Source organism: Engraulis encrasicolus, chromosome 20 (assembly GCF_034702125.1).
Source record: "Engraulis encrasicolus isolate BLACKSEA-1 chromosome 20, IST_EnEncr_1.0, whole genome shotgun sequence".
NCBI lineage: Eukaryota > Metazoa > Chordata > Actinopteri > Clupeiformes > Engraulidae > Engraulis > Engraulis encrasicolus.
This window is the reverse complement of record NC_085876.1, coordinates 7917373-7988927: the sequence shown is the minus strand read 5'-3', so window position 1 is coordinate 7988927 and position 71555 is coordinate 7917373. Positions and strand designations below refer to the sequence as shown.

Sequence of the window (71555 nt, the reverse complement as noted above, 5' to 3'; positions counted from 1 at the left end):
ATGGCTTGTTTGGTTCTCTGGCGTCAATGCACCTGTTGACTGGCTGGCCGAGCGGGGTACCGGATGTCACATCCTGCTTCATGTTACCGTGGTTACGTACGCAACCCCTGAAAGACACAGCAAACACTCAAACAAACGGGGGAGTGAAGGCCAAAGCACAGGAGGGCCAGCATGAGTGTTATTCTCGTGTCTCGGTGGTTGTGCATGCATTTTACCTTATTGTTGGTGTCTGAAATTTTGATTTTTTATTTGACCTTATTGTTGGTGTCTGAAATTTTGATTTTTTTTCTGGGTCTAACTGATTTTTTAGTCCACTAGTTTATATGGATATTTGAAACAGTAGAACATAATAAACTGAATCAAGTGTCAAGTGTTAAATTCTGGGGGTTGAAGTAACCCAAAGCAATCCCTAGACCTGCAGACTGTGAGTGTGTGTGGGATTCTCAGCATTCACTGCAAATGTAATGTAGGCCTAATTGTGAAAAAAAAAATCCCCATGCAGTTCAGTGCACACCCTTGTTGTCAGACTGTCAGAGGACGAATGGCAAACAGACACCAAACAATTTGGGACTATTTGGAGTTTGTGCCATGGGCTTCCCTGAGACCTGTCAAAGGTTAAGACAAGCTCCTGCAGTGCCATCTGGAGGCTACATAGTGTCTCTGCATTTGGCATAATTACCATTCCCTTGAGGGGACAGTAGCACAGGGGTTCCCAAACCAATGATGACAAGGCCCCAATATACCGGTAGATTCCAGTCAAGGCCCACCTTACATGGTTCTACCACACTTTTTCCCCCTGTGCACTCCCTTTCAAAGTCATAGTATATGTGAATGTGTCAGGGCAGGCGCTGTCTGCAGTGCAGCAAGTGAATGTACGTAGCAGTCCATGCGCTGTTGGCATGCAGCACATCTCAAGGATTGATGGAGTGCATGCATTTTGATTTCTAGGCTATTCTACTAACACTCATGATGAATTCAAACAACCAAACACCCTCATCAAATCCTGCCTCCCCTCTCTCCTCCCCTTCATTTCTGCCATCATCCATTCCTCACTCTCTACTGGTACTGTACCCTCTCTGTTCAAAGTTGCTGCTGTCACTCCTATACTCAAAAAACCTGGCTCTGATCCCTCTGACTACAACAATCTCCGCCCAATCTCCAACCTTCCATTCATCTCCAAAATTCTAGAAAAAATTGTAGCCTCTCAACTCCATTCCCATCTAACTCTTAACTCCCTCTATGAGCACTTCCAGTCTGGTTTTCGCCCCCGACATAGCACTGAAACCGCCCTAGTTAAAATCACTAATGACCTGCTCATGGCTGCTGACTCTGGACTACTCTCTATTGTCATTCTCCTTGACCTCAGTGCAGCCTTTGACACCATCTCTCATTCTATCCTTCTCCACAGACTCTCCTCAATTGGCATTAGTAACACACCCCTTGACTGGTTCCACTCATATCTCTCTGGTCGTTCTCAATTTATTCAAATGAAGTCTTTTAAATCTAAGCCCTCCCCTGTTACCTCTGGTGTCCCTCAAGGTTCTGTTTTGGGGCCCCTCCTCTTCATCACCTACCTCCTTCCCCTTGGTAATATATTCCGCAAATTCAAAATTAATTTCCATTGCTATGCTGATGACACCCAGCTCTATTTATCTGGCAAACCCTCTGACACTCTCCCTCCCCCCTCCCTCACCACCTGTCTCTCTGAAATCAAATCCTGGTTCACCTCCAATTTTTTGAAACTCAATTCTAACAAAACTGAAGTCCTACTTGTAGGCACCAAATCCACCTTATCTAAATCTGATAGTTTTTCCTTCTCAATTGATAACTCTCCTGTCTCCCCCTCCCCTCAAGTTAAGAGTCTGGGCGTCTTGCTTGATGGCTCTCTATCCTTCCTCTCCCACATTAACAACATCACACGGTCTGCTTATTTCCACCTACGCAACATTAACCGTCTCCGCCCCTCTCTCACTTCCCATTCTACCTCCATTCTTGTACACAGTCTTGTCACCTCCCGCATTGATTACTGTAATTCTCTCCTCTTTGGTCTCCCTCAAAAATCTCTCCACAAGCTCCAACTGGTCCAGAACTCAGCTGCCCGCATCATTACAAAAACCCCTTCCTGTCACCATATTACCCCTGCACTGCAACATCTTCACTGGCTCCCTGTCAAATATAGAATTCATTTTAAAATACTTCTCCACACCTTCAAGGCTATCCACAATCTTGCCCCCCCTTATCTTTCTAATCTTATTCACATTGCTGTTCCCTCCCGCCCCCTCCGTTCCTCTTCCTCCATTCTCCTCTCTGTCCCCTCTGCCCGTCTTAATTCCATGGGGAATAGAGCTTTTAGCTGCTCTGCTCCTCAGCTGTGGAATGCCCTTCCCCCTGACATCCGCAATACTGACTCTCTCCCCCTTTTCAAATCCAGGCTAAAAACCTATCTTTTTCAAATAGCCTATTCTTTATGATTCTTAAATTCTGTTTTATTTTATTTTATTTTATTTTCATATTTAAAAAAAAAAAAAAATTGTATTCATTTATTTATTTTTGTTTAAAATTCTGTTTATGTGTCTTGTTTTATTTTGTTTCTGTCTGTACAGTGTCCTTGAGAGTTTTGAAAGGCGCTTTCAAATAAAATTCATTATTATTATTATTATTATTATTTTCATGTGCATCATTAATTTATATCCGGCAACTAAAAGATTCTTTATCACTCTCAAAAAAGAGGCGACAAAAAAACACAACAGGAAAGCCAGTGGGAAATATAGTCCTGTATTCTTGCACAGCATTCCTCCATACAACAAAAGTACCACTTACACAAAACATACCACACTTAACATCATTCATGCAAAAAAGCTCTCGTTTTACAGAGCACATCATATTTTATTAACAAACTTACTATTATCAACACTTGTTGACCATAATCTTATAATCATAAAAGAAAAACACAGTTTTTTTTGGTAAGTCCAGTAAGCACAGCAATACACTGATTTGATATGCTCTTGCTATTAAGATATTTCGGACATCATGATGGTAGGTAGAACTGGAAGACCCTTGAGAATAAAGGGAAGATTCTAAAGAATAACAGAAACACAAAATATAAAATAAAAGCAGCGCCTGGAGTGCAGTGGGGAGTTATGAGGCCAGTCCGATCAGGAATCCGCCAGCGAACCCTCCCATCACGATGATATTGTTCTTCACAAAGATTTGGACCTGTTAAAAGGGGGAAAGGAGTTAAAGGTGAAGATTGTGCACATCCCAGGAAAAGGTGCAGGACAAAGGCCGGCCATAATTTTCAGAGTGAGGAGTCTGCACACTTAAAATCTGTTTTGTTGTTTTTCTATTATTTCATCGCTGAAATAATAATAATAATTTAAAAAAAACCAAGAAGGATAAAAAAACAACAAAAGGGACTTTAAGTGTGCGGACTCCTCACTCCGAAAACTAGTCAGCCTTTGTCCTGCACCTTTTCCGGGGATGTGAATCTCCTATGCCACGTAATCTCCCATGCACACTTAAAATCCTGTTTTTGATGTTTTTTTTTATTATTATTTAATGGATTTTAAGTGTGCAGACTCAGGTCAATGGACCCTTCTTCAGATGTGAAAAACAAGCAATACACAACTCATATCTACAATTTCTGGGTAGATTTTCTTTTCAGGAAAAAAGGACAATGTAAATTATAGGAAATGTATTGACGGATAGAGTCTAAAAGGAGTGGTCAGACTTTATTCACAAGTCCAATTTAAGTAAATCTACTTGTCAAGATGCAACATTATGCACACACACTGTACAATGTACACCTTGCCCAATTATACGTCATTTTACTGCCCCAGTTACATCATGGGCATAAAATATATAAACATATACAAGTGTATAACAAAGTATACTTTCACAACTGTTGTTATATTAAGTAGTGTAGAAAAATGTATAACAAAGTGTGAAGCGATACGTATGGGCTTAGACAGTTACTATAGTGGTAGCACAGGTGCATTCGCATCCCCACTTTTGGGCTTCCTAAATGAGGCTTTCTCAAGTTTTACGGCAGACAAATGAGTGGAGTTCAACAGCAGTAACATTTTTAAGAAATAAAGAATCAAGAAAAAAATGCACCACCCCTTTAAAACTCGTTCCGGCGCCCTTGCGTGGTAGGGATATGGTTAGATGCATGTACATTGTGCGTACATAATATCGCATGTGGTTACACAGAAGTTACACACTACAAAAGGAACGGAGACAAACAAACAAAAAACCTGTTTACCTGAGGGACCAAGTCCTTAGGTATCAAGTCCTGATGTACATTGTAAGTGTATAATGGAACATATTCACACATTATTCATGAGTATGCCATGAGCATCAACAAGTTGGAAAAAAGCTGATAAAACTGCCAAACTTGTCAACAATCAGTTATATATAAAACTGTTCAAGCTGATTGAGCTGTATGTTTGTATGTATTGCGCTATACAAGTTATTATGGTAACACTTAAGAATAGGGTTCACATGTTGGACACTAATACGTGTCTATTTACTGTGTATAAGTGACTTATATACATGTTTTAAGGGCCTGTTAGGTCCTTGTTACAATTATATCAATAAGAAATTGTTGATTTTGCTTAACAAATAACGTTATTATACACTTCTATACATACACAATTATATATAAGTGGCTAACATGTGAACATTAAAATAAAATGTTACCATTATTGTAATTATTCAAGTTACTATTGATCGCTGATGGAAAGTCAGTATTAACTTAAGACTTCATACCTCTTCTGTCTTTGTCTTGATTGCCTTGGGTGGCTTCTCCACGTTGATCTGTAGCTGCTTCTTGGCCTTGTTGACGTCGCGCTCCACTTTCCTCCAGTCCACGCTGATGTAGCCTGTGTGGTTGGCAATCTGACCAAGCAAAGACGAGGAAGTATGAGGAGCCTTTCCCCAATTTGCCTTTGTATGACTATCTACTGCATGGGTGGGGAACCTTCTTCATTCTAGGGGCCACTTCAAATTCCTCCAAGGGTCGTAAATGCCCTCCAGGGGCCGTACTATGAACACAAATCAGGATTTCCCCCCGCACTTTAGACCTTTATTGAAGGCAGCCACCTTTAAAACAGACCCCACCTTATCTATGTCCCCTGAAAATAACTTGATTGTATTGCAAATGTAATTTCTAGGATTCCTTTACAAAATATGTCATATTTCATGTGAAACAGCATAACATTAAAATTACATCAGGGGCCGGATAAAATTAAGTCAAGGGCCGTAAATGGCCTTTGAGACAAAGGTTCTCCACCCCTGATCTACTGCATCTGACTATCTGACATCTAACTATCTACTACACTTATGCTTGAGCTGCCCAAGTCCCAGGACAGACTCTTGACATGATGTGTATGTGTGTGTACTCTACTTCACTTACAAAAAAACCTAACACTACTTTGCATCTGCACTTGTTCTGTATATTTCCTCTGCACTTCGTATCTGCAAGTCATGTTGGCTATAATTATGTCCATGATTGTAAGGGTGGGTTGCACCAACGTGGTTTAAATTTTAATCTACATTTAATCTAAGTTTAATTTTTAGTTGTGTTGCACCAAACTTAAACCCAGTTTAAACTTAGCTTCCAGTAATCTCTGGTTAAATCTAATCCATGGCTAAACTCAGATTTAATACCCCACTTAAACTGAGATTAATTTTGAGTCTGTTGCACCAGTTATTTTAACCCAAGGATAAACCTGCATTGCCTGATTAATTTAAGCCACCCCTGGAGGAGGTTTAAATGCGTTATTGGGACAACATGGCTGCTGTTATTCGTCTGCTTGAGTTACAAGATAGAGTTCCACGCATAAATATTCAAGATAGGCTAAACCCTGTTCAATTCTACAGCAATAGTGAGTTTCAGATTCACAAAATAGGCCCTAATAGTCTGTTGTGGCACCCATTCTCCAGATTCTCGTTGCTTATCGCTTTTATGCCACAGGTTGTTTCCAGATGGTGGATGGTGAACTATTTGGTGTCTACAAGTTCCAGTCTGCACCTAGGCCCCTGAATATAGGCCTAACTTAACTGGCCTATTGCAAATAGATAATGACATAAATAAGCAAATATGATTTGATTTATTAATTTGCGTTAAATGATGTCACTCAAAAGTTCTTCAAGTGCGTTGTTAGCTCAATGGCTTTCCCATGCTCTGCAGCCTTTCTTTTTGCATTAAAATAACCTTCTTCAGTCAACTGAGCAGAAAGACAGAAATTGATGAGCCATAGCCATAACAAATAATTCCATTCACCAATTATTTTCCAAAATATGACGAAATTGAACAAAACGGTAGAATTAAGTAGTCATCTGAAGATAGTAAGGATATGTCTTTAAAAGGATAATCAACTATGCTGTCATTGAAGATGATCCGGCGCCTGTCACTTTAATTTCATGGTCGGACCCAAACAGTGACGTCACGTCTGTCAACAAACTTCATTCATGCATGGAGGGTGGGAGGAGTCATAAGTGTGCCACTACAACTACCGAGATGTTAATTTATATTGATGCAGTGTAAATAAAATAAACAAAACAGAATCGGAATTGGATTATGTGGAATGTGATTTCTGTATGCCTTTTTTATAAGTCAATACCCTTAGTAACAAGAGACCACTTCGTGAACAGGATTCGCTTAGCCTACAGTAAAACTAGCCTTGCTGCAGCTTGTTCTTAACGAAACGGACATTAAATTAATGTTAGGCTATGCCAAGCTGTTACAATGGTTATAAATTCACGAAATGAATAATGCATTGCCATTTCGTTTAAAACCAGTGCTAAACATTTAATACGAGGTGTTATGTTGGAATAAGACAGGTTTTGGTCATGAGTCCAACTCCAATGACGTTTTGTAGTAGACGTCAGTGGACTGTAATACGCTAAAGTGAAGTCAGCATCTACGAAGCATGTTCGTTGTTTGTAGCCTAGCCTACATCAATGACGAATTACTTTTCCATTTTGGGCATTAACTGTGTTGCTACCACTTGACGTCTGGTGCTGAAAAACGTATGGATGGAGCCTACAGACATAGGTGGAGACTTGGTGACGTTAGCAAAGCAGCTTAGCAACTTTTCTCCTGTCCAGAGCATCAAAGGGGTTGGAGAGGGAGAGCTGCTTCGGGATTAATATTGATATACCTTCGCCGTCAGCGGGTCAATGTTTTCTTTGTACAGTCCCACTATGCCGCCTCTCTTCTGTTTCCATTGCGATCTACCGGCATCTTAACTTTGATACAATGTAACGGCCGCTACGCATGCAATGTTTACAAAATGTCAAACAGGCCGAATTCCAGACCACTGAACGTGAACGACTATCCCCGCCCCATACAACTCAATGTGTGATCGTTTGTTTGTTAAATAGTCAATAATAAATGTACGTTTTGTCTTTTTAGGCACACATTTTGACCTACCCATCAATGGTGGCTGATGAACATATTTAAATCTAGTTTAATCCTCGATTAAACCAGTTTAGGTAATCCAGGTTTAAATTTAAGATGTGCAACACATCTCAGATTAATTTAAACCCTGTTTAAACATGGATTAACTAAACTCAGTTTAGGCATAAACTAGGTTTAAATTAAGCCATGTTGGTGCAACCCACCCTTAGTCGCGTTGGTTAAAAAGCGTCTGCCAAATGCAATGTAATGTAAAGTGATGTATGAATAAAGCATCTCTGTTCTCCAATATCAATATTGCTATGGTACCCCTGGAAGCAACCAACTCAAGCGTGTGTGATAGGGATCCACAGAGGAACAGTATAAATGGTCATTTAAATTACATGATTGTGCTGGAATCGTCATGGCCTTTCTGTGATGTCACCTCTGTTTTTGCCATGCTTGAACCTTGTATTGACAAGTAATGAATGTCAAAAAAACACATTTATTCCATTTATGTCTTATCTTGGTTAAATTTTCTTGGTGTCATGGCTGGCATCAGAGCCTGTGGTTATAATTGAGTCTTATAATTTATGAAACATCACGGTAACACTTTATTTTAGGGATACATCTATTAGCACTAATACATACAATATTAATGCTTGTGTAAGTAACTTGTAAGGCATGTACTAAGCAAATTAAGACAGTTGTTAAGCATGTATTCACAAATGTCTTGTTCATGCTCAATTAGGGATTTATTACTAATATAACCTTAGTAAGGACCAGTAAGCCTATATTTCTATTTTTTAGTATGTAGTAAGTGGCAGAATACAATGTGTATAAGCTCCCGACACACTGTGTGAACAAACCCTGAACAGTGTGAAAACAGATGCGGAATAAGGGTCCCTATTCTAAAGTGATGTATTGCTCAGCCCAGATGGCTTAGGGCCCCCACACTACCAAAGTCCCCCTCGTTACCTAGGGCTCCCACACCACCCAGGCCCGCACTACCTAGCCCCCCGATCAGCAAAGTGTAAGGGTATATTAAATAATTCCTACTCAAGAAGCTGAGACATCTACTTTTCTGTTGTTCATATGAATACATGGATGGTAACAGGAGCCTTTATATAGCAAGGATTGAACGTCCACTTGTCAATGGCGGTGGGATGGTGAGATGCAATTTTTTTAATGTACCACTGAGTTTTAATTGTAAAACCCCCCCAAAATAAATGCAGAACATTGGAATAATAGTTTTGAAGCGAAACTAAACTATTCTTTTGTGACAATTAAGTTAATGTTTGAGAACATTAGCTTCAAGAAGTGCAGTGCATGATGGGTACGCAATCTAGGCCAACAGATAACCTACCCAGCTCTGAGCCTACCAACGTCCTAAGCTCCTACCCTCACTTGTACAATTTAGTTGCTATCCAAACAATTTGCCATGTACGTAACAACAGCCATGCATGGCCATGCATTGCATTTCTGACTAAAGGCGTACCCATCATGCACTGCACTTCTTGGAGCTACGTTTCTCAAACATTAACTTATTTATCACTAAGGAATAGCTTAGTTTTGCTTCCAAACTATTACTCATCGTTATATTCTGCATTTATTGTAGGGTTTTTACAATTAAAACTAATTGGTGTATGAAAAAATGACATCTCACCACCCCACCGTCATTGAGAAGTTTACGTCCCATCCTTGCTATATAATGCTTCCTATTACACATTAGTACACAGAACAGAATGAGTGACATATACATAGGCTATCTAATTAGGCTAATGCAGATTCAGAAAAGTTCTTACACTTTGCTTCCCGGGTGGGGGGGCTGGGTAGAGTTGGGGCCCTAGGTAGTGCGGGGGCCCTAGGTAGTGCGGGGGCCCTAAGCCATCTGTGCTTGCTGAGCAATGCATCACTTTAGAATAGGGACCTTTATTCCGCATCTGTTTTCACACTGTTCAGGGTTTGTTCACACAGTGTACCAGGAGCTTACACACATTGTATTCTGGCCCTTACTGCTTACTCATAAATAGAAATCTAGGTCTACTAGGTCCTTACTAAGGTTATATTGGTAATAAATCCCTTATTGTGCATGAACAAGACATTTGCGAATACATGTCGAACAACTGTCTGATTTTGCTTAGTACATGCCTTACAAGTTACTTATACAGGCATTAATATTGTATGTATTAGTGCTAATAGATGTATCCCTAAAATTAAGTGTTACCAACATCACTTTTCCTGTTGCCATATATGAACTAGTTTGTAAAGTCAGCTCGTGTCGTTTCTCTTTTTGCTGCCATGCATGTACAGTATGCAAAGGTCAAGTTCATGTTCATGTCACCACGCGGAATTTGACACTTCAAAAGGTTCAGATCACTACAGCTGGCTTTGGAACTGTGACAACAGCAGCAGCGTTCAAAATAGTACTTTATTGAGTCTTCTTTCCACCGCATTACCGTGTCCACTAACCCGGCCTATTTCCATGCTTTTAGTGCCCTCACAGCATTTGTGGTCTGCTAGTTCCGGTGTCTCCGATTAAAATGGGAGTCACTTTAACTGGGGATGGCCCTATACTGTAGACTAGTGTAGATCACTCCACCTGGGTAATACATTCCCACAACAACATAACAAAACAAGAGCATGCATGGGATTCTTCCTCAGGAATGCTCGTTTTTTTCCAAACTGTAGTGCAATGTTCTATTTTAGATTGAATTTAAGACGCACTCTGTGTTTCTACAAGCTGATGTTAACAGATGTTTTGTGCCGTCATCCCAGGTTAACATGAATCCGACATACTGGATTGGCTGCCCATGAACCTTCTGAATGATTTAGCACTAGAAGTTGATACCCAACTAGTAATGGTGCCATTTGGATAATAAGATGGATAGGCACAATAACTGTTGACTTCTGTAGCCAGGTGGCTGTTTGAGGTATTGCAGCTTCAGAACATTCAGTGCTAGCGTCATTGATTGTGCAGTCTGCACAGGAATGTGGATACTCATGCAAAGGTGCAGAGGATGGAGGGTGTGGCCCAGTGGTGTGGCTGCTACACGTTTTCTTTAATTTTTTTCTTTTCTGACATCACGGGGAACCACTCTTTCAAAAAACATATAACATGTGCAGCTAATTAAACAGAAGGGAGGGGAAAATCCCAGCTCCAGGCACTTAGTGGCCTACCGCAATCTATGTGTATCGGTCCTATGGTCTTCATTAGGGTGTGGTGCAGCATGTGTAGCTAATTATTTGTATATACAGGAAAACGTTTCGGTCTCCAGCATAATGGTTAGTGCCCTAGCCGTTCGAGCCAAAGCCAAGGCCTGTCGCTAATTATTGAACAAATATCCAACATATGTGGTGAAAGGTATCCATCATCTTACCTGCAGCAAGAGGAACCCTCCCCCCACTGCCGAGGCTGCCAGCTTCCCAACCTTCTGGAACACAAAGCCAGCACACCTATAGAAAACAAATAAAGGGAAAGGGGTTTCCATTCATTCATACATAGGTTTCCATACACCCCTTTCATAGTTTCCATTCTCTATTGGAGGCTACCAGGCAGACTGCGGTTCACTGTTGCATAATTCACAAAAGTTCAGTTACATAAGTCCTCCTTTTGGAAATAAAAAAAACATTCAGAGCATGGAAAAGTGCAACACTGCAACAATTATGGTCAAACCAAACTCGTTATTTTGAAAACAAACATACAGTCAGTCAGACCTTCATCAGAATCAACAATAAATAAATATATTCAAATAAATACATATTTAAAAAAAAAAAACTTACCAGCCGGTTACTCCTCCGATGGCAATTTGTGTCATAACGGAATACTTCTCGGCCACAGGTTTGGAGTTTTTACCCACCACCTTGTTCCACCATCGCTGCTTTTTGACAAAGTCTGTCAGCTCTTCAAGGGTCTCATCAACCTCTGTATTGTGGACATAAAAAGACAGACACTGTTAAAAACAACGTTACAAATGTTGTATAGTCATATAGTCCAGGGATGGAAATAAGCACCCGTCCACCTGCCAATGGCAGGTAAATTTGGCCTTTGGCAGGTGAAATATGTCAACCCACCAGTCACCTTGACGGGTGAAAATTTTCTACAGGCGTCCGGGTTAATACAGAATTATACACAGTATCCAGCATCAAAGGTTTAAGCAAATTGGTAATGAAAAGAGTTATTGGCATCACAATAACTGAATTTATGACCTCTGAAACAAAAGTATTGATCAGAATGGTTCGGAACAGTTGAATATGAACTGGTAAAAATGGTGACTAGTAAAAATTGTGAGTGACTGGTAGTATTAGATTTTAGAATCTACCTGCCACCGTGACTGGAAGGGAACATTTTTAAGTTCCACCCCTGATATACTCATAGATTTCATTCATGAGCAAAGAAATTATTAAAATGTTAAAAATGTAATGCAAATCTTGAACACTTTGCCGTTAGAAAAACAATTCTGACAGGTCTACTCTATTCACAGTTCACCTCAGCAAGCCAGCTGAGGATTTTAATGTTGGGTTTGTAAAGACAAGGACAACTTTCTCAGACAACGTTTATAGTGCATGCATGTGGGAGCAAGGAGTTCTTGAGCTTACAGTTTGCATATGGGTTTATCTGGATCATGAAACAAATTTCACATTTCGCTCATTTGCAAACCTGTATCTGAACAGTAAAAGCAAAAGCCAACTGACAACTTGGGCTAACCCCAGAGGTAAATCACCATTACCCCCTCGTGGGAAATCAGCAGCATTTTTCTTTCAGTTTGAAAGAGTGTACAGCCAATGATTTCCCCTAGTTTTGTAGTGTACCGTCTTGGAAACTGGTAAATCAGCATACCAAAGGTTAAAAGTAGGCCTATCACAACAACTGTCACATGTGGGAAGCAGCATGAGTTTATTGCATAATAACAAACAGTCAAGGACCAACGTCCATCCTTGGGTCAGCTTCCACTTTCACTTTACACCTACAGTTCCAAATATTAGAAGTAGAACTACCGTAGTAGTAGACAGAATAGACCATTTGTCTGGAACATGATATTTGGTTCCTCTCTGTCTGGAATATGATATTTGGTTCAACACAGGATATACTAAATTTAGACAGACAGCTCCAGCCAGACACCATGTAATTACTCCAAACAGTGCTGGGCATGGGCCAACACCTTCGCCCAAAAAGCAGATGCCAACCCCACCTAGACTCTCCTTACATAATGACCTCCAGGACCAGATGTGACCCCCATAGGCAAATGAGGGGTTCCTGATATGGAATGACAATGTTTATCCCCAGTGTTTACTGGGTTGTCATGCAGGACTTGGTGACTCAATGGAATACTATCCCTCTATGCGCCTGCCAAGAAGTCCGGAGTGGGAAGGCCCGTGCTGTTTAGCATGTTTCTGCACGTGTAAAGACATCGATACCATACCACCCCTCATTATTATGGTAACAATAATAACCATAAATAATATTTGGCGCTGATCTGAGCTCAAACACGTCTATAATTGCTTTCAAAACCACCAGCTATGATATGGATCCATACAGAGCATGATCTGGCAAAGTTTTGTCGCAGAGCTGATAATACGACTATGCACAACAAATGGACCGCGAAGTTAATGAGAACACAGACGCGCCACTTCCAAAAGTTATCCTTCACGTTTTGGACAGTAAACAAAGTGTATGAGAATAGAAATCTACGCACTCACCTTTCTTCATGTCCGCCATGGCTGCTTGTCAGCTGCTTCTTCTTCGTTGGCAAACAGCACGCATTTGCATGGACATTACTGCCATCTGTAGGAGAGCCTTGAGAATGTATGGCTGTCAGTTTCCCCTCTGTCCTGTGTGCATAGACCTATTCATTATTATTTTTTAATCAGAGTATTAAGTACAAGTAGTAGAAGCACTGATACAGATGTAATTACAATACTAGTAGTATGATATTACAAAGGTGAAACTATGTAATATCACACCAGTAGTGTAATTACATCTGTAAGGCAGAGTACTTCCACCTCTACTTTATACAAACTGATGTTTATTCATTTCTATGAAGTTGCAGGTGGGCCATGCATATAGTGCTGGTCAACTTGTGTGTTGTGTGAGAATAACATGTCGCAGCAGGACAGCCGCATTGGTTAGGATGTGCACTCGTGACCGTCCTTACTAAATGAATACACAAAATCTGGAGTACTGTCTGGGGTTGCATGCCTTGCTCAAGGGCACGTCAGCCATGGTTACCTACTACTACCCAACCCACATTCCTCTTGCTAGTGCAGTAGTTCTCAATCGTTTTTTGTATAAACGCCCCCATGGCCTCATCAAAAGCCTGCAGATGCCCCCCTTAGTATTAGAAAATTAAATAGGCTACAGCCTCTCAAAAGCAACTGCGCACCCCAGTGTTAATTTTGTCAGCTTTTTTTGATTTAGTCGTAGTCTTAGTCACAATGACGAAAATCATTTTTAGTCTTAGTCATATTTTAGTCATTGCCTTCCCAATTTAGTCTTAGTCTTTGTCTAAATGACGAAAATCAATTTTAGTCTTAGTCAATTTTTGTCATTAGTCATTTTAGTCAACACTGTGCATAATAGAACTTCTCCACACACTGCTTCTCTTTGTAACATACGTATATCATTGACTGTACAGAATAAACCTTCTCCGCACACTGCTTCACTTTTTAACATATATCACACTGTGCAGAATGAAACTTCTTTATACACTGGTTTTCTTTTTCTCTATTTTATTTAACACCAGTGATAATTTAGTCAGCTTTTTAAAATTTAGTCTCAGTCTTAGTCACAATGACGAAAATCAATTTTAGTCTTAGTCATATTTTAGTCATTGCCTTCCCAATTTAGTCTTAGTCTTAGTCTAAATGACGAAAATCAAAAAAGGGCTTTGACGAAATATTTTAGTCATAGTCATGGTTGACGAAATTAACACTGGCGCACCCACCCCACAGTTTTACCCTTCCCAGTTTTGCCTGAAGCCCCATGGGGGGGCTGTAAAGCTCACTTTGAGAAACATTATGCAGGTGGACTTGACCCTGTCAGCCCTCAAACCCAAAACAAACTCCCACCCTAACCAATAGGCCACAGCTGCTCCGCAAAGGTCACTTCTAGAACACTAGGTAGTGCTAAGTTGTGCTTCAGTATTACAATTGTGTATTCAGCTTTTTCTAATCTACTCATTCAGATGTGCTTTTTGTTTTTGGTTTTTATGTTGGCAAATGTGTTAGTAAATTACACAGGGCCATGGTGCCAATGGGCAGCCAGAGTAATTGTCCATCTCAGGAACCGGTTCCTAGGGCCCTTCAGCCATGTGGCAAGTTTTATTTTCACTACTAAGCCCATTCTTTCTCGCATGGGGGTAAGCAGTGACTGATAAGCTCGGTGGTAAAAGATAAAAACGCTGGCAGCTGGTAATATCAATGTCCAAATGCCCATTGTGCATTGAGAGGCAGCTTTCAACTGCGCCTGAGGCAATTGCACTCTGCAGCTGTCTGTAATGCTGAAAGGGTGGAGGTGGAGGGCTTTGAGTTTTACAAGCTGTGGCGGTGTGTGTGTGTGTGTGTGCTGGGGGCTGGGTTGCATGTTTTTGTGACATAATCTTGCTGAACTAAGACCAATATAGAGCCTGGTTAAGGCACAACTGGCACACTTTGGCATACAAACACACACACACACACACACACACACACACACACACACACACACACACACACACACACACGCACACACACACGCACACGCACACACACACACACACACACACGCACACGCGCACACACACACACACACACACACGTGCACACGGACACACACACAAACAGAGAGAGGTGTTAAACAGTGTACAATTGAGATTATTTTTTTAATACCAGTAAGCACTTAATGTGCACGTACACTCAAAACACATTTATAGACAAAAAAAGAAAAAGAAATCACAAAGAAAGACAAAATAAAACAAAAAAGAAACACAAGCACACTGGATTTCAGGATTTTGTTGTCCAAAAAAGGAGGTCCATGTGATAACGGAGAAGTAATTGTCCACCTTTGCCATCTTTTTAACGGCCATGTTTTTTTGTTTTTGTTTTTTTACAGTTGTGTTCCATTCATTCATTCGTTCATTTATTCCATTCATTCCAGTCCTAAGAAGTAGTTGATGGCTTGTACTAGTCCGATTATGACTGGTTGCCAGGCGACAAGGTAGCGCAGCCAGTCCAGGAGTTGTCCGTACATGACATGTGGCCTCTCCCAGCTAAAGGGGACAAGTCAAGGCCACATACACATCACTCATGATATTACAGATGGGACAAGGACACAACATTTGATTGAAGATTATAGCACAAGTTTTCTACCAGTCGGTCATTCTCAATTATGAAAACATTGACCAACTACCTGTTTTTGTGCCCTGTACCACTGTTGTGCATACAATATAAAATAAACCAAGTTTCAGTGATGGGCAAAAAAGGATTTATCAGTTTCAATCTAGTGCCACATATTCCAAACAACCACGTATTACCCATCCAATTCAACTAGTTGACCATTCAACCAACCAATCACCTGGGTGAATTCGACCAAGTCATTTGGAATGTGTGGCACTGGATTGTAAACTAATGAATCCATTTGGCCCATCACTGACAAGTTTAATCACAACAATATTTAAATGTCTCAGAGCATCACACATTAATGAAGTTCCGTGTGTGGCTTACACGTCCTCAGTGGTGAGCAAAAGATCAAGGTAAAGCCTAAATAAGAAATACCCATGCTACAAGCAGCCCTGACAAAAGGCTGTATATTGTCTCCTAAACAATCCTCTGTTCCCCTGACTTACTGCTTCCTAGTCTACTGGCATCTCTTCATAGACATCCTTTCATGCCTTCCTCCATGTGTTTCCTACAGTCCCCCATCAGGATTCACACAGGAGGAAGAAGAGCAATCAGAGATGCCGACATGGCGCTCTGCTCGATTCTTTATGCATGTGATGTGATGATGTGTGTTTGGTGCCAGGGAGCAAGCAAAGGGGAACTCGCACACCTTAACGCAGATGCAACAGTATACTTTTATTACATTTTAGAAAACAAAAAAGTGTTACCCAAGTGAAGTGCAAACATTTCAGTTACAGTCACCTGAAAGTACGGACACTATTGCATCAGCATTAAGGTGAACGAGTTCTCCTTGCTTGCTTCTTGTTTACCTATTGGAACCTACACACCCAACAGGCACACAATCCAAAGGCACAATATCTCCACTGGACAGGGGTGTATTTCTGGAAAGCGCACTTGTTAGCAGTTAGCAACTTCGGGAAGTTGTCAATGGGAAATTGCATTGCAACCAAAGTAGCTAACATAATTAGTCCTTTAAACATCATATTAACGCAATTTCCAAGAAAATGGCTGGTTGTTTAAAGTCTCTTTATCGTTCAGTTGACTGCTTTTCACAGGAGGTCCGTAAAAGAATTGTAACTCAGTTAATTTTTCCAATTCTTGACTATGCAGATGTTGTATATGGTAATACTCCTGAAACTCATCTTCATCCTCTCAATGTACTGTACAACAGTCTTTGTAGATTTGTACTTACGTGTCCGTATAGGACACATCACTGTGCAATGTATGAAGCCTTGAACTGGCCGGCACCCAAGAATAGAAGAAAGCTCCACTGGTCAATTCTCATTTTTAAATGTATTCACTCACAGTCCCCTCCTTACCTGAAAGAGCTACTAACCCCCCTAAGCTCTCACTATAGCCTACGTAACATTGACCATCTGTTCTTAGTGACAACCAGAATTAGAAAGGAAATTGGTCGCCGAGCATTTAAATTCAAAGCTCCATCAGTTTGGAATAGCCTTCCCTCTTCATTTAGGTCCACCACTTCCCTTTATATCTTTAGATCATCTTTAATCACTTACTTTGAAACATCCTGCTCTTGTTTCTGAAAGGCCTTAGTTGCTGGGTCGTGTTTTTGTTTGTTTGTTTGTTTGTTTCTGGATATTGTCTGTTTTGTTTTTGGGTTTTCTGTTGTCTTGTTTGGCCCACTTCCATCTCTTTCTTTTTCATTTTCTTTTCATTCATATGATTTCTTAAACAACTAATGGCATTATCTTGTTATCTTGTAATCTATACTATTGTAGCATGTTGGGTGGTGGGGTAGTTTGGAGAGCAACGCCAGTGAGTGAGTGAGTGTGTGCGTCTATGTCTACTGTTTGTACTCAATTTTGTTTTCTTTTCTGTTTTTGTACTGTACTGTCAGTAGGACCCCCTCGAAAATGAGATGGCACATCTCAAGAGGCTATCCTTGTAACAAATATATATATATATTTTTTTAAACGGCGCTTTCCACAAATGCACCCCAGAACATTGTGTTTGGTCGGTGCCACCCATATTGCATTACAAAGACCAAGTGCAGTAACTACATATTATGCCAAAATGGAGTTAATACTGAAAATGGTCTTCATAACACCTAGCCTCGCGAGCCATACTACGTACGTCCGCCAAAGGATTGGCTCCACTACGGCTGGCCGTGCTTCTCTGTGGAGTGCCCCCAGAAAACAGCCAATAAGCAAACAAGCGCCCCACGTGGGGGCGAAAGAGGGAGGACGCTCATGGCAATGATGTACACATCTGCGTCAGAGCCATTGGTCTGCGCTATGTTGTTGTTGAGTAACTGCCAGCGATTGGGTGAGAGGTGTCCAATGATTTCAAACCATAACTGAGTGCAAAGTTCCTGCTTCCTTCAATCGCTTCAGAGCAAACAAATGTCAAACCATGAATATGAAATGAAATGGTAGTATTATGGGATGGTCAGGACCAGGCTACATAACACCCCCTTTATCTTGTGACAATATCTTATGGTCCAAAATGTGTCCTGTTTTAGAGATTTTGTGATGTCAAATTTGCAGTTCAAATGTCCAGGTAGCAATCTACACACTACGTGAAATTGTTTGGAAATAAGCAGTCTAGCCACTTTTCCAATGTCTGCACTGACCTTGAATGACAAAAACAGTTCTGAACACATACAGGGCACCAACAACAGATCTAGCAGCTTAATTAATACTTACCAATCGCTGCTGAAATGCAAAATTGGTCATTGGCAAAGAAAAAGACAAAATAAAATAGCCATGCAAAACCAAACTAGACAGAAAACGGAAAGGATACGGGTTGCTGAACATCCTTTTGAGGTCCACTTTCTCCTTGCAGTATGGACAGGTCTGTTTCTTTCCCACGATGCACCAGCCTCTTATGCAGAACTCGTGGAATCTGAACATGATGGTTAAGGGTCTCAACAGCACAATGTATCAGACAGCAGTGGCAGAAGTGAATTGTTATAGACCACCCCCCAATCATGATATTAAAAACCCTTATTTCACATTTGAAATAACAAAAGATACTAAACGGGATCTTGCCCATAACATTCGTTTAGTCACTAAGCTGTCCTATATTGGCTCCATTCAATAATCTGCTAACAAAGGAAAATACAAAGCCTACATTTAACGCAAGTATTTATAGAAAATTCCCTTTAGCGATTAGCATTAGCCCCTATGCCCTGTGACATATGAGCAGTCATCATACATGTGTGGGGATACCAGTACAAAAATGTATTAAGTCTGCTGCTCTGCTTCACTGTACGTCACTTTAAATAGTAAGATCCCCCCATATGGGCCCTGACAAAGGGGCACTGAATTCACAGCGCCGGTGGCTCACGGGCACGCTATTAACATTTGTTTGCGTTTCTTCTCTTTTCATTGTTTTGGCTCCTCTATGCTATCTTCTCACTTCAAAGATAAACATTGCATATCTGCCATCTGGATTTCAAAAGCACTGTGTGACAGAGGGCCCCCTTCGGGGGGACCGCCCCGAAATCTCCGGTCACCTGTATGCATTGCGCACCTCCCGGTGTTAAAAGCGCGCACCCCCCGGTGTGCGTTCCCAGCGCATCTTGGCCAGCGGCCATTTGTCCCTGCATGCGCGCACCTCTCGTGCCCACGCAGAGACTGAAATTCCCGCCAGATCTAATATGCGTGGTTTAAATGCTTACTATGATGTGTTTGAAATTCTATGCATGTGTTTAGTATCAATCTGATGGAAATACTTCGGGTGGTGAACAGGTCTTGGTTTTGAAACTGTTATTAGTGAATTTATTAAAGATTTAGAATCATAGGATTTGGATACGGTGTTGGTTACAACCCAACCCCGCACCATTGTGCTAAGCCCAGCCCAGGTAAATGCCGGCACGTCATTGGTCCCTGGCTGGGGTCGTCCCACGAGGTACCTAGGTATTAAACTTTGGTGTAATGATCAAATCTTTGAGTTTAAACCCCGCTAAAGGGCTCCCGTGGACCTAGTGTCCATGTAACCATTTCCTCTTAATTAGGTAGCATTGACTTTTTCAACATTGTACTTTGTCGTATAATTAGATTTGTCTTGTAATAAAACTTTCATTGATCTATATTCTGCTGTAGATCCCGTTTATTCCTTCATAAGGTTATTGTACTGTCGAAACGTAGCAGCTCCAAGGACATTTCTCCATGTGGAGTGGGACGCTATACTTCGGGTCAGCCCGAGTGTCAATGGTGTCTACTTAGAATAAAAATATGTTATCGTAAACTGGAACTTAAGCGGGGTGATCAGATCTTTTTGGGTGTAGCTCTCGACATACACCTCTCGCCTCCTATTGCAGTCGAATAGGGGTAAAGTGTATGGGGCTTAGGATCTCATAAGTATGGTACCTTCCAGCAACTTTAACCTCTGATTTATTCTAGACGTCTCTCATATGGGATGGACATGCATAAAGAAACTAGTCGGCCGCATGCAAATCAGTTCTACAAGTAAATGGATATAAAACCCTTGACAGCTGGACTCAGACTTAACCGATATTGTTGGAATATTCATAATAAGAACAGTTTATATTAGTTGTGTGCAATCACACAATTATCCTGGGACTAGGGAGATCTACGACTGAGATCCCATCATAATACGGAAACTTGGTAAATTAGGATGCAAAATGAAATGTTTTCTACAGTCCAGAGTTTAAGGAGCAGAGCACGAGACTAGGATTCCGGTGTTGGGCCTATCTCTGGGTTTTCAAAATTAAGAAACACCCCATTTTGATCACTCGAAACCTAGCCAAGCTGTTGGGATGTGCCGGGCGTGCACACATTTGCTCTTTTGAATACTGGTGTGTTTGTGGATACACATGATTGCAGGAGAGTCTGAAGGTGTTCTCGATGATGCCCTCCTCGCTCACGTCCACCAGGATGGGCTGGCCACACACAGCACAGATGTTGTCCGACAGCTGCTTAGTAGGCATGCCCTGCGCCGTGTAGTACTGAGGGGAGAGAGAGCCATCACAGATCAGATATTGTGATCACACACACACACACACACACACACACACACACACACACACACACACACACACACACACACACACACACACACACACACAGACTCACACACACACACAGACACACACACACACACACACACACACACAGACACACACAGACACACACACGCGCGCGCACACACACACACACACACACACACACACACACACACACATTGATCCCGAAGGAAATGAAGTCTACTGTGTAAACTCTAGCTTACCCCTATAGTGGAGGCCATGAAGTCTGCACACATCTCTGCAAAGTCCCGTCCAAGGACTCCATAGTAGAGACCGTAGAAGAGCAAAGACACTCCGAAATCCATAGCATCTTCTGGCTTTATCCTGATGGGTAGGGGAAGAACAGAGCTCATGGCCAAAGAAACACTTGCTGCGCTTTCTTCTCTAAATTTGGGGCAGCTGTGGCCTAAGGAGGGTGGTTGGTTCAAATCCCACCCTTACCGCTCCCTCCACCTCCTTCCATGGCTGAGGTACCCTTGAGGCAAGGCACCTAACCCCACATTGCTCCAGGGACTGTAACCAATGCCCTGTAAGTTAGCTGTAAGTCGCTTTGTATAAAAATGTCAGCTAATGTAATAACGGAATGTAAAATTGAATTCAGCAAGTACATGACAATCTTGAATGTGCATCTTATTAAGTCAAATGCAGCCAATCCAAAGACAAAATAAGGCAAGAAATCAAACAACTAGAGTTGTGCTTGTGCTCGACTTACCTAAAAAGTAGGTTAAGGCCAAAAAGGGTGAACATGATGACGACGTAGCCCACGATTCCCGTCGTGTAGCTGATCTTGTACAGCAGGAGGAACCATTTATATACAAGCCTGTCCAGAAACACAAGGCAGACAATCAACCATGCAAGTTCAATACCGACCTATTCAAATCAAAGTACACAATTGCATATTAAACAGTTTACAGTTCAACAGTTTACCACTGCATTTATACATATAAAGATGATTTCTCCGATATACGATTTCCAAATGACAGCATTCTAGTGTCACAGTATAGGCAACTGTAATAACTCTGGGATGCATTTCTCGAAACCATACATTCACAACTTTGTTGTTTACAATGCAATTTCCCATGGGCAACTATCAAAGTTGCTAACTGGCTAACACCTACACTTTCAAGAAAGGTATCCCAATCTTGAAGTTTTGAACTCTGCACCATAGTTTGTGTCCTTCAGTGTGCAGTAGAGATATGGACCACATAAAGCCTAAAGCCACAACAGAAGGGATGACAGTTTCTTTATTTGATTGATAGATATTGTTTATTGACAACACATCGGCTTCCCATTTTACAGAAGCACTGAGTACAGCAACTTTGCTAAGTTTATCTGCACTGAGTGATGCACAGTGATGCCAGTGCCTACAACTGCACTGAGTGAAGCACTATAGAGCAGTGGAAGTGCTGACCTGTGGATGGTCATTTGGGACGCCTAAAGCTACCCCAAAAGGCATCTATGCTCCGTTAATGTAATGCACTTTCGCCCTCATCTTCACTGAGGGAAGCGCTATTAGTGCAGCGTAGGTCCTGACCTGAAGATGGTGCTTAGGGACCTGGGGCTAAAGCTACCACAGAGGGTACTGCGGTTCCTGTACTTTTGCTTACATCTTTCTCCACTGACTGAAGCACCATTCTAGTGCGGCGTAGGTTCTGACCTGTGGATGGTACTTAGGGAGACCCTTCTTAATTACATCTCCTCATCATGCCCCAAGAGACAGATGCAGCACAGGGTTGCCAGATGAGACTGATGATTTCCAGACAAAAAAAAATTCTCAAAACCCGCCTGGAGGCACTAAATCCCGTCCAATGAACAAAACTCTAAAACTCCATAAATCTGCAGAAAAACTCGCAGATGGTTTTTACCCGCAGGCGGTCATCCTGAGCAGCCCAATTGGGCGGAAAACCACCCAATCTGGCAACACTGACGCAGCACTTCCAGCAGGCCCCAGGTGCATGTCTGCCTGAACTGTACTGTATATATGAGCAATAGTGTACCTTTACATTTACTACCTTTACATTCACTTATTATCCATACCTTTACTTGTACCCATGGCTGTATGTGTATATTATTGGAGAAACAACAACGGCCAGTTGGAAAAACTCCCCTTTAAAATGGTGCCTAAAATAAGGAAAAAAGACCCAAGTATTCCAGTAGACGATAAGTAAAGTTAAATTAAAAAATACTGATACATCTTGAACAGCATTATCTACCCTATTAAGTCCCGCCCATTTCAACATTTTTTTCATGCTCTTCTGTAATCTCAGCATTTGCGATCTGCTAGTTCCGGGTAGCCCTGCTGAATGATTTACTACTCGAAACCACTAGACAAATAGTAATGGTGCCGCCGTTGTAATCATGGATTATGAAGGGGATAGCTTGCTCATAATATTGACTATGTGGAGTGAGGTGTTGAAGCATGTTCACTAACTGCAAATGATACAAAAAATAAAAGGCAACGCTTTTTTGGGAATGGTACAGCTCGTGAAAGACGGCCAGTACTGTACAGGGAGATACCGTGTACTACACCCCATACTCTTTCCAACTTGCTTCAAGTCTGGTCAAAGTCAGGAAACCCTTGGCCTAATTAGATAAATCTTAATGGACAGCTCAGATAACAGGTAGGTTCAACTTCAAGCAACTACACACTTCTCAGCTCAGCTACGAGTCAGAGATACGTGGCCCTCTGGTGTACAAGAAGTGAAAAACAATAATAGCAATAGGAACATTTTATAAGTGCTCAAACTTGATGCGGATACCATACTTCTGTGGTTATTCAACAACTAATTCAAACACAAGAGAAAAAGATTTTCAGAAACGTATCATCCTTGTTAAGCAAGGATGGGTTGCCTTATCGGTCAGGATAAGCAACACCATATCAAACATGACTTGCAGTGTCAGACATTCAGAGACACATCAAGCAAATGCTCATTCAATTCCTTCCCAGACAGGCACCCCTTTCTGCAATTCTTTTCCTGGTGTGTATTTTTCAGTAAGCCCCATTTCATTAGACAGAAGGAATTATTGACCAAGCGTGGAGGAACCCACACTGCTGTGCCTTTATAGGATAGGACGGTAAAGAGAAGAGAGGAAATTGTTGAGAGTGTGAAACAGGGAAGGGTTGGGAAATGACTCCGGCCAAATTCAAACCTGGGTTTCCATGGGCGATGTGCCCATAAATGGTTCGCCATGTTAGCACAGTGCGATACTGTCTCTTGCACATCTGCACTTGTTTCCTGTGCACTTTTAGTGATGTTTGCTATGATAATGTCCTCTTTTGAAAGTCGCTTTGGTAATAAAGCATCTGCCAAATGCAATGCATGCAATGCAATGTAATGTAATGTAAAAGTCAAACACACACACACACACACACACACACACACACACACACACACACACACACACACACACACACACACACACACACACACACACACACACACACACACACACACACACACACTCCACGAACCCAGCGGACTCTTGAGTCCAGGGAGAGGAAGTGGAAGTGAAGCGGTGCCGTCGGAGCTGCTGGTTACCTTGGAGTGGTGCACGTGAGGGGCTTGCGGGTGGCCCTGAAGGTAACGAACGCCGTCACCAAGGAGAAGAGGAACCAGGTGACTAGGAAGCGCCACCAGTGCAGCTTAGTGGTGAAGTAGAGTGGCACGATCCACATCTGGAATAACGTGACCATCTGTGGAGGGACAACAGGGGCAAGGCGTTAGGCTATAAACCTGGAATAATATTGGCATCTGGAAAGGGAACCAACCGGGGACAATGCACCAGTCTATAATAATCCATGAAAGACCTGGACTAACGTTATCATCTGTGGTCGAATAAAAGGGACAAGGCGTTAGGCTATAGACCTGGAACAATAATGGAATGAGGACACAGTAACAAAGTCAAGTCAAGTCAAGTCAAGTAGGTTTTATTGTCAATTTCTTTACATGCACTGGTCATACAAAGAATTTGAAATTACATTTCTTGCTTTCCCATGCAGACATAGACTAAGCTAGGTAAGGACATAGACAGTATAGACATAGACAGTACTTATACATGGACTTAAGACTAAATCAATCTATACACCTGGAATAATGTTATCACCTGGGATGGGAAATGGGGACAATACATCAGTCTAAAACAGGGGTGGGAAAACGTTCTCATTAAAGGGGCCACACCACCTTTACAACAGATCCCAACTTCACTAGGTCCCCTGAAAATATAATATATATGATTATATATGATATATATAATTTGTAAACTTTTCTTTTACAAAAATGTCATATTTCATGTGAAAGCGCGTAACATTAAAATTATGTCGGGCGGGCCTGGATAAGACAGCCTCAAAGCACGTAAATGGCCCTTGAGACAAATGTTCCCCACCCCTGGTCTAAAATATTCAAATTAAGACCTGGGATAACATTATCCAGGGTTCCCACTCTAATTCAGATATAAAATTCCATGATTTTCCATGACTTTCCAGACCCAAAAAACTACATTTCCATGACCACTTCAGTAAAAATGACGTGAAAACGTTTAAAAAACTGTGAAAACTGGAACGATGCCGAGCCACCGCCAGACTTGGGTGGACTCATTTCATTCTAGAATGTTGCACATTACAGCACGAAACCAAACCGTCTCTGGCAAAGTGTTGTAGTATTACCAGTAAGAAACAATGTTGTACACCAAACAAAAAAGTTTTTGCTTCTACACAAAAAATCCATGATATTCCATGACTGTGCATGTAAAATGGTAAAATTCCATGACTTTCCATGACTGGAAAAACATTTATGAAATTCCATGATATTCCAGAAATTCCATGACCCGTGGGAACCCTGAATATCATTTGCGGAGGAACACATGGACAAGACCTGTCTATAATATTAAACAATGACAAAATGTGTAACAGCACCACTATCCACATCTGGGATAACATTACTATATGGGGAGGACACAGGGACAAGACATTATTACCAGAGAGAGTAGAGAGAGAGAGGTTCCATTGGCCCATTGTTTCCGGGTTCTATTATTGCAAGGGGGGGGGGGGGGGGGGGATCCCCCTTTAGGCAGACCTAGGCAGACCTAAGGACTGTTCTATTCAATGCTAGGAGTATTATGACACGCCCCTTTAGGCAGACCGGAACCTGGTCACGTTAGGTGCCCAAAGCAACCTATTACATTGGCATATCTCTAGATGGCCTCTCAACGTCATTTAATTAATATTGCCGTGTTCCCCATTGTTATTGAATGTGTTACGCGTTGGTCCTGTTTTAAAAAACGTTCTGGTTGCTTTGTTTCAAGACGTTTTTGCAAGCTGGCAAGGTGGCTTGTGGAGAAACGAGAGAGTGTTCCGTGTTTCTCGTGGAAATGCGTCTCTGATTGGCTCACTCCTCCTGCTCTCGAAGAAACGCGTCTCTGATTGGCTCAGTCCTCCAGTTCTTGGAGAGAATGTAATGGGAAACAGAGTCGCCACTTCCCCGGGTGGTACTGCACTATAGGGGCGCCAGCAGAGGCGTGCAGGCTCCATTCAGGGCTGTGCTCTTTCGACAGCGACCCCTAGGCTTGCTGCAGGCACGGAGCAACCAGAGTGAGCTGGTTTTATGTATGAGGCTTTGTGCTGTGTGTGTACCTGAGCGTAGCAACCAGCTGATAGCTAAGCTAAGCTATGTTTCGGGCCACCAGACGTTGCTTGCTTTGAAAACAAGCAGAAAAAAATTACTCGACATGTTTTTAGATAAATGGGTCGATATAAACCTTTGTGGGCAACGCCTTCTTTCGACGTGACGAAACACAGAAAGGCTTTCGTGATTCGCTCGTTTCTCTGCATTATTTATGTAAATTGGGAAACACCGGGAAACACAGCCAGGAGAGTTGACGCACCGCTATGAGAGCCTTGCAAGTGAGTTTAACTTGGGGTGACCGTCCGATCTTCGAAAGGAGTGAGTAAAACTGAGTTTTATCGCAAGTTGGCCTTTAAAGAATCTCTGTTATTACTCTAGGATATTGGCCAAGACTCTGCAGCTTTATTTCTATACGGCATCTCTTACGTCAAGGTATTTAAGTGTTCTTCACAAAATAGAGTTAGCAGTATTTAACATAGACAAATTATGCACAACACCACTATACACATACACATCTAGAATAACATCCTCATCTGAGGAAACAAGGAGAAGGCATCAGTCTAGGTATTCTTAGTTAACCAAGTCTTTATGCCAGCAGTTAGGAACAATTCACATGTGCTGGTAGCCGAGGATAACTTGAATGAAAAGAACGCACAGAGCTCACACGGATGCAGAAGGTTGACATATGTGCCAGTGGTATTAACAACTTCCCAGCAGACTGGCCTTATGAATGATGCCATGATTACAATAGGAGTAAAAACCCAACAAGAATCATAGCTCATTCAGAGACCTCTCTGGCTCAGTGGTGTGCCAGTGGTTCTACTGGTATTATGGCAGTTGATAATGCAAGCAAGTCCAGGGGAGGATTCTAACATCAGAGTTCTAAAATTCAAATTCGAAATTTGGAGGGGGAAAAACTGGCAGTTGGTCAGGGTGTTTTCTGCCGCACCTGTGCTGCTTATGGCTGCTAGAGTGGAGGAGAGCATTGTGACATCATCAGCCTTGCGGCGCAAGCCTGCTTAATAATCTATGAATAAACCAGAGATACTGGTTACAAACAGGCATGTTCACATAAATATACATACCATTAAGCTGTGTGATACAGAGACTGTGTCTCTGTACACAAATATGACATTTACATGTGTGTGTGTGTGTGTGTGTGTGTGTGTGTGTGTGTGTGTGTGTGTGTGTGTGTGTGTGTGTGTGTGTGTGTGTGTGTGTGTGTGTGTGTGTGTGTGATATGTACAGGGCCTCTTCGTGCCCTTTGCTCCTAGTGGTCCACGATTCATAAGTTGCAACAGTTCACCAAGGCCTCTACAATCGCTTCAGGAACTTTCTTAAGTAGTTACAAAGCAACCTGCTATTACAATACAATTTCCTGACGATTGGGAAACTGACTTCACATTAGCTAATACTCATACGGCTTAGTACCCACGAGCACAAGTAGATTGACACTAGTATAGCTGCAGTATTTCCCATACATAGACTATTCTGTGGCGCAGCACCACAGAATAAAAACGACCACTGCAAATTGATCAACGGCAGGACATGCATGTCAATGGGGGTACAGGAACAACACTTGCAATGTGTTTTTTTTTGCTCATAGCACCACCACACAATGCGACTTGGTCTGTGGGAAACACTGAGCTACATAATGAAAACTCAATAAATAATTGCCTGACAGTACAAAAAAAGCTTGTTAGTACACGCACGCACGCACGCACGCACGCACACACACACACACGGCAGTAAAGCCAGAAAGAGGAAATGAAGACAGGCTGGCACTGACATCAGACAATGGCCGCCCCATTCTCCAGGGCAGACTACTAGGGAACCAGCTGGCCTTCCCAACACACTAGCAGTAGCAGTTTGAGCTCTCTTTTGTACATAGTTTTGCTTAAGTGCCTGCTAAATGTAACACAGAAATGAAGACAGCCATCTACCAACTGACATAAGGCATTCTCATATGGATGGCTCCTCCTCCAGAACGGGCAGAAGTTGTCACAAAATGACAGTACTGTGTCTACAAAGATGCATGGCAGCACGGCAACAACATTTGCATGCCAACAGTACTGGGCCATATTTCAGTGGCCAGACTTTACATTCTCTACTTGAAGCATGCTGACAAACATACCTTTTCTCTTTTTTTTCATTGCTTTAAGCTAGAGATGGGTAATATAATTTTCCTCGTATGACTTGTGCATATGAAGAAAGTGACAATAAAAGCTGACTTGACTTGACTTGAGATGAAATAACAGATAAACAGTGGCAGTTGGCCGCTATCTGCTGTGCTCGGAGCCAGTGTTCAGGATGCCAATTGCCAAGGGGGTGCTGCTACAAATCCTGGCTCCTGTGAACGTAAACAAATGTGATGATGCTCCCACAGCACCTCTTACTAGTGTCCTCAGAGGACCTCAGCAGTGACAGATTACTATGGACACAGCATGGTCCAACAGATTTGATCACCTGGCAAGCCAGACTATAACATGAAGTGTATAGTCTGGGCTTGCACCACAGCAGTGGAACTATCTATCGTCCTTAAAACTGGGTTGTCACCGTGCCAATCCCCATCCCAATGACTCGCAACACAGATTCATAATAACTACACAAGAGTGTTGTAATTAGAGGACAATGACAGGCAAGATTCATGGCCAAGCTACAATTATATGAACCTGCTGACGTTCTTGTTGTCGTCACGATTCATGGAGAGACACCAAGCGTTTTTAGGTTTACATTGCAACTCAATTTTCCAGTCATCAATGCGGGAACAGGCACCCGCACGGTTGTCAGTCGGCCTGATTGCACCAACAGTTAACAAGCACAAGGGAACACTTTGGATTCTGGCAATCACACCAACAGTAGTGAGGGTTGACTTACGTTGTATGATTTGGGGTGGCGTTGCTTCCACTGCACGAGCACCAGCTGTGCAATAACCAGCGTGACGATGAGGATGAGCACCATCTCCGCGTGCATGGCCTCGTGCCCCTTGTGCTTGGCGTGCATCCGTGCATGCTCTAACCTGCCACGCACACACAAACGCACACACACACACACAAAACAAGAAAAAACATTATCACAAACCATTAACTAACATGGTCCTTGTGCTTGGCGTGCGTCCGTGCAAGCTCAAACCTGCCATACAGACACACACACACACACACACGCACACACACACAAGAAAAACGTCATCACAAACTATTAATTAACATGGTCCTCGTGCTTGCCATGCATTCGTGCATATGCTCTAAACTATGCCACACACACACACCTAGCCATTCTAATGGGGGCATAGCTTATTTACATGTAACACGTAAAGATACCTATACTGCCTTTCATGCCAATAGTTATGCAACATCAGAAGACACCTTACAATACAGCAACAACTTTTGGGATGATATTTCAGTGCATTACAGTGCATGTATAAAAACATGCCAATACACTGTGTGCAGCATTATTAGGCAAATACGTTTTTTGACCATATGTATCGTCCATGTTATGCATATTTTCCAACACCAACCTGTAAGAACATGAAACCCTGTACGAGATAAGCATTCCTTTCTTCTACCCCTCCGTGGGAGATATTTCTTCTAGAATCTGGCAGTTAAAGACTGGTCAAACCCTATTTCAAACTTCTGTGCTAACCCTATTACAAGATTTTTGACAATAAAGTACACTTGACTTGACTTAACTTAGCAGTAGGTTTGGTAGATGGGTTTTAGCCCGTTTCCAGCCTGAAATGGTGCACCTAGCTCATCTTTAATGATACCACACGATACCAGCATCCTACCTCCACTCTACCTCCAGTATCCTACCTCCACTCAGTCATGTGACTGAAGCTCTGTATACATAACGGCTCCAGCCATGGGCTCATCCAACCTGTCTATCAAGAGTCACTTTGACCTGGCCCTGCCTTGGCATAACAGTGGGGCAGTCACCTGCCAGGCGGCCGACCCGGGTTCGATTCCCGGCCTGGGTCATTTGCCGACCCCTCCCCTTCTATCTCCACATTCGTTTCCTGTCCACCTCACATACTGTCCTATCATCAATAAAGTAAAAAAAAAAAAAAGACCAAACAAAGTGTCACTTTGACCACCAAAATACCTTTGATAATTCTGCCTTCAGGTATTTCTTGAGCCAGTCTTGACTTACATATCTTGTTGAGTGGTTGTCTGACATCAGCCTTTCTTACCTTGGTTACATATTTGAAAGCTGAATAGCTTGTTCTTCTGGAGACTAGGTGCAGGTTTCAGTTCTGGCCTAGGACAGCACTCCAGGGTAATCCTTTTTGGTAGTTTCACCTTTAATTCTTCTCAATCTCTGGCAGTTACATTTCTTCAGACCCTGATGGTTTTGTTACGGTTCATTTGATACTTTTGTGCCAATGTGACCAACATATTGGCCATTTCAAGACAGCCTCATCCTAGCCTGGGAACTCCCCTACTGCATTTAGTTCTACACATTACAATCGTTTCGATCTGAAAGACACTCACTTGTGATTAGGTCTGTAGTTAGATACACGGCAAGCCTCATCCCTCCTCATCAAGCCTCATCCCCTGGTAGACTGCAAATTGGTTTACTTTTCAGTTTGTTAGATCTACTTTGTGGCTAAGTTTCTCAGAAGAAAAACAAAGTTGCTTAATAATTATGCTGCACACCATAGGCCCAGGGTGTTGGGCCCCATACAGTAGATCACGCTCCCTCTTTTCATTCAACTGTACATGACCTGGACGGCTTAAATCCAAGTTTTTTAAAAGCCATATAAAGGAGGGTGTTGGACAAAATGCATAAAAAGGATGATATGGTCAAAAAACTTGTTAGCCTAATAATTCTGCACACCGTGTGATAGGGAAGACATTAATGTAGTACAAACCTCCACTTCTCTTCTGGTGAGAGCTGGGACATATCAATCGGCTGAAAAGACAGGAAGCACAAGGACACAGAATGTCAATGGTTTGTCTGATTAAATTATTTTAAATTTAAGTACAAACAATGGAGAAAAACATGGTTAACATCCTAACGTTCAATCATACGACATGCCTGGAATTCATAGAAAAGTACTATCTGATAGGTATAGCACTATTGGTTATTGTTGTTGTTGTTGTTTTAAAGGCAAATTTGTCAAAGGACTGTCAGCATTTAACAATTCCCAAACAGGCCCAAGCTGCATTCAGACATCACTTATTTGCTTAGAACGAGACAGAAAGTAACAGTGGACATAAACATGTACCTTTATCAAATCTGAACAACATTTATTGTTTCTACTGATACGCTTTTTCACATCCACAGTTTGTGATTTGCTTTGATTGCTATGGACGGTAGGCCTATATCACGTGCAGATGCCGATTTGTTCTTATCTAAAAACAAAAAGAGTTCAGTTCACAACACCTAGGCTACAGTGTAAGTGTAACTATATTGATCCCATCTGACTGTTCCAAAAAAACAATATTGTGTTTTTATATTGTCACAGTGTTGTCACATCTCAAACAGATTCCAAAAAGGGCGTACGACACGACCCCTACCCTGCAAAAACCTCAGTCGCCTCTATCCTATCAGGAGCAGGTTCGTGTCACGGGGACTGTAGTAATCGGAAGCGCATCTGTCAATTTGCTACTTTGCACTGTTTTGGAAACGTTTTTCCACGAAAGCCTGTGTGACAATTGCATGACTGTACAGTCAACTTCAGAAATGTTAACATCAACTACAACATTTGCCTTTAAGTGATATTTTCTCAGAGGTGGACCGTCATTAGCTAGAGCACTAGCTAGGCACAACTGATTAGCCAGGTTGCTAGTTTGAGTGTAGGTATTATTATGCACCCCAAATGACAGGCTGGCATAAGTCATTTCATTAATCATATGGCAAGAGAGGACGTGTTTTTATGCCTACCTCGGGCTCTTCCTCGTGTATTCCATGACCATGGTTGTGCTCAACCCCGTCCACCTCCACTTCAAACACCCCCGCCATCTTCCAATGGTCAAACTAGCTAGCCACCTACAGCTATTCAGTAGCTAGCTATGAAACGTTATATGGGCAGAAAGATCTTTTCCTCCTGTCGCTGGTATGCTTCATCAGCAAATTCTTTCGCCTATCTGAATAAGGTTAAACAGTCCTGTAGTGCACGTTGAGTGTTTCATGGTAACCGTTACATCGAAGGAGCCCTGCAAACCGTGAATACCATGATCAGTGACAAGTGGAAGCCCAGCTCCGTGTGTTGTCGTGAACACCGGAGTGACATGCTAAGGAAATGGCAAGGATGTGGAGGAAAAGACCGGAGTTGGAGCGTGCGTCGTGCGCACAAGTGTGGTAATCCCCGTCGGCCATGATAGTAGGACCCAAATGAATTCGTGTCAAGGGATAAAATCATAACAGGAACTAATTAATCCAACATTACTCCCTAGTGGCATTTACACCAAAGGTGAGCACAGTACCTACTCATGCAGTCTCCAACATTCTTACTTTTTCCCGCTCCTTGATAGGTAACTCTTGTAATTGGGTTCAAGCATTTCCACAATCTAATCCTTAAAGGCTGTCTGCATAATATAATGGATGAATCTTTGGTTTGTATTACTCTGAAGTAACAAATGTGACTAATGTGGTAAAAATGTCCTGAACACTGACAGTAAATTATGAATTCCAAACATTGAGGTACTTTGTCATTTATTTCAATGTGCAGTAGTGTGAATCATTTATACAGAGGTAAGAGTAAATGTAAAGGTTTATTTATTTTCATGAATCATGAGCACAGAAGTATTTCATACAGACAACCATATTTTTTCATATAAAACCACAACAGCCTTTGTACCACCTGAAAGCTCAGCACACCCACGTACCACAGCAATCAGGGTCAAATTGATTTAAATTTTTACAATACGATAAATATGAACAAAAAAATGTGCGTGCCGCATGACACACGCGTGCACATACACCCACACACCACCCCTGTGGCTTCCAAACATGCTTGGAGCCGCCATAATCCAAATGTCTACAGTATGCTGTAATCTCTGAAAATGGTCAGGTCACTGCTATGACTGGTGACGACTGACCACAGTGCAAGGCCAACTGGTTTTGGGGTACGCAAAAGGTTGAAAACAGAGTCAGGGAGGACAGCTGGGGAGGACTTTTCCGGAAGGCTTTTTTTTTTCTTTTTTTAAGAGCCACACATCATGCACTCGTCGCGGTTTTCTAGGGAGCAGACCATGGCGGCAATGTTCTTCTTCTCTTCCTCCGTCCTGTTGGGTGTCTTCAGGCTCTCCTTGTTCAGGGTGAACTGGATGGGGTTGGCGGCCGGCTTCGTCCTCAGGTAGTACATGCCAGTCTTCAAGCCCTGAAGAGAGAGAGAGGGGAAATGAGTCATGGAGTTAGAGTGGCATCCACTACTGTTAATGCAGTCTCCTACTGTATTAGGGCTGTCATGATCAATATTGCTGGAAGATAAATTGGCCAAGACATTATTGCGATAGACGACAGTATTGTCATTTTTGTGGTCAACAATATAATGACCATGGAATAAAAATGTGAATACACTAGGGATGCAAACGATTAATCGACTTTAATCGATCAATGCATTAATCGATAAAAAAACATTAATCGCAATTAATCGATAATTCAACTGCCAAGAGACCCAGTGAAATGGGCATGTGAAGAGTGTGTGTGAAGAGGGGTGTGAATAGTGTGAATATTTAAATTACCTTTGGATTTAAGAATTGAAAATGTGGTATTTTATCTAAATTTTTTATTAAAAAAAATGATTACCGGTAAGTATTTTTTTTTTCGAGAAACATTGAGATTTCGGGGGGAAACGCTGCTTATCAATTAATCGTAAGTCGATCGATAAGGCTATCAACTAATGATTAATGAATTAATCGATAATTTGCATCCCTAGAGTACACCCTTTCTAATTTTGAAAGCGCCATGGCAGGGGATGCTAGATAGATACAGATGGGACTGAAAATCAAAAGTATACCAACATGAGCATCATTGCGCTGGGTGAAATGGGCCTATTGGTATTCAGTCTCATGGGTAGAGAAAGAGTGATGAGGAAAACAAAGTATGCAAATATAACTTATTGCAGTCAAAAAAGTTATCATGCTTGTAAAAAATATTGACTTCTTGAATATTGTGACAGCCCTACTTTTCTATTAGTCAAAGCGCTTTTTGCCAGAAATTTAGGTAAATACATTTAATCTATGTAATGCAGTTTTTGAGACAACTACAGAAGTTTATCAACAAATACGCCGGTTCACATGCTCCAATTTCTGTAATCTATGCAAAGCCCGATTTTACTGCAGAAAAATGTTATTGCAAAATGCACAACAGCTGTGACATGACTTGTGTAAACACTGATCACAAAACAAAACTGAATTGTGTAAACATGCATTTCATGTTGACAAAAAGGTCAAATGCAGAGTTTGTCCATTTTTATGAAAGAAACCTCCATGTGTAGATATACGACTGTGCATTCGCTTTAATGTCTACACACCTGCTTCCAGCCGTAGAAGTGCATGCTGGTGAGCTTGCCGTAGTTGGGCTCTGCGATGTGGATGTTGAGGGACTGACTCTGGTCGATGTAGGCCCCTCGGTCGGCGGCCATCTTGATGATGGTCTTCTGGGAGATCTCCCACACAGTCTTGTACAGCTCCTTTATGTCTGCTGGGATCTCTTCAATGCCCTGTGAAAAAGTGTGTGCAACATTAGATGTGGGAAAGGATCGGCATAGGACCTGGGCCAGAATCAAACCCGGGTCGCCTGCGCAGATATTTAAGATTCATTCATCCTGCAGCACTAGATGTCAACAGGGCCTACCTGGATGGAGCCGTTGCAGGAGATGAGCTGGTTCTTCATGTCCTCGTTCCACAGGCCTCGCTCAGTCAGGTCTTTCAGCAGGTGAGGGTTCACAATCTGGACAAATGAATAAGAAATACAGTCATGGTATCAGGGCAATCTATGTTTTTGTGGGAGCGCACACACATCTGATACACACAGCATTTAATTAAGCACCTAAAAGGTGTAAGAAGGAAAAGAAAATGACAAATTCTCCCCCTCTGAAGGCAGCATGTAGGTATAACCAAACCAATGCACAAAGGTTTGTTTACATTCATTTTAACCTCTTCCAAGTCCATCGTTAACTCATTACCTAACCAAGTCATCATTTGCAATCATTACCTGGAACTCTCCGGACAGCACTCTGCGTGTGTAGATGTTGCTGGTGTACGGTTCGATGGACTCGTTGTTCCCCAGGATCTGGGCTGTGGAGGCCGTGGGCATCGGGGCCAGGAGCAGGCTGTTTCTCACTCCATGTCTGCAAAAAGAAATCAGAGTGTAGGAAAGTAAGGTAAGGCTAGCTCACTTCACACCTGAATGAGTAATACAATTCTCTAATCCATGTTGTACAATTGGCTTTGTGCAATTTTCCCACATCTTGTGTTTTAAAAAGATACTCACTTGGCAATCTTCTCCTTCAGTACCTTCCAGTCCCACAGGTCTGTTGGAGTTTTGTCCCACATGTCATGCTGCAGAATCTACAAGAATTGAAGAACACTGTCTCAATGCTACAGCCATAAAACAGTGTGTACACTGCATACATGTATGGTGTACAGCTCGGTGGACTCCTCTCCCAGAATCTGGGCTGTACCCGAATGCACACTTTCAAACAATTTGTTTGAATATTTTACTACGTAGAACATTTCAGTCAGAAGGGTCTCACGTTATATATATGTGCCTTTGCAAATTGATGAACCACAGCAACGAGAAGCATTATTTTAAGGGATGAGCGTAACTTTAAACTAGTATGTAAATGTCCACACGTCTAGCGTCTACACTTACTCCTTTGCTGACAGGGCAGCCTGGGTAGGTCTCGTAAGGGCCAAGCTGCTCGGCTAGTTCACAGCTGGCCTCCAGAGCGGCGTAGTAGATGGTCTCGAAGATCTGGATGTTGAGCAGCTGTGCCTCCGCACTCTCGAACGGGTAACGCATGAGGATGAAGGCGTCGGCCAGACCCTGTACTCCAATACCGATGGGCCTGTGCCTCTTGTTGGAGTTCTCTGCCTGCACACAGAGGAAGGAAAAAAAACATCCAGTTATGTAATTTCTAAGACATGATATTTGTATTCAGTATTTCAGGTTATATGCTGAATAGAATTAATTGTGCATTTAGCTTATTCTTGGCTATGGCCACCACAATTGATTTCATGTAGAAAGCCATGTTCATTCAACTGAACTTTTACAAAAGAGTCTGGAAAAAGAAAAGGACTGAGAACCGAACTCTAGCTAGTAGATACTAGGCCTAATGGCTAGTGACCTGGAAAACCACTCGCCAAAATCACCAGTGAGCAAAAAAGCCAACGTCGTCAAGCCCTGAAAAGAACAGCAATACTGTAACAGCAACAACAAAAAAGCAGTTCAGTCACATTCTCACCTCAATCACGGGGTAGTAGTTGATTTCGATGATCTTGTTCAGGTTCTTGACAATGACTTTGGTGACTGCTGCTAGTTTCTTGAAGTCAAACGTTCTGTCTGCGGTGACGTACATGTTCAGAGCAATGGAAGCCAGATTGCACACCGCCACCTACAAACATATACCGTACATTCAGGAACATAGCTGATTTTTATTATAGCACATGGATGGACTGCCTTTATCAAGTTTATTTTATTATGGCACATGGATGGACAATTTATACACTTTGCCCATATTGGTGCACGAATATATAACTGATACCTTGCATTAATCCGTTCATTAATATTAAACGGTTTATTTGATAGGGACCGTGCAAACAAGTTAACATTTGTATTTAAAACACATGTAAATATTCTTTGTGCTTATGGGCTGTATAATAGTCTATGGGCACATAGCCCATGGGGACCCAGGTTCAACCCCACTGGCACGCCTTGAAAGTATTCTAAGTGGGCCTTGAAATAATTTTCTAAAAACCAACTTAATATTTGTGTGTGTTGCTGGTGATTATTTGAGTTGTATTGTTTATTGGGTCAGAGGTGGGGCCTTGGAACATTTGTGAGAATTTCAAGTGTGGGGCCCAAGTTGGAAAAGGTTGTTGTTGTTCTGTTCTGTACAATTCGACACAAAAGGGCAAATGAGTAAATAAATAAATGACTAAAGGATGAAAATGCGCACCTCATCCTTGCTGGTGTACTCCACGACCTCGGTGCAGAGGTTGCTGCACTTGATGGTCCCCAGGTTCTGCTGGTTACTCTTGCGGTTGCAGGCGTCCTTGTAGAGCATGTAGGGCGTGCCCGTCTCCGTCTGGGACTCGATGACGGCGTGCCACAGCTGCTGAGCCTTAATCGTACGCTTCACTCTGCCCTCCTTCTCATACCTGAGCCAGACCAAGATTTAGATGTGTTAATTTTACATCCCATTTTAGTTTTAATACTTTTATTGTGCTTATTTTTGAGATTTTGTTGTTGCTTTCAAGACTGGAGGGTACCCCGAGTACAGTCCCACCACACCGCTCCACTGGGGTGCCATTTCAGTCGACCCATGCACAGACCATTGAGGTATAAATGCAGTTTAGTTGTGTGTACTGAGTCATATTGACCATGGGAGTTCCCCAGGTGTGATTTCACTTTTATCGTACAGATTTCCTGTAAAACAAAATGGCAGACTGGAAAATTCAACTCACTTGGTGTACAGCTTCTCAAATTCCTCACCCCAGCACTCATCCAGGCCAGGGCAGTCACTTGGGCACATGAGGGACCATTCCTGGAAAAAAAACACAGTTCTATTAGATTCTTGCTAAAAGCTAGCCATATATTCATTCATTATAAATGTTACAGAATTACTGCAAGGATGAAATTGCACTACAATATGTAATTGCCAGAACATGTGTGGGATTCCCGTTTCAAATCTAAAACCATGTATTCATTTCAATAGAATATAAGCATGCCGTTTGTTTTCTTTGCAGAAAAGCCGCACCCAAGTGCATTTCTTGCATTTCATTTTAGTGGTTTAGCATGACAGACGTTTCAGCCTAAAAGCCTTCTTCAGCATCTTAACGCCTCGTTTCCCTCGTGTTCCACCCAGATGATGCGTACCTGGTCAGTCTCAACCCTCTTCATGAAGAGGTCTGGGATCCAGAGGGCGTAGAACAGGTCTCGTGCCCGCTGCTCCTCCTTGCCTGTGTTCTTCTTCAGCTCCAGGAACTCAAAGATGTCCAGGTGCCACGGCTCCAGGTACATGGCAAACGCACCAGGCCTCTGCATGGACCAGCAATACAAGGTTCATATTTATATATGGTTATGTATATTGTTATGGGGGTAGGATCACAATAGTCTAGAGCTTAAGCAAAAGCAATTTTTTTGGGATGTTATGCTTCAAGCATTTATTTCAAAGCGAATAGACAAAATGCGAAATACAGAGGGGGAAAGTTTTCCCTTACCTTGTTTCCACCCTGATCCACATAGCGGGCAGTGTTGTTATACACACGAAGCATTGGCACCAGGCCATTAGAGTTGCCGTTTGTCTGAAAAGTAACAAAGAAAATACATTTAAAAAACAAATTCTCACTTCACCGACTAAAGTATCTGACTTAGAATAGCTTTCAATTATTATGAAATTATTTTTGAGAACTGGAATTTATGGAGCAAATGTCTGGAACATAAGGTGGGTATGAAATGCTGCAGAAGAGTTTGAGAGGATGAGGAAGCCAACGTCAGTCCGCCATAAACACACAAGCACTCATTATCAAATATAATCCCTAAGGTCTGGACAGTACTTTTTCCCCTCTTCTTGCAAAAATGTCTGCATCAGGTCAGACAGAAGAGATGCACTCACCCCCGCGATGTAGCTTCCTGTGGCTCGGATGCAGCTGACTGCCACCCCAATGCCGCCAGCGGACTTGGAGATGAGAGCGCACTGCTTCAGGGTGTCGTAAATGCCGTCGATGCTGTCGTCCTTCATGGCCAGCAGGAAACAACTAGAGGAGGGAGAACAAAACACTGGTGGTCATGATCACATATCAACACGTATAGTAATGGTGGGGTGGCGTCTGCGCCAATGTCTTATCCTGAGCGTTTCGCTCGGTGCGTAATTCCAAGAGCAGTATAATGAAAAGGAAGAAAGGAGTCGCACACTGGAGCTGAATGCAAAATCAAAAACTGTATTAAACAAAGCCGAAAAAAGTAAATAAAACCGACAGACAAGGGACAAACGTTTCGGGTCTAGTCCATCATCAGTGTTCCCAGTTTCAATAATAATCCAGTTTTTGATTTTGCATTCAGCTCCAGTGTGCGATTCCTTTCTTCCTTTTCACAGATCAACACGTAAAATGTAATTCCTGGGCCGTTGTCCATAGGACTGTGTGTGTGTGTGTGTGTGTGTGTGTGTGTGTGTGTGTGTGTGTGTGTGTGTGTGTGTACATATATTTATTTACAAACTCGTGTGGAAATTGTCACAAATCATGTTTGAGGTTAATACTTGCATTCCACACCGCTCATGCAAACAACCTCACTCACCCAGGCTTGGGCTTTAAAGTAGACTACAAAATGTCTACAGGGAGATCAGAAATCTGAAAAAAATTGCGGTATGCCGGACATGTGTACCTGGAGAGCTGTGGTCTGTTGGTGCCGGCGTTGAAGAGGGTGGGGGAGGCGTGGGTGAACCACTTCTCCGACAGCAGGTTGTAGGTCTCGATGGCCGCCGTGATGTCCTCCTTGTGGATGCCCACAGACACGCGCATCAGCATGTGCTGCGGACGCTCAGCCACTGGGGAAGGTAGAGAGAGAGAGAGAGTCATGGTTATATTGCTTGCAACAAACACAGCAATATGTTGGAGTTTTATACCCATATGTTCCCCATACATAGACCAGCACCAGGGAAGGGGAAAAAAAACTGAAATTGATCAATTGATCAGCCACACATGTAACTGCACAAAAAATATTTACCTTTCCCGTCAACCTTCAGCAAATAGGACCTCTCGAGTGTCTATTCACAGAAAAAACCACAGCAAAAACAATTTGTTAGTTATTAGCTAAACACATAGTAATTTATAGGGATATGTTTTATACAAAATTTTGGCAGATACAATGTCTATATATCGACCAACATGAGGTTACCTTGAATCCAAAAAAGTTGTAGGAAAAGTCCCGGTCAAAAATGATAGCGGAGTTGAGGCGCTGTTGAGAGAATAAGGAAATGCACAAGGATTAAACACTTCTGAAAGAAAATCAAGAAACAGGTTTTGATTGGATTGCCCCATTAATCATTGTCTATTCTAAAATTTGACCAGTCAAAGCCAATTTGGACACACAAACCTGTAGTTCTCAAAGCTATAATAGGTTAACCATTCAGGTGCAATTACATGAAAAGTGCCATATTTCATTTATTGATACAGAAGAATAACACCTAGAAACCCTGTTGCTCTGGCAAAGAAAAGAAGAAAAGTCTTACATCTTTATTGGCAAGGACAATGTCCAGTGTCTCCTTGGAAATCATAGGTGAATGGCGCATGTTTTTGGGGTTCACATAGTTGTACAGATCCTCCATGACATCTATAAAACCAAAGACAACAGGGCATAATAGTAGTCTTTCCCCCAGTCAGACATTTCCTATTGCTATGCTGAAAAGAGAGAGAAAGAAAGGATGAAACAAAAAACTAAAACATACCGCTGAACACCTTCTTGGTCTCCTTGTGCAGGTTGGAGACGGCGATTCTGGCGGCCAGGATGGCATAGTCGGGGTGCTTGGTGGTGAGGGTGGCTGCGATCTCTGCTGCTAGGGTGTCCAACTCAACAGTAGTCACACCACTGTACAGGCCCTGGATTACCTTCATGGTAATCTGTGTCTATTGATGCAAATGAGATTAGGAAAAAAATATTATCAGAGGAAGCGCAGAAAAGGAACATCGGGATTGTCGTCATTTTAACATTGTTTTACCATTAAATGAGTCGTAATTGCGCAAAAGCACATGCAGCAACATTTGAAGCAATTTGCCCTACCGGATCCACAAAGTCAGAGTTCAGTCCATAGCAGAGCTTCTGGATGCGTGACGTTATCTTGTCAAACATAACGCGCTCCTGGCGTCCATCTGTAAGAAAAAAAAGAGAAAAGTTATTAGTGTTGACCCAAATCTGGTTCCCATAGTTTTAATTGCTTCAAGTCCCCACCTAATTTGGGCATGGCTTTGTGTGTGGCTTTCAAACATTTTGTCAGAACAAAAAAAATGCTTTGACTCCTTTGCACAATTCGAAATGTCAAAGCATGCAGTCACTACCCTCCCAAAAATTATGACTGGTTTGGCAACTGACAAGTCCATACTGGATGTAGGTCAGGCGTGATGCTGCTGCTGATGTCACATCCTGTAAGTGCGCAGTTTGACCCATATTTTGGCGCTAACTTCTGTTAGATTAGTTCAAATCTCCAAAGTGGCAGACACACAATTTAACCAGAAATGTGAATACAATATTAGCAGTTGTTAACATTGTCCAGTTGATGACCATGTTCTGAAAAAAAAAAACAGTAGTCCAAACCTGACGAAAGAAATTGGTTGAATAACTAACGTTTCAGCTGCAAGTAGAAACATTTCCATTGTATCTAACACACATCAATTCAATCAAAACAGTCGCTATTGCATATATTGACTCAGTATTTTGCAAAGATCCCTCAGCACAACTCTGGTAACTGGGGTACCTCACTTAAAAAGGAACTTATTGTCTTCAGCATTTGGCGCCAAGACGGAGCTACGCTAGGTGACATTCCTGGCAAACATTAACCTTATCTGGTCTATAATTTTACTTTTTTGCCTCATATAGTCTGTGAGAGGACGTAAACAACTTCGATGAGACATCTGAAATGTCACAGCTGACTAGAGCAACCTACATAAGCACTGCAGTGAGGCATCAACTATGGCTAACTTCCTTGTTAGCAAGTGGCATCAGCTGTCTTTTTTGTTAGGATCACTCACTTTAAGGCCAGTGATCTGTCAAAACATCAAGCATTTTCTACACCTGCTATAATCACCGTCCCCAACATATGAGATATGAGGCAATACGTTTGGTGTTAGCCGTTGACACGAATCAAAGAAGCATTGGTAGCCAACAAAACAACAAAAAAAGACTCTGAAATAGACAACACAGCTGAAGTCAGGCTGTTTTATTGGAAACTGTCTTGTCTATACTGCATGGCAGACAAGTTGTTTTTGGTACCAATAACTATTTCTGTCTCTCACACAAAGACTAAACGACATGTCCCAAAAAGATGGCTGTTTGGCTAGTTAATTTTAGTTGGGTAGTCAGTCATGTCACCACATAGAACACTGTAACGGCTTGAACTTACCTCGCTTGATTACATGCATCTTTCTGCTTTGATTTCAAAGACCAAAACGTGATAAACAAAAATAAAGCAAGAACAGACGATCCAACTGCAGCAGCAATCTGCACCCCGCTATGGAATCGGTGGAACAAAGCGCCAAGTGTTGCAAAAGCGCGCCACGAACTCTGAATGTACCAAACAACTAGCCAATCCAAGCAAGCTATTTCAACGTTTTCGCCTCTAAACCAATAGAACCCCACTTCCGTTATCCACTGTTGACAATCGCGCGTAAAGATCATATGGGTGAAGTTTACAACTTTGATAAAAATGGCGCGATGCTCTGTTTATGTATTCAACAGGCGACCTAGTTTCAAAAGAACCACATAGCTCGGTCTAAAATCAATACAGACCACATAATTATAAACACTGAAACAATGCTGAAATAACAATGTGAAGAATAATATCAGTAAGTCTTTCTTTTTGTTGTAATGTTGATACACTTTCAAAGGACATAATAATGGCCACACTGTTGAATGAGAGAGAAGACATCCAGCCTTGATCCTGTATGTCCTGACAATAAGGACAGACAATCAGCAAAGAGACCCAGTAGTCTAGGGTCCATGTGCATTAATTACTTAATTAGTAATTAATTAATGGGAGCTCTGGGAATGTTCAGTGGTTGAAGACTTGATGATGGCTATCTTGAAACTGTCTTGACTGTGGTTCAGGCATTGGATTTGGTGCATTCAATAAAGGATGGAATGGGATGATGTTTACATGCCTCCGACAACCAGTTATTCAAATCTCAGCACTTCTTTTGGTCCAAAAATATACTCATACAGTACAGGCCTAAAGTTTGGACTCACCTTCTCATTTATGCATTCCCTTTATTTTGGATTTATTTCATGGAGGGAATCAAAACTGTGCATGAACACATGTAGAATTAGCTTACCAAATTTTGTGCAGTCATGGGTAAGCGGTTAGGGCGTCAGACTTGTAACCCAAAGGTTGCCGGTTTGACTCCCGACCCGCCAGGTTGGTGGGGGCAGTAATTGCGCTGTCCCCCATCCTCCTCCATGACTGAGGTACCCTGTGCATGGTACCGTCCCGCTGCACTGCTCCCTTGGGCCTTGAGGCGCCAATGGGGGCTACCCCCCTGCACGGGTGAGGCATAAATGCAATTTCGTTGTGTGCAGTGATCACTTGTGTGCTGTGGAGTGTTGTGTTACAATGACAATTGGAGTTGGAGTTTCCCAATCAGGCTTTCACTTTCACATAATTCTATAGCTGTTGTCCAACAGCAATGTCTATCCACCAGATGTCAAGACGGCACAACTGATGGCCCCACACATTTCAATAAGCTTATTTTTGTGTCTATTTTCAAGTAAAAATGCACAATCAGTCATTCCAATCTTAATTGAATGTTAAAGTCCTTCAATAATTCTCTAGAATTGTAGAACAAGAATTTTGAGACCGAAAACCTACTTTTAAACACTTGCCAATACAAACATTTTACAGACATTTTCTTGATCTCATATCGGCTATTGAGTCACATCCAGTTACTTGGAGAGGTCAAACCTGTGCTGGAGGGAATCTGTGTCATGATTTTTCACTTTTACTTTTACTTTTTATACCACTGTTTCACCTAGATAACCAGCTATGTTTGACCAAGTGACCCATTATCAGATCAAGAAAATCTTTCTTGTATTGCTTGTATCAGTTGTTGGCTGGATTTAGCCGCAAAAGTGACTGTACTTGGGCCATACTAGAAAATATTAGTTCATTACTTAGTAAACATTCATGAAAAGATCAAATTTGGCAATAGGTAACCCAGTTTCAATGAGCAGCATAGTTACAGTACCTTTTTTGATCATTTCCTGCACAGTGTACCTATTCATGCACAGTTTTGATTACCTGATTCTTACCATCTGATATGCTTTCGCATGGGAACGCCCCCGCGTGACGTAGCCGAACGCAGCCAGATGATGTAAATCAGGTTACAGTTTTGATGCCCTCCCTGAAAATGTGCTATGTTCTGTAATTAAATAGTCACAAAAATAAAGAGAATTAATTAAATGAGAAGGTGAGTCCGGAAGTGTGGCCTGTACTGTACTTTAGGCCGGTGTTTCCCAACCTTTTTTGTCCTGCGTACCCCCTAATCCATTTTTTCATATGATGAGTACCCCTCTCACTCATGCTCTATAGCTGTTCCTCAATCCCAATATGACAACACTACATATATTTGATATTATTACATTTTTCCAAGTATCCTCTGAGGTGTGCTCACGTATCTCTAGTGGTACACCTACCCCTGGTTGGGAAACACTGCTTTAGGCTACCATCTTTTTTTAACTGTGTGTGTGCTCTGTCTATCTCTATCACTACACTGATTCACAGCCGTTCCACTATTTGTCCTCAAGAGGGCGGAAAAGGACAACCTCATCCGCTGCTGCAAAGACATATTAATTACTAAAATGGGGAGTGCAATTGCAATGGTCATAGCCATCTTTTTTTGTCCACAAAACCTTGTCTATAATTTAAAGAAATAGGCCTAAGTAAGGCGGAAACACAGACCATGCTGATTGGTGTATGTACTCACATCAAAAGTTAATCCATACAGGAATCTGCTGTCCATTAAATTATGTCCTTGGGATTTTAAAAAGTTTTAAACATGAAGAGGAAAAATATTCTATGGAGGTTATGCACATACTCATTTACAGTTAGCGTGTGACTAAGTTTTCCATTTTATTCCTGAACCCATCCAAAAAACAATGTCACAGGGAAAACCATTTTGACTCATGGTTAATTATAGTGATTTGTATCAAAACGTGATGCCTATTCTTAGGAAACTTCTCACGGAGCATTCTGCACCTATCAAGGCCACATCTTCTGTAAACAAATGTATTCTTTGGTAGTGCGTGGGTTGTGGCTAAGTGTGTGTGTGTGTGTGTGTGTGTGTGTGTGTGTGTGTGTGTGTGTGTGTGTGTGTGTGTGTGTGTGTGTGTGTGTGTGTGTGTGTGTGTGTGTGTGTGTGTGTGTGTGTGTGTGTGTGTGTGTGTCTGCTGCCTGGGCATGTGTTATGGTGGGAGGTTGAGTGCGTTTCCTGAGGAAATAGCATCATCTGTGGCTGGGATACACAGGGCCTTGCGGACCGTCTGGGTATCTCAGACCGCGGACGAACATGTACTGTCCATGTCGACACGCCATCGGCTGCAGAGCAACACCTCCCTGAGACATAACACACCAAGATTGGACTCGAGTTTGTACAGGTATGATTTTCCAGATCTCAAATATAATACTTTGATTCATTATCAGTTCATCTTTTTAAGTTTTTTACTTTTAAGAATTTTACAACAACGGGGCACCTATTGTACAGTCCCATGACACAAGTTATCTGAAAATGAAAAAAGGGTTTTCTAAATAACTTTGAATGCAATTACTAACACAGGGAAGTTAAAGGAGATCCCTGTGAATGCCAGATGTCCTGCTGTTTTGTTATGTAAGGTAGTTTGGGAGTAGTGCATAGGGCATTGGCATTAGGCATCCCTGTGTACAGGATACTCCAGCTATGTGTTATGTAAGGTAACAGAGTGTAGAGAGTATAGTACCCTTGACAGTGACTGGATGGAATTAATTTTCTGCAAAACAGAATCACTGTATAAAATGCCTCCTATTAAGTCCAACTACATACCCATGTATAGCATTGTAAGTCTGTTGAATGGAGTAGGCTTAACAGTCACAGACATAACTTTGATAGATTACATTGAAGCAAATTGAAATCTTGCGATAAATCTGTCAGTTGGTGGGTGATGAAATAATTTTGTCATGAACGAAAGTCATATGGTGTCATAAAGAAATTGTTTTAATGGTCATTTGGGCAGTCTGAGCTTTTCATACAGTAAAATCCTGTTTGTGCTAAATGCCTAGACTACTCTCTATTCCTCAATGATATCCCGAAATTGTGAAAAATAGGTAAAATCCTGAAACTCAAATTGCACACTTAAGTGCTGAATACATTTATTCTGATTTGGGTGGTGTTTAAATAAATCACTTTAGACCAGAGTGAAGAAAGAAACTTTTTTTCATTACCAATGCTACTTTGGAGGACCTATCACAATCGAATCAGTTTTAGGAAGCCAATATATCACATAAATCCATGCATCTCTGCATAAGCCATTGTATTTGCGTAGTTATAATTTGTTATTTTCAACGAGTCATAATGAATGACTTTGGAATGTCCTGACCTTAATTGTGAAAAAACACGTTATCAAATCCACTGGTTAAAAAGTAGTGGAGAGTAAAGAGTACAAGAACAATGAGTTTTTAAAAAATGGGAACTTAAATCAACTATTAACACAAAGCATTTATGGCAACTACAATAGTGTTTATTTGTGAAAGCATTAAAATAAGAAGAATGAGGTACCGTGAAGTCAATGAGGTATCAAAAGACTCAAATTGCACCCTGACTGAACTTGAATGCAATGTTCCACACTGTGTACGTGTAGGGAAAATCACTATGAAGGCATCAAGTTTAAATTATTTTGGAAATATTTTCTGGAATAGCACCTAGGTATAGTATTCAGTAATACCTCCCATAACAAATAATATAACACTGCAATTTGGTAATTTGGTAATTTGTTAACTTGCACTACTTGCTTGACTCTGTAAGGCTATTCAATCAAATCAGTTATTGAATTCTTGCACACCATTTCTCAAATTATGTCTTTAGTAGGCTACTTATTAAACTGATTCAATGATTGTCATTCCTCCCACTGATGCGTATTTGGCAATACTGTTGTCTTAAACAGTTCAATTATTATGTGTTTTCTGCTGTTGCACAGTCACTATAGTAAGCTAGGTTGTCAAATTATGTACAACAATAATTGCACTGTCTTCCATGTTCCTCTTGCGTCTTTAGGAAAAGAGCTGCAAGCACACAATGCCTCTGTTTTTTTTGTGTCTGCAACATCATATTTTACTCAGTGTAGTTACCTTCAGCCAATTTCTCATGGTTTTTTTTTATGAATCGTACCATCTAAACATACCTGTTTTGTCTGCACTGTGATGCAGTCACTGTAACCTTTGCTAGTGGTGGTTGTCAAGTTGTTTGTAACAGCTGAGAAAGTCCTCCCATGCTGTTCTTGGTAGTTTAAATAAGGAAGCTCCCATACTGCTTCTATTGTTATACCCGTCTACATCTATTTTTGCATCTGGACCACCACACTGATTATATTGATTATTCATTCATTTATTCATGCAACAGTCTTTCTTCTTCATGAGCAATATCTGAGATATGTAACATCTGCTATACCACATAGTCAATGGGAACTATGCTGATATTGGGAGGTGGTTGAGTGCATTTACGGCAGCTGCCAACATTCTTCCATGTTGTTCTTGGTTCCTTAAAGAAGGAAGTTCACATAATGCTTCTATTTTTGTATCCATAACACTTTCATTCAATTAGCTCAGGTACTCAGCTATTACTTACCATTACACAATGTGTCTGTATGTATGATCAATATGTATGATCGAATATTGTTTACATACGCTGAACTGAAACATTCTGAATCCACCACACCAGTATAGTCTTTTTCTGGAACCTAGTTGTCAAGTTGTTTTCACCAGCTGACAAAGTTCTTCCATGTCGTTCTTCATCGGGTTGGGTGTTGGTGCGTTTAACTAGGCGAGGAAGTTCAAGCGCAATAATAACGCATGGTCTATTTTTGGGCTCCCGTCAAGCTTTTAAGGAAGAAGACCGAGCCACCCCCCCCCCCCCCCTTCAGTACCAGAAATGCCTTTTCTGAAGAAGCTGCCAGGGCGGTCAAAGGGTTGCCACAACAACAAAGGCCTAGGAGGTGGAGGAGGAGGAGGAGGAGGTGGAGGCCTCGTGGAGCAGCAGACTACCAGTGGCACCCTCAATCCCTTCGAGGAAGTGGACCTTCAACAGCAGCAGCAGCAGCAGACCCACACAGTAAAAACACCAGTGTTAATAATAATATAACTCTTCAAGAGTTGACACAGTTAAACTTCCGTTTTAATAATATAACTCTTTAAGAGTTGACACAGTAAAACTTCCAGTATTAATAATATAACTCTTCAAAAGTAGACACAGGAAAACCGCCATTGTTACTATAACTCTTGAGGTGACACAGTAAAACTTCTAGCGTTGACATACTGTAACTCTTGAGTTGACACAGTAAGCAGCAGCAGCAGACCCACACAGCAAAAATGCCAGTTAATAAGAATTAACAAAGTAAACACACCTGTCTTAGGGCCAAAGACATTTTTTTGGCCTCAGACATCAGGTGGCGCAATTATATTAGTTAGTAATTGGTGGTTGATATGCTGCAATGAAGATGCTTCTGATAGATGATTCTGAGATAGTCCACTAAAAAAAATAAAATTAAAAATAAAAAAACATACAATAGTGGCACTGGTTGTTGTTGCCCCGCCCTGATGTGTGCTTCTGCTGAAACACCACTGACCTGTTAATATGACTCTTAAAGAGTTAACACGGTGAAAAAAATGCCAGTGTTGATAATAAAGACTTGAAATTAACTCTGTTTTAAGAAAATGTTTGGTCCCATACATATTTGGTCCATATTTGGTCTGTGTAACATTTTATTGAGTCAACTCTACTCATCATTATCATGCAGATATTAAGAGCTGTACAGTATTGCCCACACGCAGATTTGTATACTGACTTTTGACTCCACTGTTAGAGTAATTGTCACAGTGTTGTAAATTATTTATACAAGTTAAGGCCTGAAATGTTTACACCCCCGTTTTTTTTTTTTTTTTTACTGTGCAGTATTTTCCAGAGGAAGCCTTGGCCCTGGAGCGGGCCCAGCAGCGACATTGTTCCTTCGACAGCGAGCCGGAGGAGAATGGTGGAGGTGGAGGAGGAGGAGGAGGAGGAGGAGGAGGGTCAAAGGGCAGGGGCACACTGGTGCGTCTCTACAGCTCGTCCCCGCTGAAGACACTGGGGAAGTTGGGGAAAGAGCTGCGCAACACGGCCCGCAACAAGTGGGGCGCCGGCAGCAACGGGCCCAGCTCCCGCAGCTCCACCCTGCCCAATGAGAAGAGGCGGAACAGCCGCAGGGGATCGGAGGAGATCATGAACCTGCTGAGATTTAGGTCTGTGTTTGAGAGATTGAGGTGCTGTGTGCGTACTGTGTATTTGTGTATGTAATCAGTGAGTGTAGTGCTTTGTGTGTGTATGTGTGGGAGGGGGCTGGTCTGTTTGGGTCTGTCTGTGTATTTGTGTGCCAGTTTGCCTGTCTGTTTGTTGATCAGTCTGTCTGTTTGGGTCCGTCTGTGTATTTGTGTGCCAGTCTGTCTGTTTGGGTTTGCTGTGTATTGTGTACCAGTCTGCCTCTCTGTTTGTTCGCTTGTTTGTTGGTTTGTTTGTTTGTTTGTTGGTTGGTCAGTCTGTCTGCCTGGGTCTATCGAAGTCTGCTGCGTGTCAAAAAACAAATAGGAAATTGGAGTGCTTCAGGGCCTTCACCTTTTTTCCTTGGTGCTCAATGGTATATAGGGGCTCTCAAACTTGCTCAGGGTAGAGGAAATCTGTGGTGCTCAAGGTTGCAATTTTTATCCTTTTTTATTTGGCTACAATGCCTGCACGTTTCAACCCATATGGCCCTCTTCAGGGCTTATCAAGAACAGACTGCTGTTGCATGTCAGGCAGACTATCTGTCTCTCTGCCGATCAATCTGCCGGGGGTTGTCTGTATATTTGTGCATTTGTGTGTCTGTTTGATTTTTTTTTTGTAATCTATAATTGACCCATTCCGGTATCAAACCAAAAGGCACTGTTTAGAGTTTTAACTAACGTCCAAATATCTTTCTTGCCCATTCTATCCCAAAATTGAATTGAAGGGGAAGCAGTCTTTCCATGTGGACAGCCGTCTGTTTGTTATTATTTCAAGTGAATTTGTTTTGCCGTGGGCCCCGTGACCAACGTCTTTGAAAAGGAACCGGATATCTACTGTATACTGACACTGCATCAGCAAAAGTTTTACAGTGGGACATGCTGACCATCTGAAACCCCATAAAAACAACTTAATTCAGCAGTCTTTTCGCAATATATTGCCTGGAATGGTTTTCCTCTCGTTTTATACTTTTATTGTTCATTTTCACAGTGCGGATCATATCAGGGGAGAGTCGCTTGCATAATATTTTGTAAATAAGATTAAATAATAAGTAGATAAAGATAAATGAGATGGTTAGATAGTTATAAAAACACGTTACATTGTAGGAGCTGATCTTCCACCCTAAGTGGTCACCTCTGTCTTTAGACAAGTATACATTACATTACACTTAGCTGATGCTTTTATCCAAAAGGTATTGGTTACAGGCCCTGGAGCAATGAGGGGCTAGGTGGCTTGCTCAAGGGCCCTTCAGCCAAGGGTGGATGTGTAGGGAGAGGTAAGGGAGAGATTTGAACCTGCAACCCTGCAACCCTGCATCTCCCTAACCATTAGACCACAGCTGCCCCCATACAATTCCCATACTTTTTTTCTTCTGGGACCCCGTTTTGCACCTAAGAATATTTTGGCGACCAGACCCCACTCCATCGTCATATTCCAAAGGCCAAACATTCTTTGTCCATTAACATTGCTACAGTTTGAAATTCACCACAGGAAAAGCATGCATACACCTGTTAATCATAATCAAGTCAATATTGCTGTTTTTCATAGTGTTATCAAAGATTCTTTAAGTATATAGAGATATGCCAATGTAATAGGTTGCTATGGGCACCTAACATGACCAGGTTCCGGTCTGCCTAAAGGGGCGTGTCATAATACTTCTGCATTGAATAGAACAGTCCTTAGGTCTGCCTAGGTCTGCCTAAAGGGGGATTCCTCCCCCCCCTCCCCCTTGCAATAATAGAACCCGGAAACAATGGGCCAATGGAACCTCTCTCTCTCTACTCTCTCTGGTGTTATCATAGACATGTACACTCATTACCCCACGTGTTGTACACTTGTTACCACACCCTTATCTTGTCCTCCTGCACCCCCATAATCCCTTCTGTTCCTCTCCCTCCAGTCTGGCCAGCCTCCGCAAGGACTCCACCTGCAGGGACAGCATCCACGGCGACCCCAGCATCGAGATCGACGACAACGATCGCCGACGGCCGTCCTTCCTGCGCATCGTGAGCCTGGGCAAGCTGCGGCGGGAGTCCATGATAGACCGCATCTCCCAGGAGTCCCTGGAGGAGAGAGTGGAGACCCCGCCAGAGGTCAAGCCCAGGGAGCCCCTCTCAGGTACACACAACGGATGTGGAATGGAATAGAATAGAATAGAATAGAATAGAATAGAATAGAATAGAATAGAATAGAATAGAATAATCCCAGGAGTCCCTGGAGGAGAGAGTGGAGACCCCACCAGAGGTCAAGCCCAGATAACCCCTCTCAGGTACACACAACGGATGTGGAACAGAATAGTGGTATGCATTGGCACTGCCTTCACGATTCGATTCGATTACGATTCGGGAGGTAGCAATTCGATTCTATTCTACTATGCATTGCAATGCATTACATTTCTACTGAAAGCAAAGCAAAGGTTTCATCAGTCATGATGAGGCAATACAAGTAGTCAGATACTGAGCAGCATTTTATTGGCTGTTTTCTGTATCAGTCTTGCCGTTTTCAATGCTTTGAAGTTCTTTTATTTAATTTAACATTCATTTGCTCCTGAAATATCCACGGAAGTAATTGAAACTTAAAAAAAATGCAGCATCGATTATGGAACTTGCCGCATTGAATTGAATTGTCCATGCCCTGCATTGCATTGTCGAATCGATTATTGTTGATACCACTAGAATAGAATAGAATAGAATAGAATAGAATAGAATAGAATAGAGTAGAATAGAATAGAATAGGATAATCCCAGGAGTCACCCAGGAGGAGAGGTTGGAGACCTTGCCAGAGGTCAACCCTAGAAAACCTCTCTCAGTTTCACTCAAGAAGGTAAAATTGAATAGAACAGAATAGAATAGAGTCAAATAGAGTAGAGTAGAATGTAGTAGTATCAAAGATTCTGAGAGTATAACATCTTATCCAGTCTCTCTGGAAATATGATGTGGAGATTGTGCCAGAGGACAAACCCAGGAGTGAAAAAGTTTTGTTTTTTTAAGTTAACCAAAGTTTTAGCCTTTGTTTTTAAAAGTTCTACCAAAGTTGACCATCGTGGCTGTAACCCTCTTTTCAGTCCTGGAGATCCTCCGCCTGGTGAACCAGCGGAACCTGCTCCTGGCCGACACGCACATCCAGGAGCTGGAGCGGGAGTGCGAGCTGGACCAAAACAACGGCCCCAGCATGGCGGCCCTCACCTCCCGCCGCTCCAGCGCCATGTCGGCCGGCAGCGGCGCCGAGTCCACCATGTCGGCCACCTCCTCGGGCCTGTGGCTGGGGGGCGACTCCGTGGGGGGCCGGCGCAAGGCCAAGGACGTGGAGCTGCTCTACGAGGCCCTGCAGCAGGTAACACCAACAGGTTAACATTTAGATTTGACATTTGGCATTTGGACATTTGGCTCTTTGGCTTTTAACCCATTGTGTCCTGGAGCGACATGTACGCTGCATTCAGGTTCTTGAGATTTGAGCTGGTTTATTAAAAATATGGATATGTTAGAGCTGAATGAACACATTCTAGTGCAAAATAGTGCAGAAGGTTCTAGCTTTTAAATGCAACTTGTTTCCTGTTTTTATGTGCTTCAGAGGCTAAGATATTTAGGTTTTAATAGGGCTTAGGCTAAAATGGGTTGTAATAGTGACTTACAAAATGGGTTGTAAAAGTGACTTACAATCGAGGGCATATTAATCATAGCATACCAGAGGAGAAGTGGGATGTGATTCTTTGCAAGAACTTCTCTTCCATCTTAAAAGTTACCTCTGTACTTTAGTCAACACATCTGACTAATGTATTGTCCTCGTCTACCATGTTCACCCTGTCATCCCTTGTCTGCACTAACAGGAGATGTGGGACGTGGTGCGGGAGTCTCTGCGGCAGCCGTGCGCCGGGCCGCAGCTTGGCCTGGTCGTCCTGGTGATCCAGCAGGAGGAGCAGGCGGACGCCGCCTGGATCCAGCGCGAGAAGGACTGCTCCCTGCCCGAGAGCATCCACCGCGAGCGGGAGCGCGGCTTCTCCATCTCCATGAGCCACAGCGTGTCCATGTCCCACAGCGAGGGCTTCGGGACGGGCATGGGCATGGGCATGGGGATGGGGACGGGACTAGGGGGGCTCGGGTCTGGGTCCAGCTCCAGGCCGCGGGGGCTGATGAGGCGCTGGCAGGAGGCGGTAGGCGAGGCGGCGGACTGGTCCCTGCCCCAGCCGGGGGGCATCTCGGCGGGCCAGCTGGCCGGGTTCCTGGAGCGGCTGAGCGGGCGGGTGCTGGAGGACCTGGACGCGGCCAATAGGAACGTGGTGGCCATCTACCCGGAGGAGTTCGGGGCGTTCCAGGTGTACGTGCGGAGCTACCACCGGGCGGTGGCGTCCAGGCTGAAGACACTCACCAGCGGGCCGCTGCAGATCACAGACACCTACGCCCTCCTGGACTGGATCTACAACATCTACAGCAGGTACTGTAGTCTACTGTGGGCCTTCCATTAGCTGCCCGGTTTCAGGCTGGTTCTTTTTTTTTTAAAGGTGCACCGTGTAATATTTTTAGTAGCTTATTCCCAGAATTCATGCTGCCCATTCACAAATGGTACCTTCACAAATGTTACCTACACCACCATCAAATTCGAAGTATTCATTATGACTGGGAAAATTATATTTTTCATACATGAACAGAGGGGTGTTCTCCATTGTCTGCCATTTTGCACTTGCAGAAATAGAATTTTTTAGCTACAAAACTTCCTGTACTGTGGTCATACTGGTAAATATTAGTTAATTAGCAGTAAACAGCACAATTTTAACGAGCTAAATACTGCAGTTGCAAAATCTAATCTGGCCACCATTCTACACAGTGCGCCTTTAAAACTTCTTTTTATTTTGTTCAACATATGCAGTCGTACATTACATCGGAATCATAGCGTAAGCAAAGCAAGTACGGTATATCAACAGGTGTAAGTGCACGAGTGTTTCAACATCAGCTTGACCCACAACCCAAAGACACCTAAGACAATACCTAACAAATTCAACCAACGCCCTCAGAGCCTAGTCTTAATGCATGCAAAACAGAAGAAGCATACACAAGATGGTCAAATCGTTTCAGGCTGCTTCCTCCACCAGGTGTACTGGGGCAAAGTACTTACCAATGAAAGTCCTACATTCGTACAGCATTGCATATAGTAAATGCTTTTGACCAAGGCAATAAATGAACGTTTTTCATCACTAGCCAAATTTGGCTAAGCCAAACATACACCCACTATCAGTCAAAGTGGCTAGTTAGCTTTTGGCATTTGGCCCGTTGGCTGGTGTTAATTTAAAGCCCTGCTTATGACCCAACGGTTGAGTCACCAGGGGTGACCCTTCTGATGTCTATGTTGTCATCACAGTTCACTTAATAAAACCAAGTTTTACTTGATTCCCATTGCAAACCAACTTTTGAGTTTTCTGGCCCTACCGTGGCTGATATGGTAGGGCACACGTTTACCACTCGGCCGACCCGGGTTCGATTCCCGGTCTGGGTCCTTTGCCGGTCCTTCCCCATCTCTCTCTCCCAACTCACTTCCTGTCTCTCCTGCACTATCCTGTCTCAGAAAAAACAATAAAGGCTGAAAAAAAAAAACCCAAAAAAACAAAACAAAAAAAAACTTTTGATTTTTCTCATTTTTTATGTGAACACGCCATTCTGTTCAAGATAAGATGAGGGAACCGACAACACCACAATTCTCTGTGGGCTCGAAAACAGTGATCAATTGTTACAGGGTGCAGTGGGGTTTTTTGTGCAATTTTTTTCTTTTTCATTGACTCTGTTTGTGGATGTCATATGTACAGTATGTCTGTAGGTAGGCATATCAACTTGATTTTTAAAATAAATAATAATAATAATTATAAAAAAAGTATTTTTGGGGGCTTTTCAAGCCTTTATTATGAGACAGGACAGTGAAGGACAGACAGGATGCGAGTTGGGATGAGAGAAACCGGGGAAACTTGGTTGTAATTTACACTGTCTTTTTTCCCTCGCCCTGTAACCACCTTTGCCAATGATCAAACATGTCTGTTGGCCCGAGAAGGAGATGTGTAGTACATGCCAATGATATACAGTGCATGTCCTGTGCTGCAGGGATGTGCTAGGACCAGTGGGGAAGATGGCCCCAGTTGACTGCACACAGTTAGAGCCGCTGCTGCCCCCCAAGTGTATTGACAGACTGGAGCAGGACTGTGTCAATACTGTCAAGGTAATACACCTCACCATTGACTTGTAAAAGAGGGTGTCGATGCATTGACTTCTACGCAACATTCATATTGGCATAAATTAACACATTTACATTAAATTAACATAGAATGATTGTGATTAAGTGTGTCATTCTGAGTGCAATTGTGTGTGTGTGTGTGTGTGTGTGTGTGTGTGTGTGTGTGTGTGTGTGTGTGTGTGTGTGTGTGTGTGTGTGTGTGTGTGTGTGTGCGCGTGCAGGACAAGGTTAGCATTGAGCTCTCACAAGTACTGGAGGACGAGGAGAGAAGATGGGCCCAGTCTATGCACATTGAGGAGTACCAGTCCAACCTTGCACGCTCAGTCATACAGGTCAGTAAAACACACACACACGCGCACACACACACACACACACACACACACACACACACACACACACACACACACACACACACACACACACACACACACACACACACACACACACACACACACCAGCAAGTTCATGATCCATGATGTTACATTCATTGCCACACATTCTCACACACAGACACAGACACAGATGCACAAATGCACATACAGTATACATGACAATCTGTGTAAACCGAGAGCAATATTTCTGTACTTCACGCTTCCTCTAAATGGGTATGAATTTGTCTCTGTGTGAAAAAGTAGAATGTCTGAAATTAAACATTGCCTGCATCTCTCTCTCTCCCTCCCTCTGTCTCTGCGTCTCTCTGTGTCTCTGTTTAGCGATTGAAAATAGACATCGATAGATCCACAGCCATCAACGAGCAGTTGGGAGCTCGGGTGGCCCGCTGCACTCTCAGTGGCCTAGCAGACTTCCTGCAGAGGTAAGGGGCCATCACACAGGACCTTTTCCAGACAAGACAAGAGTAGCAGAACAAGAGAAGAGGTGTATCAAGTAGAATTACAGATAAAAGAAAAGTAAAAACCATCTTGAATATCCATTGGGTACAGTTGAATAACTGATGTAACAACTATCAACATCCAATATCAGGCCCTACCGTGGCTGATATGGTAGGGCACTCGTCCACTACGCGGCCGACCCGGGTTCGATTACCGGCCTGGGTCCTTTGCCGGCCCTTCCCCATCTCTCTCTCCCATCTCACTTCCTGTTTGTTCTCCACTGTCCTGTCTGCAAATAGCCAAAAATTATTTGGAAAAAAAACAAAACCACATCCAATATCATGTACAATTGTTGTACTCACATCATGAATGTACTTCTGCTTCTTCTTTGTACACCTCTGGTCAAAATGATCGAAGATCAAGGCGGTAACAATCATACATGACCATTTTTGAGCAGACAAAAGTGCCAAAACTGCTGTGTGTAATCTAAAGCAGATATGGTGAAATCAACTAGTCTTTTGGAGCTTTAAATATCTTTTTTGTCATTGGTCACAGTGGTAACAGGTGCATGAGCTTTTTAGAAGATGAAAATGCTGTCAGGCGTGATGATGCTGTTGGTGGTGGAGGTGGCAATACTGACTGCTTTGGCTGTAATGATGATGTTGGTGGTGGAGGTGTCAGTACTGACTGCTTTGGCTGTAATGATGATGTTGGTGGTGGAGGTGTCGGTACTGACTGCTTTGGCTGTAATGATGATGTTGGTGGTGGAGGTGTCAGTACTGACTGCTTTGGCTGTAATGATGATGTTGGTGGTGGAGGTGTCAGTACTGACTGCTTTGGCTGTAATGATGATGTTGGTCATGGAGGTGTCAGTACTGACTGCTTTGGCTGTAATGATGATGTTGGTGGTGGAGGTGTCAGTACTGACTGCTTTGGCTGTAATGATGATGTTGGTGGTGGAGGTGTCAGTACTGACTGCTTTGGCTGTAATGATGATGTTGGTGGTGGAGGTGTCAGTACTGACTGCTTTGGCTGTAATGATGATGTTGGTGGTGGAGGTGTCAGTACTGACTGCTTTGGCTGTAATGATGATGTTGGTGGTGGAGGTGTCGGTACTGACTGCTTTGGCTGTAATGATGATGTTGGTGGTGGAGGTGTCGGTACTGACTGCTTTGGCTGTAATGATGATGTTGGTGGTGGAGGTGTCAGTACTGACTGCTTTGGCTGTAATGATGATGTTGGTGGTGGAGGTGTCAGTACTGACTGCTTTGGCTGTAATGATGATGTTGGTGGTGGAGGTGTCAGTACTGACTGCTTTGGCTGTAATGATGATGTTGGTGGTGGAGGTGTCGGTACTGACTGCTTTGGCTGTAATGATGATGTTGGTGGTGGAGGTGTCAGTGCTGACTGCTTTGGCTGTAATGATGATGTTGGTGGTGGAGGTGTCGGTACTGACTGCTTTGGCTGTAATGATGATGTTGGTGGTGGAGGTGTCAGTACTGACTGCTTTGGCTGTAATGATGATGTTGGTGGTGGAGGTGTCGGTACTGACTGCTTTGGCTGTAATGATGATGTTGGTGGTGGAGGTGTCGGTACTGACTGCTTTGGCTGTAATGATGATGTTGGTGGTGGAGGTGTCGGTACTGACTGCTTTGGCTGCAGTTTCAGGAGGAAGGTGGAGCTGTTTCACGAGACGCAGGCTGATTTCGGAGACAGAGGGGACGGCTACATCTCCAAGACGATCGCCCTCGTCAACTGCATTCCTCCCTTCAGGTAAAGCCATTTTAAGAGACTGGTGGGCTTGGGTAAAGCATGGGAGTCATGAATATTATGGCTAAGGAGGACCATCATCCAACTGAACTGAAAGCCCAAACAAGGCACAAGAATTTTCAACAGCTTTTTCATGAATAGTGTCATTTTCTGTAGACACTTTATAGGACCATCGGTATGATCAAGAGCTTCTGCTAAGGCACTCTCACTATGGTTGTACAACTACACTGACATTCGTGTGTTATACTGTACCAGACTTTAACTTGGTCCAATACCGTATCTGCACTCTACTCCAATCTACTATATTCATTAGAATGAAAAGATTTTTGAGTGGGCTGTATAGACTGCCAAAAAACTGCTGAAAAACCCCAACATACTCACACATACCTTTAACTTCCTTATCTAATAATGTATCTCTACTATACTTCAATCTACTGTACTGTACTTTACTATACTGTACTCTACTTTCCCTATGCAGACCCTATGCAATTGCAGTGGTGGTCTATTAATAGCCTAGGCTTCTTGTAAACCGTATCCTTAACCCATTCTATTTAGGGTGGAAAAGGCAGTAGTGAATAACATCACCACTGTAAAATATGCAGTCGGGGGGAAAAAAAGAGACTGACCACCATTGTTCCGGAAATAGCCCTAACAGACAGACAACGGATCCGAAACACTTGTGCGCCGTTGGCCGTTACCCACTTCCTTTTTAGCCAATGTGGAATGCTGCTGTTGTTTTAAACTGTACTCGTGTAGGCTAGCAACACCTTGTATAATAGAGAATTCCATCTGCACTCGCAGCTTAGTTTCCGAGTAGGTTTGCATATTGAAAAGCAGGAAGTTGTGTGGGCCCATGTGAGTCTTGGACGTTCACCCTGACCCCTGCATGCATTCACAATTCAAGGCGGCTGCACACACAGCTCAAGCACGTTCAATGAATGAAATTGTACATTCCGGCCCTGTCGTGGCCAACCGGTAGGGCACTCGCCTGCCATGCGGCTGACCCAGGTTCGATTCCCGGCCCGGGTCCTTTGCCGACCCCTCCCCGTCTCTCTCCCAATTCGCTTCCTGCCCACCTCTCACACACTGTCCTGTCAAATAAAGTTGAAAAATATATATTTTTAAAAATCTTTAACAAAAAAAGGAATGGTACATTCCATTGTCATGATGTGCAGCCCAGGATTGTCATAAGCCTTGTCTATGCCACTTATGGTATTATCGCAGACATCTTATTCATGAAATACGTGTTAAATAATAAACTATTAGGATACACACAGCTTGAAACATGTCTTTCCTCTTTGAAAAGCTTATTTGAGTTCTTGAAATTCGGAAAAATTGCAGGTGTAAGTATCTCAGTATCTGATTTAAGTATCAGTATATGCTGAGACAAAGAGAATGCACTATAACGATTTATGTGCTTTTTGTGCTCTATGTGTGGTGCTACAGGCAGGAAAACGTTTGCGCAACGCCAGTGCAAGTGTCATGTGTGTATACCCCATTGATGTGTGCGTCTGTTGATCAATTTGTAGTGCTGGGATTTCATTCTGTGGTGCTGTGCCACAGAACAGTCTATGTATGAGTGTGAAACACCCTCTAGATGTCAGATGACGGGGCCTCCTCTTCTATTTGGTCTGACATGCATTTCTCCTGTTTGTTTGTTTTTTCCAGGAACTTTGTGGACCGATGCCGGCAGTGTGATTCGCTGGGGAGCGAGGATTCCCTGTACCAGGCCCACTCCTCTCTGGAGACCATTGTCAACCAGGCCACTCAAGTACTCACCGACAAACTGTTTGAGAATATCAGGGTGAGACATTTCACAAGTACAAGCAAATATTTTCTTAGTTCTAACCCAATAGACCTGTATCTGGTGCAAGTACAAGTTTAAACTGATACTGTCCCAATTTTGGAAATAATATCATATTACACATCCCATTGAGTTAAATAATTGAGTTTTACCTTTCTCCTGTACTTTCAACCGTTCTCTGAGTACGGCGGTGCAAATTTTACCTCCAAGCTAGCAGTTGACATTGAGTACTATGAGACCAGTTAGCCGGCAGCTGGTCTCATAGGACTCAATGTTACTGCTACTCAACTGCTAGCATGGAGGTAAAATCATTACTCAGAGAACGGTTGGAAGTACAGGAGAAAGGTAAAACTCATTTACGGTAACTCAAGAGGAGGTGTAATATGCGCTTATTTCCAAAAATGGCACAGTATCACTTTAAGTACAGGTATACAGTGTAAGTGCAATTCAGAATTCAATGGAAATGAAATGCCATGCATAAAATGTAAGACGTAGTGCAATAGACCTACTATACGGATAGAAAGTCTTTAGACAGACAAAAATGGTAACTTAGAAGCGTAAGCATAACTTAGAATTATTAAATTAGAAATTGACAATAATAAATACTGAATCTTTTTTTAAAAATAGCAAAGCTTTGTTATAAACAAGTTCTACTGACTCAAAAGAGGATACTGCTTTTGTCTGGTATACATTCCCGGTTTAAGAAGGTAGAGAATGCGCGCACAGTAGTACAGGTGCTGGACAAAATAAAGTAACTGAAATAAATGATGGAAGTCACTTTGAGCATTAACAGTGTTGCGGACATCTATACATTCCCGGTTTGTCTGGTATACATTCCTGGTATACATATACATAAATTAAATCTTTCCTTTTCTACCCTGTCATGAAAAGCCATATTTCCTTCATTTTGAGGGTTACCATTGTTCTTCAAATACCACTGCCATGTGATCTTGAATTTAATACAGATGTATGAAGTGGCAGGAGACCACATATGTCTCTGGAACAGAGGACATAGCACTTTAAAAGTAATCAGAAGAGACTTGAAATCAATTGTATAGTTGAGTTTGTGCAGTGTAGCTCAAACAGGGGTGAGGTGATCACCGTTCTTTGTCTCAGTACCAGGCCTGGCAGCTGTATTCTAAACAGCTTGAAGTCGTCTGATTGATTTTTACTTAAGGCAAGAACAAAGGCTATTGTAGTTATCCGGGCATTCTTCAACCGTCTTTGATAGTCAAGACAAATCTAGTCTTGGAAATATTTCTAGCGTGAAAGTAAAAGAGAAACACTCATGAACTTTGAGATGTGATGCTCATAGCTTAAGTACTGTCATGTCAGACATCTTTGTCTTGCAACACATTTATAAAGATGGGATGATTAGTTTTGCCATGTGCTGCAAGCTAATAACAAGACGTTCTGGCTTGTCTGACTTTCACTGGAGGAAACAGACGTTTTTTTAAAGGGGCAGGCATTCGTTCATTCATTCATTCATTCATTCATTCATTCATTCATTCATTCAAAGAATTCAACTACACACGCAACAGTTCACTCCGGTCCCCTCGTTTTTTTTAGTTGCTGACCATATTGCATTCCTAGGCACTCCAAAAGCGTCAGGGTGTTGTATTATTGTAGATTGTCCACTCCACTCCCAAGGCTTATTTTATCCAGGGTGTTCCTATAGCCCCCGGCCGGTGAGCCAAGCCAGTGTATAAGATTACATAAGGCCCTGAATTGAATGCGTTGCAATTTCCCCTCCGCTTCCCTGGTGCAGATGGTGAATACCTTAGTGCAGCTCTGGTGTCCCGCGCTGCACAGATGAGAATGGAGATAGGCCATCACATGTGGCCATGTGTTCCTGGCTGCCTGAATGCACAGCAGCAGGGCTGGCTTGGGGCAAAAAAAAGAGAAAAAACGGGCCAGGCATTTTCAGTCAAGACCAGTTCACCAGGCATTGAGAGAAACAATGAAGCCTTTCACCACCTCCTCTTTGGTTACTGTCTTAAGACAAGGCCCCTGTTAGAAATGTGCTGTTACCAGAAGGACAATGACCACGCCGTTATACATTACTAGAGACTCTGTGTAATATTGTTGCAGTACTATGATATTCAGTGTTTTCAAAGACTAGTACAGCGTTCCACTGGCTGAACGTGCACATTATCAGGCTACTGTAATGAACTTGAAATGAAATTAGTCAATAATAATAATCAAAATGAAATTGATGTCAACAGACCATATGTATTACCCGAAATTGAACTGAAGCGGTTAAAACCCATCAACATACTATCTGGATGTAATTCCTTTAGACTCATCTTGTATTGTTGTTTTACAATACACAAAATACAAAGCAGATGCAGGGACTGGCTAGACTGCAGTTTTGGCTCTAAATGTTGAATGATTTGGGCTGGAGGAGCACTGCTTTTGCCTAACACAGCCTACCGTAACTGTGTTGGAAGTTCCCATGAGCAGGGGACTTCATTCGAGTTTCCTGGATCAGGCCCTACCATGGCGCTAACGGTAGGGCACTCGTCTACTACGCGGCTAACCCTGGTTTGATTCCCGGTGCGGGTCTTTTGCCAGCCCTTCCCCGTCTCTCTCTCCCAAGTCACTTACGATCTCTGCTTCACTATCCTGTCTGATAAACACCAATAAAGGTGTGTAAAGCCCCCAAAAATTACTTTAAAAAAAGTTAGCTGGATCAGTAAATGCTGACACAGGTCGGACTCAATCACGCCAATGACGTCCAGTAAGACGATTATTAAGCAGGAGTCATACCCTGTTGTCTGAGCTTCATCCACTAAGTACAGGACACTCTGTGAGTCATCCATTGTTACAGTTAGCAAATATTGACCTTTTCTCACCAAAGGGCGTTGGGTTGGACGTGGACAGCAATATGCATAAGAGAGCAAATACGGACTCCTCTGCCAGCTCTTTGACAATAACGTTGTCCCGTGCTGGCCTGCTCTAATGAGCACTCCAGGTTTCCTGAAAGTTGATGCATGAGCGCACATGATAAGAAGCCAGCCGGCCACTTGGTCTGCTGTTCCACCCACATCCAAAAAAAAGGGTGTTGCTGAGTCATCCAGTCTGCCAGTCTGTCAGTCTAGTCCTGTACCCTTGAGGTGGCCCACTTTTTGCACAAACTATGCACTTGAGTAGTCCGCTGCTGCACACAAACTTCAAGCGACTCTACAAAGCAATTGTGTCTTTCACTGGACAGCCATTTTGATTTCTTGGTTGGATTCCAGTGGGAAAGGAATGTGCAGACGATAACAATCATTGTCATTGTGTTAGGATATCCCTAATGAGTTCCATGGCTGAAAATCATTATAGCAATCATTACACAATCCAGCTCCTGTCCAGCAAGGATCAACTTAATTGAATATATTAAAGTTGAAGGATGAGATGCTCAAAGAGTTTTATTACAGTGGTGCTGCGTAAAAACGTTAGTTATGCTCGCACCACAATAAAATAACAGAAAAGCGTATCCTGTATGCTCCAGTCGTCCTTGGCCCAGTCTCTCTGAAGACCGACTTGTTTCCTACTGTCTACGGTCCTGGACTGTGAGCACCTTTTCCAACTTTTATTTCCATTTCTGTTACAGCCCTTTTTCGATAAACTGGTGAAACGGAAATGGATAAACAACACTGAGGCCTATGAGAATATAGAGATGATCATCAAACAGCACTTCAAGAAGTTCCGTAGAATGGACTGCCCTCCATATCAGGTACGTGCTCATTTGAACCTGGCTAACGTCACACTCGTCTTTTGGTATACCTTTTCTTTTTTTCGAACTGATTTCATACATCACGTCTGTAAACCATCATTTTGTCACACAAATTTCTTTGTTTTATTGTTTAGCTATGTAATATTACGGGAATGTTAAGCCTTTATTATAACAGGACAGAGAAGAGGGGGAAAGGAAATGAGTGAAAGAAAGAGATGGGATACGGTTGGGAATTGCTAGGACAGCTAGGGCATTTGGCAGGGGCCAGCAATTCGATTATTTTCTATATTAAAGAATGACCCACGATACGATACGATTCAATTCCATCGTCGTCCGTAGGGTCGATGCATCGATACATATCGATTACTATTTACACCCCTACTTGATGTTGTGTTGTGTTGACAGACGCTGGTGAATGAGGTACACAGGCGGGTCCTGATCGAGTATGTAAGAGCCATCATGAAAGGCCGCGTCATCTGCACGTCCCTGAAGATGAGGAAGAGGGTGGCCTACAGACTCCAGGACGAGGCCAAACAGATCAAAGCACTTTTCAAAGACCTGGTCAGTAACACTAGTCTTTAGTCAAACACCTGGGATGCATTTCTCGAAACCGCAGTTGCTAACCGCTTTAGCCACAGTACTTTGTTGTTTGCAATGCAATTTACCATTGACAACTACCCAAGTGACAACTACACAAGTGAAAACTACACTTTCGAGAAATGCACCCCTGGTTTGTAATGTCGTAACTAAGATCTGCTTTGTAGCAAGCCTTTTGAAATAGCAAAAAACTTTTCGATTTTGTTTTGTGACTCATTGTTGAACATATGGTTGCTATGGTAAAATGATTTTTGCCTTAGTGCTGGCCAACAAAGGTTTGCTTCATACCAAATCTTTTCAGGTGGCACTGCTGATAACAGGCTTTTGCTGTGTCTGTGCAACAATTTTCATGATATGATAAGGGTGAATTATGTAGATTCTGATGGGGAAAAGTATTCAAAGAGTAGCTGAAGGATATCGCCATAGAATGACAGAATAGCAGTGCAGGTTTTTTATGAGATATACAACTATACAAGTGAATTGCAACTTTTTTCCTACCCATCATAAAACAAGTCCCCCTCCTCCCCATTTCACTTTTAAGGAAGTACTGTAGAAGCAGTGTTTTCCCAGAGGAGTATATGGTATTATTGTTCAGTGACAATACTCTGAAACAGGATAGGCTTGAAGAATGTCAGCAATCAAGAATCCTTCTCTGAGATCCTGTCTATTTTTTTCTCTCCCCCGTCCTGCAGGAATCTGAATGTTCATGGTTTGACAGTGTCATTGGCCACTTGGCAGACATCATTCTCCTCGAGGACATTCCGTCCATTCAGATGGAGGTGGGAGTTTTGGTGAAGGAGTTTCCGGACATACGGTGAGACATAGTGCCACCCACCCCACCCCCAATTGACCATTCATTATGTAGCCAGGCAGCGTCATCACTGCCTGTCATTGGTGGGTGGAAATATACCACCCTGAGTTGTTGCTACGTTGGTAGCCCAGAAAGTGGCATTGGAGGAAATGGACAACAATTAAGATGAATCAAGATGACGTCAACACATATGCGGGATCGGCCAAGACTTCTGTCTAGCAACCACATAGCTTAAATACCAAATAAACAAGGCACACAGACCTACGTCACATTCAAACCCTCCAAATAGCAAATTTCTGAAATACACAGTGCCGTATAGTTGCTGCGCGTAGCTGCAAACGATCTCATACATGGATGTTTTGCATTGCTGCAAGACTAATGAGTTGTCATTTATAGGTACGTAAATAGGTCAACTCATCGCGGTGTAGATAGAAGTACCTATCAGACAAAATGGCATTTCCACATCAAGGCTGGTGCTATTTAAAGAAATTATTTTTTTAATGATGCCATAGGGACATTGAACAAATAAACAGCTCAACACATATTTACCGCAGTACTTTGTGGTAAGTCATGGGAATAGCAAGTAAGCCATTATGATCAAGATTTTTGGCAGGCCAACCGGCTTAAACATAGCAAGGAATTTTCCACCAATTTAATGAGCCACAGAGACAGAGCGAGAGACAGAGAGAGAGAAAGAGAGAGAGAGAGAGAGAGAGAGAGACAAAAGGATGCTGCCTCATATACCCACAGTGTTGTTTCTGGCGGGACCCAGAGGTTTCTTCAAGGTCAGGACGTCCAAAATAGTTTGGTTGGTATATGTTATTTTTTGCTTTATTTCCACTTCATCCTTCCTAGGGCACAGAGGGCACCAGTGCCCGAGCACAGATATGCGGCGGCCATTACCAAGAAGCAGAAAAAAACAGCAGTTAGCCGCCATTGTTTGCCAACGGTGCCTTATTTTTAGGAAGATGTGTTTGATAGACACAGAAAGAGAAGAAGAAAAAAAGAGTGACGGTTTGGGTCCAGTGGGTATTTACTAGCTAAGCGGAGGTGTTTGTGTATTTATAAGTGATGAAGTGGAATTTTTGGAGAATAGGTCATTAGCTGAGTGGCAAATCTCCTGCTGACGCACAATTCAATGCTGCGGATAGGAAGTAGCCGCCAAGGACTTCCTGTTCCTGCCATCCCAACGGGAGACTGGCTGGTGCCTCGCATCACATCAAAGAGCAGGGGCCTCAGCTCCTGGACACATGTTAAGTCACTCAAGCGAAAACATCTCCTGCTTTCGAAAGGTAGCAGGATGCCTTGCAGCGTGCCCTAACCAGATTTCAAAGCCCTTAGATTAGTCCAAGAAAACATCTTCTTTTAATGTTAAATTTCTCAAGTAAAAACATCTGCTTTTTAGGGTATTCTTGCAGCCTTGAAGGTGCCCTGTGTAAGATGGTGATGGTGGCTTTAGTAGGCATTGCAACTATGCTGCTCATTGCTCATTATTTATTAGTATGACCAAAGTACAGTACGTTTTGCAGCAAAAGATGGCTACTTCTGGAAATTCAAAATGGCGGACATGGAGAAGATCCACATTTTCATGTATGACAAAAGGCAATTTTCCCATTGATAATGAATACTTTGAATTTGATGGTGATAAGTGAAAATGGACATGCTCAAAATTGATTGGTCCCCTATATCGTTATGTAGCATTACAGATGCCTAGCCCAGGCTAATACTGTAGCTCGGTAGGGTAGAGTGTTCTATGGTGTCAGTGGTTTCATACATATTCAGACTGGTCAAGGTCAACAGAGCTACTATGTCACATCCAAACCTCCAAAAAACAAGGAGTTTCCAATCGACCAAATGACTGGCCGATGGCCGAAACGATATAGTTGCATAGTCACTGCACGCAACAATAATAAAAATCCATTTTGTTGCTGTTGTTAGTTCAACTAATAGTTGTGGATGTTTTTTAATATGTCTTTGTATTTTATGACCCCTGACCCTCTGCTCCTCCTCCCCCGACAGGAGAAGACACATCTCCACGGTGCTAAATGTCCGGGGGATGATGCAGCAGACGCAGCGGCAGGTGATCCTAAGCATCGTGGGCGATCTGGAGAACAGCGAGAGCCCCGTGCACATACCGCACGACCACACCCTCTTCTCCGAGATCCCCGTCACCAGCGAGATGTCCTGCGTGGGCCTGGTGGTGGTGCGAGTGGCCCTCACCGTGTCCTCCTGGGTGGCTCCCATATGGCCGCGCCGCAGATTTAGGTACCGCCATCGCCGCGGCTACACATGAGACTCTCTCAGGTGGCCATCTTGGAAAAGGAGGCCATCTTGGTCCATGGAGGAATTCATGCGATATGATTGTAAAAGGGAAAACATGAAAAGGAATGTGCAAAATCTTCGGTCTCAACTGAAAGAAAAGTGTGAATTAAATATGGATGTAAATAAACATAATCAAGACAGACACAGTTGCAGACAATGGCTTTCAACAGGACTATTTGCCAATAATGCAACGATATGTGCAGTTATGTTACATAAAATGTTTATCGCGTTTCATTTGTTTTAGTCATGAGATCATATTTTTCACAGAGTATGGACTCATAACATCCTACTACAGCTCGATGAATCAAAAGACTAAAAATGTTCACCGTATTTAGTAAAACACTATTTCATTCAGTTTTGTAATTTATGTTTAAAATTGTAAATGAAAATGAAGAATTAAGAATGTGCTGGAAACTTGCTGATCTTGAGGGGTTGTTGCATCAACCAAATCTATTTATTGCTTTGTAGTTAAGCACCTTAAAATGTGCAATAATCTCATATTTCCCCTCACATGTTTTTTGTTTTCTTGATGTTGTGTTTCCGTTGTATTTGCATTGGTGTGGATTATCCACCATCTTCATATTTTTGAAAGAAATACTGTCACACGCTGCTTTGAAAGACAATAAACCTGCTCAGCCAAATGCTTGGGCTTGGCATAAACTTGATCAGACAAATATTGTTCTCTTTCCATGAACTGGTTCATCAGTTATTTAAAAGAAATGGCCACCAACTGCCAACCATTCTTTTCTACTCTGTGACCCTTGTGACTTGAAGAAATAAATTATGAGTGAAAAACGTTTGTGAGAAAACAAGATGGCAACTCCTTTCAAAGGTGATTTATTTTTGGCCCTTTACCAAAACAGGAAACTGGGACGATATCTGCAGTGATTTTTACGGATATAACAATTTTCTTAACAGCATGTAGTAGGACAAAATATTTAGTCTAAAGTGATGCTTCACGTGTAGGGGTTTGAGAAATAGAAATGGACCCCATATGTCTTTAACCATATTTTACCATATGGTTAAAGTTTCCCACATTTACCCAAAGTTCTTGTCAACATCCTTGGGCCTACCTGGAGTAATCTGCGCTGCAAATCTGACAGCACTTCAAGATATGAATGGTCTTGGAAAGATTCCCGGGGATTGTTGTTTCTATGCTTCCTCTAATTAAAAGAACAGTGTGCCTGGAAAAAAACAGATTGCTGTTAATCACCTGGCTGGATGTTTATTTTCGGAACCATGTAAGGCTGCCAACTTTGTTTTGTGTACTGCTTACCTCCCACTCCTGCCTGTTTTTCCTTGAGTTAGTCTGATTGCCTTGGAGAGGAGAGCGCTTGGGCTGAGTAAAGGCACATACACCGACAGAGGCAGGGAGCAGAGGTGTATAAAGTACAAAGTAGAAGAACTGTTATGTACTTACTACCCTAGTACTATGATATGGCAAGGTTGCGGATATGTCATTATGCTACTAGTGTTGTAATAATTACACTCATAACATTACTTTTACTTCTAATTTATACACCTGAGAGAGAGAGAGATGTCTTGCTGGATGGATAACTTGTTTTCTTTCTGAGTTTACAGCATGTTAAAACATGCCCCCTGTTGCTGTTTGCTGAGTTTGCAGCAAAACAAGTTGTTAGACATTAATAAAGGCCATGTGTAATGTCATTGTGGTGTAGCACACGTACTGTTGTAGTACTGTAGTAGGCCTATTATGATAGGAAAGTCTTTTCAATGACTACTACAGTGTTCCACTTGCAGAATGGCACACATTATGAGGCTACCTAAAAATACTAGAAATTACAAAATGCTCATTTTTTTGGATTATTACTATATATAGGGCCTACAGTATACACTCCACGGCAGTTGCTTAAAAATCTCACCAGTGGTTTAGAGCGAACAAGAGGAAATGATTCACCTCTCACTATACTTCCCCTGGGAAAACACTATCACACAAAAACTCCCTCACTCCAGACAACATTCCTGGACAAAATGTGAAATAGGTTCAAATATAGGGCATTTCCAAAGCGTTCAATGTTTTTGTGATGTGTTATCTGTGATTTTTGATTTTGGTTAATGCCAAATTTTTTGATAATGGTTAATTATATGAATGCATTCTTTTTGGCCATTGCCTGCATGCAAGAGTGCACTAAATCAAAATTCTTTTCCTTTCCTTGCTTAATGAAGAGTAAAAAAAAAATGTTGGATAGATTATAACTTTGATGTGTTCACCTTTCTTTTCTGACGAATGCATATGAAGGTTTCATAGAATGATGGAAACAGTGTTGATTAAGTTTTAGTATCTCATATAAATGATGCATTACTGTAGCCTCATAACGTACCAGTGAAACGCTGAAAGGGTTTGAAAAGACGCATTGAAAAGACATTGAAAACTACTATGATTACAGTATAACTACTATTACTTGGCCGTTGCCATTCTGGTAATAGTAGATATATAACAAAGGCCTTACAACTTTCTAGTAGGCAACATGTGCACAATGCCAGAGACGATGGTGATGATGATGATGATGATGATAAGAGCAAATGTCACATTTAATTTCATCACATTTGCAGGTCTAACATAATAAACCACATACAGAATGATAATAATTGATTGCTCTGATAAATATACTGTGCCCACTGACAGGAGGGGGGGCAAACAGATCAGTTGTCCCAGCCAAAAAGGAAATGAGGGTCCCAGAATTGGGGTCCCATTACTTTGTATTTTGAGAGGGGGGCCCTTTCAGATGACTTTGTCCCAGGCCTGGTCAAAGCTGTTAGCGACCCTGGTACTGTACACCAGCACACTGTACCTGTTCTTACTTCCCCACACTTATCGATATTGTCTGCACTAGCCACTAATCTTATTTTCATATCAGCAAAAAATTCCTCTCTTTTCAAAAGAAAAAAAAGAACGTAACGGAGACTCAGAAATAAACAACTGGATAAATATTTCATGCCGTGACATAGGCAGTGATGTCACTAAGGTAAACATCCATGGGAGACAAGGAAATTGATTTCCCCGTCGTGTAAACTATTCTGAATAGTCTGAACAGTAGCTAGGTGCCCGGGCAGGAACAGGCCCTGGATGGGGATGCATTCACGTCTGCGGTTTATTTATGTTAGCACATCCAGGTCTCAACCCACCCCACTCCAACCTGTCTTACAAACCATAACAACAGCCCTGTCAACACTATAAATACAGACGCCGCTACACCCAAGCAGTGTGGCGCTGATTATAGATACCAGGGTGATATAAGATAAACTGTAAATGTTGTTTAGCTTGCAGCTGCCCGCCAGTTTACTCCAGGTACTGGCGGAAATGAAGCCTATGTTGAGCTCCACGGATGCCTGTAGACTAGTGTTTCTCAACGGGGACGGTAGAGCCCCCCAGCGGGCGTTGGGGAGCTCTAGGGGGGTGTTGAGAAGGATAAAGCTGAGAGGGGGCGGTGCTTAGATGCCATTGGGGGGCATTAGTCCATTTCATTTTTTAATACTAAGGGGGTGTTGTCAGACTCATGATGACGTCAAGGGGGCGATGGGAGGCTTGTGATGAGGCCAAAGGGGCATTTGTTCAAAAAAGGTTGAGAACCACTGCTGTAGACATTTGCAACCTACGGAGGTCCCTGGGAATCGCATACAACAAGAATATGAAACCTG

The 71555-nt window shown here is 42.4% G+C and overlaps 5 protein-coding genes across 5 annotated transcripts in view; 1 reads left to right on the top strand and 4 right to left on the bottom strand.

Moving 5' to 3' along the window:
• The window catches only part of dclk3 (doublecortin-like kinase 3), a 6264-nt gene extending 6045 nt beyond the window's left edge, over window positions 1-219 (bottom strand). Inside the window, exon 1 of the mRNA XM_063184730.1 lies at window positions 1-219. This exon is cut by the window's left edge and continues 211 nt beyond it. The gene's annotated coding sequence lies outside the window, so the exon portion shown is untranslated.
• Window positions 220-2759: 2540 nt separating this feature from the next.
• Window positions 2760-13219, bottom strand: fundc2 (fun14 domain containing 2). The gene is made up of 5 exons (XM_063185317.1): window positions 13103-13219; window positions 11186-11327; window positions 10783-10858; window positions 4771-4899; window positions 2760-3216 (listed from the first exon to the last, which is right to left on the bottom strand). Exons 1-5 carry the CDS (start codon window positions 13119-13121, stop codon window positions 3139-3141), a joined length of 444 nt encoding a protein of 147 aa, XP_063041387.1. The 5' UTR covers window positions 13122-13219; the 3' UTR covers window positions 2760-3138.
• A 2023-nt stretch (window positions 13220-15242) lies between these two features.
• Window positions 15243-32657, bottom strand: rnf121 (ring finger protein 121). Its single transcript, XM_063185316.1, has 9 exons — window positions 32300-32657; window positions 31284-31324; window positions 29291-29432; window positions 24332-24486; window positions 21505-21612; window positions 20996-21116; window positions 20581-20714; window positions 18545-18646; window positions 15243-15648 (listed from the first exon to the last, which is right to left on the bottom strand). Exons 1-9 carry the CDS (start codon window positions 32375-32377, stop codon window positions 15528-15530), a joined length of 1002 nt encoding a protein of 333 aa, XP_063041386.1. The 5' UTR covers window positions 32378-32657; the 3' UTR covers window positions 15243-15527.
• Window positions 32658-33053: 396 nt separating this feature from the next.
• Window positions 33054-42846, bottom strand: rrm1 (ribonucleotide reductase M1 polypeptide). Its single transcript, XM_063185314.1, has 19 exons — window positions 42699-42846; window positions 41363-41451; window positions 41031-41208; window positions 40815-40915; window positions 40481-40540; window positions 40310-40349; window positions 39968-40130; window positions 39201-39342; window positions 38806-38889; window positions 38462-38623; window positions 38050-38129; window positions 37542-37743; window positions 36828-36977; window positions 36236-36457; window positions 35855-35931; window positions 35576-35711; window positions 35216-35311; window positions 34893-35081; window positions 33054-33737 (listed from the first exon to the last, which is right to left on the bottom strand). The coding sequence occupies exons 1-19, from the start codon at window positions 42715-42717 to the stop codon at window positions 33561-33563; spliced, it is 2367 nt and encodes a 788-aa protein (XP_063041384.1). The 5' UTR covers window positions 42718-42846; the 3' UTR covers window positions 33054-33560.
• A 5619-nt stretch (window positions 42847-48465) lies between these two features.
• exoc3l2a (exocyst complex component 3-like 2a) lies at window positions 48466-68692 on the top strand. Its single transcript, XM_063186139.1, has 14 exons — window positions 48466-48645; window positions 49486-49811; window positions 51728-51945; window positions 52892-53160; window positions 53654-54258; window positions 55911-56025; window positions 56262-56372; window positions 56754-56854; window positions 58533-58643; window positions 60309-60444; window positions 64043-64165; window positions 64571-64726; window positions 65455-65576; window positions 67593-68692. The coding sequence occupies exons 1-14, from the start codon at window positions 48466-48468 to the stop codon at window positions 67864-67866; spliced, it is 2847 nt and encodes a 948-aa protein (XP_063042209.1). The 3' UTR covers window positions 67867-68692.
• Window positions 68693-71555: the final 2863 nt, after the last annotated feature.

What these genes read in the sequence shown, in the direction of transcription:
- fundc2 (XM_063185317.1), bottom strand. An exon ending in GAGGGTTCCTCTTGCTGCAG is followed by an intron (nt 4,900 to 10,782) that starts GTAAGATGATGG and finishes TTGCTTGGTCAG; the next exon opens with ATTGCCAACCACACAGGCTA. An exon ending in TCAAGACAAAGACAGAAGAG is followed by an intron (nt 3,217 to 4,770) that starts GTATGAAGTCTT and finishes CCCTTTTAACAG; the next exon opens with GTCCAAATCTTTGTGAAGAA.
- rnf121 (XM_063185316.1), bottom strand. Translation starts at nt 32,377, where the DNA reads ATGGCGGGGGTGTTTGAAGTGGAGGTGGACGGGGTTGAGCACAACCAT. An exon ending in GCCACCCCAAATCATACAAC is followed by an intron (nt 24,487 to 29,290) that starts GTAAGTCAACCC and finishes GTCCCTCCACAG; the next exon opens with ATGGTCACGTTATTCCAGAT. An exon ending in TCATGGCCTCCACTATAGGG is followed by an intron (nt 20,715 to 20,995) that starts GTAAGCTAGAGT and finishes CTCTCCCCTCAG; the next exon opens with TACTACACGGCGCAGGGCAT.
- rrm1 (XM_063185314.1), bottom strand. An exon ending in AGAGGGTTGAGACTGACCAG is followed by an intron (nt 38,130 to 38,461) that starts GTACGCATCATC and finishes TTTTTTTTCCAG; the next exon opens with GAATGGTCCCTCATGTGCCC. An exon ending in GCTGCCCTGTCAGCAAAGGA is followed by an intron (nt 35,932 to 36,235) that starts GTAAGTGTAGAC and finishes CAATTCTTGTAG; the next exon opens with ATTCTGCAGCATGACATGTG.
- exoc3l2a (XM_063186139.1), top strand. Translation starts at nt 48,466, where the DNA reads ATGCCTTTTCTGAAGAAGCTGCCAGGGCGGTCAAAGGGTTGCCACAAC. An exon ending in AAGCACTTTTCAAAGACCTG is followed by an intron (nt 64,727 to 65,454) that starts GTCAGTAACACT and finishes CCCGTCCTGCAG; the next exon opens with GAATCTGAATGTTCATGGTT. An exon ending in AAGGAGTTTCCGGACATACG is followed by an intron (nt 65,577 to 67,592) that starts GTGAGACATAGT and finishes CTCCCCCGACAG; the next exon opens with GAGAAGACACATCTCCACGG.